This window comes from Haplochromis burtoni, unplaced genomic scaffold (genome assembly GCF_018398535.1).
Source record: "Haplochromis burtoni strain Fernald_Lab_line unplaced genomic scaffold, NCSU_Asbu1 Contig_23, whole genome shotgun sequence".
NCBI lineage: Eukaryota > Metazoa > Chordata > Actinopteri > Cichliformes > Cichlidae > Haplochromis > Haplochromis burtoni.
This window is the reverse complement of record NW_024582384.1, coordinates 3,572,035-3,642,571: the sequence shown is the minus strand read 5'-3', so window position 1 is coordinate 3,642,571 and position 70,537 is coordinate 3,572,035. Positions and strand designations below refer to the sequence as shown.

Here is a 70,537-nt window from a genome sequence, read left to right as displayed (position 1 = left end):
TGTCTTGCCCAAGGACACACTACCTTCTGTCTTAAATCTGCATTCTTGTTAAAGCCAACTCCTCTGGTTGCAATAGACTTATGATTGCATAGAAGTCCATGGAAAAACAACCCTTGGCTCTCTTGCTCTGTGACCTCTGATGACTCTGATGACCTGGCTCTGCGTGGGATCTTTTTTTTATTTTTAGAATTCACCCAGTTAAATTAATTATGCATTGTTATGGGTGGGCCGAGCTTGATTGATAGGTAGTTGCTCACCAGGTAACTAATCAGTAAATTCCTCAAACACAAGTCATCAGTCAGTCCCTTCACAGTCAGATCCACCCTTTGTCCCTTCAGGCTCTGTTTCTTTAAGCCATGACGCATCATGGTAGGCCTCTTGTGTCTCTTGTATGGCGGCTTATCTGAAGAGGTTACGTATGTTTTGGTGCCTTTTGGAAGACAGCCCTAAAGCCTTTCAGACATATGTAACTGATTTTTGTCAGACGGGGCAACGCATGGGGATTGGAGAAAAATGATGTAGTGCAGTGAAGTCAGGTTGTAGAGAAGCTGGTTCAAATATGATTCATAATGTTTTGTAGCTGATGTGTTGGTGTGACTAATTCAGTTCTGGGAGTCTATTTTGTTGATAACAGATCAGCTCTTACAGTGTATTTCTCTCTTAGTCGCCCCCATGCTATCTTTGTTATGCTTTAAAGTCCTACGTTTCTGCGAGACACAGATGTTTGTTTGTTTGTTTTTTAACATCAGTGATCTATGAATCTTTACAAGTAAACACATTCCTGCTGAAACACTGTTCAGAACCATTGTTATCTGTAATTCTCAGGGTTTTTTTTTTTTTTTTTTGTGATTATCTGATTAAAATATCACAACAGAATCTTCCTCACTGTGACAGTGACAGTATTACTACTTTAAATGAGAAGCACGGTAATGTATGAAAATACATTTATTAGCTGAGAGTGTAAATGAGATATCTGGTTCTGTAATATGAATTGGCTGCAGCCAAGAGATTTGTTTTTTTTTTACTCTTAGCCAACAGGAAAAAGAACAGCTGGCAGTCTTCTGATGGTTAGCTTAGCATAAGATCACATCTCCACGTCTGCATTTCGGTATTTTCTCACTGTTTATGTATGGATGGATTTCTTGTGATTTTATTCACACACACACCACACCGCTCCACCACCACCACAAAAATGTTCCTGTGTTTGATTTAATGTCTGCATTTGTTCCTCTTGATTTACACCTAATGGGTTTGTTTGTTTTTTTAACCTCCTGCAGACAAAAAAAATGTCATCAATTTGAATTTTTCACAGAAACGATGATGAGTTCGGGCTCGTCTTACATCAAAACTTTTGACAACTTGGCCAACATTTTGCAGGGGGGAAAATGCAAATCGCACATTTGTCTCTGAGTAGACTCGTGGCATGACAAGTTTTTCTTTCTAAACTGAATAAACATTGTATTCTATTATAACTCATAAACTGTTGACGCGTATGAATTTGTATACAATGCCAATTTGTGGCTCTCTTTGTTCCAGTATTGATTGTCTGCCCAGCAGCGGCACTTTTCCTTTTGCAGTCAGTTTGATAAATAACCAGATGCTGTACGACGCTGTTGATGTGATATTATCTTCATATATATTTGCAAACTTTTCATAGTAATACCATTTAATTTGTGTTATAAATGATCTTCTCGTACTCGTGCACTGCAGTACACTTTTATTTAATTTCACTTGGTATCCTGTATTTTTTGTAATTGCGAGCAGAAATTAGTAATAATTTCAACACCAAACAACGAATTAAAAACAAATGACGATAAGCTGCTCAGCCCACAGTGCTGCAGGATGAGTCATTTTAGACCATTATTTCTTCTCAGCAGAAGACTTCCAGTAATGAGTAAACAAGGCATTATGTTACTGGGTCTTTTCTCAGAGGCTTGAGTCCCAGGCACAGCAGAGTGATGCAAAAACCAACCATGCTTATTGTTATTCACCGTTGAGTTTTTATTTCTGGGGAGAATTGCAGTAGTTTCTCTGTATTCAAATGTGGTGAGAATGGTTTCAAAGCTCAGGGAAATGCAGTGGAAATCTCATTACAGTGTACACATGCTGGAAAAAATGTTGGCTCCGGGGCAAATTAAACGCCTTCTCCTGAATCGCAATAGGCTTGTTAGGATTTTAGTGTGGAAATCGAGCGCGGGGGTGGGGTGGGAGGAGAAATAGGTTGGCAAACAGTAGTGCCGCTACCTGACTGCTTTAACAAGCAGGGTTAAACTGTAACCTGTGGTTTTACGTGGCCCTTTCAGATGCAACTACACAAGCTGATTTGCATTAGACGTGACTGGTGGTATTTCCAAGACTGGACAAGCCAGCAGCCTGAGGCACATTGGCAGGTGACTGTGTGTAACAGATAAACACTGATTTATATTTGGGTCAGTTGTGTACCATCATTCCTGTGATTTGTCCAACATGTTCAGGAAACTATCCTGAACGTGATGCATATTTAAATCCGTCAGGCCAGTTAGCTGGTAGCTCAAACAACAAAATGACTGTAATCGAAGTGTGGTAGAGAAAGTGTGCCATGCTAGATCCAGCTTAAGAGCCTGGAAAGTAGAAACAACTGCTTATACTATCAGCCAGTACAAGAGCCATCCGCAGCAAGGATAGTTACTATGTAATTATAAATAATTCAGAATCATTTTAATTGTATAAATTTTACTCTAATAACATAGTGAGGTAGAGGTAAAGGTCAGAATACACAGAGCATTGCAGTATGATACAGTTGACCACAACATATTACTCAAACGACTGGAGAACTGGGCAGGTCTTTCAGGAACTGTACTAAACTGGTTCAAAACATACTTAGAAAACAGGAAATACTTTGTATCAATAGGTAACTTCACATCTGAGCAGACAAGTATCACATGTGGAGTTCCCCAAGGTTCCATCTTGGGACCCCTTCTGTTTAACATCTACATGCTCCCACTGGCACAGATTATAAACAACAACAAAATAAACTATCACAGCTATGCAGATGACACACAAATATATATCACAATGTCACCAGGAGACCGAGGCCCTGTACAGGCTCTTGGTAAATGCATTGAGGAAATCAATGACTGGTTGTGCCACAATTTTCTCCAGCTAAACAAAAACAAAACTGAGGTAATAGTCTTTGGCGCCAAAGAAAAACGATTACAGGTCACCAGAGAACTTCAATCTATACATCTAAAAACCACAAACCAGGCGAGAAATTTGGGTGTAGTGATGGATGCAGACCTAAACTTAGAAAAACACATTAAGACAATAACAAAGTCAGCTTACTATCACCTCAAGAATATTTCAAGGATAAAAGATCTGATGTCTCAACAGGACCTGGAAAAACTAGTCCATGCATTCATCTTTAGCAGGCTTGATTACTGTAACAGCATCTTTACAGGTCTACCTAAAAAATCAGTCAGACAACTACAGCTCATTCAGAACTCTGCTGCTCGAGTCCTCACTAAGACCAAAAAAGTGGACCACATCAGTCCAGCTCTGAGGTCTTTACACTGGCTGCCTGTCCGTCAGAGGATAGACTTTAAAGTTCTGATGCTGGTCTATAAAGCTCTGAATGGTTTAGGACCAAAATACATCAGTGACCTCCTGACCCAGTATGAACCTTCCAGATCCCTCAGGTCATCTGGATCCGGTCTTTTATCAGTTCCCAGAGTCAGAACCAGACACGGAGAAGCTGCATTCAGCTTTTATGCTCCTTATATCTGGAACAAACTCCCAGAAAGCCTCAGATCAGCTGAAACACTCAGTTTATTTAAATCCAGGTTGAAGACTCACCTGTTCTCAGCTGCATTTGAATAAAGCACCAAATCCACACTTTTAAGCTTAAATTTCAAAACTTACATTTAACTACTGATTTTATCTACTGTTCTGATTTTATCTGTTTTGATTTTATATACTGTTTTGTTTGTTTGTTTGTTTATTAGTTAGTTTGTTTGCTTGTTTTAATCAATTTTAAATCATGCTTTTTATTTGTTTTTGTTTCTAATGTCTCTGTAAAGCACTTTGAATCACCTTGTTGTTGAATTGTGCTATACAAATAAACTTGCCTTGCCTTGCCTTGCCTATGTTGCGTATTGGGCTGAATAGCTGCACACAAGTCGGGGTGTCAAGCTGGCCTCTGTCAACCACCAAAGGTGCCAACAATGGGCCCATGAGCATCAGAACTAGACCACAGTAATGGAAGAAGGTGGCCTGGTCTGATTAATCGTATGCCAAAAAAGTAGCGTTAAATCTTGATATGTGACCTGCTTTGTGACACTCTAGGAAGAGGGCTTTAACAAAGATATTTGTGATTTTTAATGCAACCATCGATATGTTAATACTTAAAATACTGCTAAATATTTTTTCAGGTTTCAGCATTTATGACAGGACCTAAATGTATTTATTGTTATGTGCCTAAATGCATTACATTCAACATATTTGTGATGAAAAGTGTTGATTCTAAGTGAAGCAATATTTTAGTTTATATTAGCTTCCATGAGCTTCAGTTTTAGTTCATGCCTGAATAAAGGCAAGCTGGTCAGATGAAATGTACTGTGTACAGCGTAATGTGTTCATTTCTGCAGCAGAAGCAAAATAGGAAAGGCTCTGATTTCAAGGTCAATTAAAATTCCAGTGTGACTTCGCAGGAAGTGGCTTTCATTTTGGTGTAACATACCAGCCATGGTGTTTTAAAATGGTTTCACAACCTGATGATAAAAACCTATGAGGATTACAGCCTTCAGGTTTTGGCTCCAGGACATCCGATGACACAAAAAAATAATTTCTCTCTGTGCTCAGATACAGGAAAGGAAAAACCTCACAGTAAATGAGCTGCCTGAGGGAACAGCCATATAAGTATTGAACAGTGACCTTGAGTGATCTGGAAGACAGTGAAGCAGCTCTATCACTAATGGTCCACTGCATAGCCAGTGCCAAAGAGGACCAAAGTGGTGACTTATTAGCAGGTCAGCATTACTTAGAGTTTGCTAATGGAGAGGAGAGAAGAGCTTAGATTATGACTGGCTATTATGATTACAGTAATAAGGTATTTTGTCATCCTTTCTGTCATGTTTTTCCCATGTGTTATAGGCTACCCATCTACAGCAGATGAGCAGTATCTGAAAGACATGTCCTTAAGAAACAGGAAAATATCCATCAAAGGCGTGACACAGGACCTGAGAGATGCATCGGCCCCTTCAGCTGATACATCTACTCCTCACTGAAGCTCATCAGAAATGGTCTTAGTGGAAGGGTAGCTGTCAAGAAGGTATTCTTATGGAAGGGTAACAGGAAGAACAGGCTGAGGTGTGCCAAATTACAGAAGACTGCAATGAAAATACTTGGAAACAGATTTTATGTGCAAACATACAACCAAGTATGTTTGCACATGTTACAATAAATCTTTGCACTTATTTCCCATTATCCTAGCAAAATATAATGGAATTAAAAACAGGTGTTTTGTCTACTTTTTTTATATTAATTTTTCATTTTAATTGACCTTATATCTGAAAAAACAACCTTGCAATACTTTTTATTATTCATGTCAGTTTCTATCAGTTTGAAAATACATTCAGTTAACACTTCATTTCTTTTTCTGAAAGATTGAGGTATTTAATTAGCCCAGTAATTATTTCAGCATGATAGTTTTTTGTTTGCTTGGGTTTTTTTTTTTCATTTATTTTTTCAGGGTAAAACTGGTGATTTGCAAACGGTGTGAGGTGAGGTCAAGAGTTTACAGTCTGTGTGGGAGAGGATGGTATGCAGTGCTTTGGGAAGAATTGTTCCAGCTGATTAGTCATAAGGGAGTAGGGGGGTTGTGCTCCCTGCATGTAATGTAATAGATGGAGATTTACTGCTGCTGCTTTCACAGAAAAGTCGAGATGAGTTTAAAGTTGAAAAGTGGGCCAGTGTCTCTTGAGATTTAAATGCAGAAAGAAATAGGGATCACATCTGAATCTGAGGAGGATAGGGTAAAATACAGATATTTGCTCATCATTTACCCATATTTAGTCTCACTGTGAACTGCTAAACAGTGACTGCAGGGAGACACGAAAAAGTCAAAGCATGAAACAGCTAAGGAGATTTTCACATGAGTTTACAAAATCTTTTTGTAAAGAACATTTTTCAGCAGCTTTGCATCCTGGGAGAAATTTGAAGTTTTTAACTCTCTGTTTTATCTCCAATAGCTTATCCAGCAAGCTAGCTGAACCTCCCCACTTTATTCCCTTGATGCTAACTAAGCTAATTAGCTAAGCTAGCTGTAGCTACATTTTTATAGCACACATACAAGAGTGTTATTAATTAAACAAATGTACAATAGTCTTTAATTTGGCCGTCTAAAGTGGGGTGTGAAGGTGGCGTGGAGGGTTTTCTCATTCTGTGATCTTCAACCAGCTTAAATATATCGCACATGAGGAAAATTACAGCTGAGGAAGAAATGGTTGGGCGGACAGTGAGAAATGAGAGGCAGAGTGGCGGATACAGCGCCGGAGAAGATAAATTTGTGGGAAACAAGCAAAATAAGCAAGATAACAAGACATTCTTTCAAGCACATTAACTGCGTTAAGCTGCAGTATATCATGTTAGATCCCCCTCAGCTCTTCTGCCTATTAGCGCTGAGGGCCATATGTGTTATCACACTCCAACACACTCTGGCCAAGGTTATACCCCTGCATATTTTATGGCAGCACATTTTCCTGCAGTTTAAACATCCAAGATTAAACACAGTCCACTTTTCTCTGGAGACATATGACAGTAGTCAGAAGGTAACACCTGAAGGTGCTGTGCTGTGTGAGATAACCGTAATCGTAAAACTCTTATCAATGAGCACCTGCACTATGGCTGCTGATTCAGCCTGTTTGTGCTCAGTCTCAGCACTATTGACCGTTTCGAGCTACTTAAATCTTGATCCTTTGTTTGTTGGAGGTGTGGTTTTTTAAATATTGAAGAGTTTATGGTTTACGAATGTGTGATTCAGTCTTCTGAATGACAGTTTAATCTGATGCTGACTAAAAGTAACTTGACTACAACCTACAGCTTGTTTGTTGTATAGATATAGAACTTGGTGATAAATCTGAAGGTGTGAATCCAAGAGGTAGTAAAATTTAATTGTGCCTTAAATGAAATGTAAGTAGAAATACACTGCAGTTTCTCTCAGCATTGTAATCTTAATAGCGATGGCAATCTTGTTTCCAAAACTCACCTTGATAGTGACAGTTCTCTTCTCCCTCAAAGATTTCTTGTGCAAAGGCTTTTCACGCTCATGTTTTATCACCAAATATATTAATCATTTGCTGTGCAAATGGATTTGTTTTGAGTCACAAAACAAATCCGCTCCTTGCACTTTGTCACATTTGACTCGTCTCTGGAGTTCTCTGTTGGCATGAAAAAAAATCGAGGGCAATTATGCCATGCTTTTGAAACATGACAAGACACAAATAATAAAGTACAGGAAGCCATTATTCTAGCTCTGGCTGCCAGCAGAATTTAGAATTAAATCTAAAATTGTGGTTATTACTCATCAGGCTCAGCACAGGGAAACCCTTGAGGACATTTCCGATCTGTCGTGTCCTTTCACCAATCTGAATATGCTGACTTGACTTTAAAAGAGGCTGTGGGTTGGCTTTTGCACCCTTTGCTTTTAAACTCTTGAACAGTTGGGGTTTTATTTCGGCATTATTGTTTGAAATGTTTATATTTTTAAAAAGGAAAATTTGCTTATTTGCCCCTCACCTATTTTGACCTAATGTACCTGATTTCAGTGTGAAGTGTGTTGTACTTACTATTTCAGCAACGCCACATTCACAGGCACACATTTCAGGTTTCAGCGATCTTCCATCCTGTTTACCTTGAAAAAAAGGTGACGTCATGTGTTGTTGTATTGGACCAATCTGCTCCTTCAGTTTGTTTGTGCTGAAGAGCTGAGAAACACTTATATTTGGAAGTCAATAAAACCACATTTATTTAAGTGATCCACTGCTGCCACTAGTCAGTCTAATCATATTATTATTTCAGCCCGTCATCTGACATCAAATAAAGGAGAAGTTGATCACTATGTTGAGTAATTATCCTGTGTTACCTGAACATGCAAACTGATGTGTGTACATTTGCATGCAGATTTCCATACAGACAGCAGACGTTCGCCGTAGGTGCACGTTACTAGATGTGGATGAGGTAATGTTTTAACAGGAATGTCTCAAAAACTATTAAAAGATGAAAGCCTAAATTTTTCACTGGTGGTTCTCGTCATCAAATTAAACCAGAATCTGTAATTTTGGACAGATCAAAAAAGAATTCATGCTGTCCTACAGAATCCAGTATTTTACACTAATGAGAAACTTCACATTGCAAAAGACAGCTAGTGGCAATACAATTATGTAGTAATAGAATGCAGTTTCTTATTAGTTTACACTCAAATATAGGACTTTGCAGGAGTACTGGACTTTTTTTTCATACTTTAAAGTATGAAGCAAAAGGCTTGAGCAAAAGGCCCATGTTGATTTGAGATCGAATGAACCAACATCAAAAATCAAAGGATATAGCATGAAAACAAGTGACTGATTGCAGTGTTCATTGTTTATAACACTTGTATGTTATAACGGTTCACAGCTGGTGTAAGCAAGAGTAGATCATACACCGATTGTACTGCATACTTTGTACCATCGATAACAGACGCTCTCAAGTAGATGGGCTGCCCATGGACTCCCATCACACTATCACTGCTGAATGATGATTTCAGCATTACAGTGACTGTTATCGCTGTGATAATACCTTCAAATGTCAAGCACACCTGTCACTGAAGCAACACCTAAATGTGAACCCTTCCCGAGGCCTTGCCTTTTCGTATCTCCAAGTTTACTTAGGTCCAAGTAACACAGATTTCATTTCAGAGTGTGAGCATCCGTCCAGTTTTTTTCATCTGCTAGTTTTTCGCTACCGTGCAGACTTGTCCATGGAAATTTCATGTAATTAAACACCAACTATGCATGCACCTCAGGCGGCTGACTTCAAACCAACTTAAAAGAAGTATAACAGGAATGATTACTCGACCATGGTGTCTCCAGCTGTCCGTGTCCGCAACAGAGTATGATCAAGGTTTAAAAGAGTATAATTAAGGCTTAGCTCCTCTCACTGGGCCGGTCGACAGGTCAGTAAATAACTTCAGTAGGGGTTTGCAGGGCTGCTTCTAACACGGAGTTAAATGTAAGGTACTATTATGTAGTCACACAGAGTCAATCAGTGAATGCTCCAACAGGAGATGGTGTAGTATTACTTTCTTGAGACTTTCAATATGTTTGGATTTCATATAATAGTATCTATGCAGAATGAAAATAACATTCTTTATAAAGCCTGTTTTACAATTATGGACCTGTTGCTCTTACAAAGACCCTATGCATACATTCTTTGCACTGTTGTCTACAAGCAAGTTGCAGTGTCAGAAATATGTGGAACAAATGGTCTGTGGACTCTTTTTCCATGTGCTGTTGTTGGTTCATCAGTCAGAAGAGAAGGTAAGTTATAACATACAAAGAGCTAAAGTGGCACAGGTTGTTTGAAACAATGCAAACTACCCTTTGCATTATCTGCGCTTTTCATGCTGTGGTGAACTCCGCTGATGCTCCCTTTCCTTTTGAGGCCCGTTTTTAACCAGTCAGCATTCAGGTTGTGTCATCCCTGTCAGGCTACACACTGTGGCTTTTTGGGGGGACTACACGCAACCACATCTGCTTAGGTTGCATTCCATAATTCTTCACTCCGCATAGCCAAATACAAAAAACCCAACACAACCATGGTACCATGTGTCCACCTTTGCACACCAAATCTAGCTTTATATTAATCTTAAGATCATTCTTGTTGCTTTAATCATAGCATAGTTTTGAAACCTGAAACCATAAAATAGTGTTGGCCAAAAGAGGTCTCCACAGAACAACCGTCATACATAACACATCGCACAAACACAACTCTTTTTTTTAATGTTTGATACACAGTCTTCTTCCAACATTTATGCAGATTTTAAATGTGGCTCAATCAAGAATCTATTAATGAGTATGGATCCATATGTCAACATCCATTGACTAGAATCCAATATGGAATGATGGATAAGCACACTGATTGATGCCTAGCCATCTATTGATGATACACATTCAATTCAATTTTATAGTAAAGGGTAAATGGACTGGTTCTTATATAGAGCTTTTCTACTCTTCTGAGCACTCAAAGCGCTTTACACAGCTTGTGCTTTCACCCATTCGCACAAGCACATTTTCTTAGTGCTTTCTAAGTGTCTAATTTACCATTTACTTTCTAACTAACATTCACACTCCAATGGATGCATTGGAGAGCAATTTGGGGTTAAGTATCTTGCCCAAGGATATTTGGCACGCAAACTAGGAATCGAACCACCAACCTTTCGATAGGTGATGACCTGCTCTACCGCCTGAGCTACAGCCACTCCAAACCGCAACAAAAGTTGCTTCAAGGTGCTTTATACTGTAAGGTAATCAGACTCAGAATCAGAATACTTTATTGATCCCTGGGGGAAATTATTTTTTGTTACAGTGCTCCATTATAAACCAACATTAAGACAAGACAGACAATACACTAACTAAGAATAGTACAATATATACATACATACATACATAAGTCACTCATAAATAAATAGCTGAAAAAGAAATGTGTAGTTATAGCAGCAAACAGTGTGTTAAGTGGATGCGTTGTACAGGGAGATGGCCACAGGCAGGAATGATTTCCTGTGTCGTTCAGTGGTGCTTTTCGGTAATCTCAGTCTCTCACTGAACGAGCTCCTGTGACTGACCAGCATGTCATGGAGTGGGTGGGAGGTGTTATCCAACATTGTCTTTATCTTGGACAGCATCCGCCTCTCCGACACCACCTTGAGGGAGTCCAGCTCCATCCCCACAACATTACTGGCCTTACGGATTAGTTTATTGAGTCTGTTGGCATCTGCGACCCTACAATGATATAGAGAAAACTCCAACAATCAGATGACCCCCTGTGAGCAAACACTTGGAGACAGTGGGAAAGAAAAACTCGATTTTAACAGGAAGAAACCTCTGTCGCGACAGGTTGGAGTGAGGTGTTGGAGACAATCATTTATATCTTAAATTATTAATCAAAAGACAGAATATATTAGGTTGTACTCCTATCATGTGTTGCCACTTACAAACTATTCTAACCTCATTGTGTCGTCCATTTTACATTCAGTGTTATTCTTCTGCTCATGATACAGCATGACCCATTTCCATCACTGTCTCGGGAATCCACTGAAAGAATATTGCTTCTCTCGTTGTCGAAGGGCAAACTCATTTGGCACTATAATTGAAATTGTCACTTCACTCCATCACATTTAAGTTATTTTTCTTCTCAGAGGAAAGAACGAGGGAAGACAAAAAAGCAAGGAAGAGTCTTCTCACTATTCCCCAAAGAGACATTTCCCTCCACATTGAGCATAAACAGATTTGCAGGCTTATGTAGAGAGCGCAAAGTCATGCCCACAGAGAGTGCTGCCAGCACCCGTTGCTGTCTGCCTCCCTACAGACTACGGCTAAATCCTCACACTAATCTCCAATTAAAATGGCGATAATAGGTGTTTGCCCAACTCAGTGCTCACCACTGCACCCCAGCTCCATCCTCCCTTCTTCCAACCTCACATCAAATCTGTCACAGGGACACACACACACACACACACACACATCTACAAAACCCCCGTCAGACTCTTTCCAAAGTGCCCAAAGGATTGACCTAGATTGAGGCCACTTCAAGAACTAATTTCTGCAAACACAAAGGAGGATTAGTGGAGATTAAGATGACAAGGTCTGAGGATTGAGTGGTAGCTGGCATAGGCCAATTATAATTACTGTTCGAACAAAAAGTGGACTGTGGCTAATCCATAGAGGGCTCGTGTTTGGATCTGCTCTGCTCCAAAATTGTTATTTAGCTCATAATTTTGCCAGCGACTGTACCTTAAAAGCTCCACATGGACCACAGCACCGCTGTCCATGTCTCTCCCAACTGCCGAAATCTTCTAAAAACAGCACAGGCTCATTATTCATAAAGGCACAGCGATTAAATCCTGTGAAAGGATTCGAGATGGGTTGTATTCAGAGTGTGACATTTTCTGCAAGGTTATGCTAACTAAATGTTTCATCTTGCTCCTTTCAGCCTTATGGTTCTGTTTGCCGTCGTGCATTGTTGTGGCCACGCTTCCAGACTATAAACAGGTTGCTGGCAAAGAGCAGCTTACCCTGCTTAAGCCAGTAATTTTTCCTAACATATTCCATATGTTGATCTACTTTGCTGAAATACACATTCTGCTCGGCCAATGTGATTAAGCCCGATCACACATATATTGTCAAATACATCCAGTGTGCACGTTTAAAAGTGGGATTTAAAAAAAATTGTGATGAAAATGGGACACTTAGTCCTCTAAAGATCAATCCAGTGCTTTAAGTTTATGTTGTTGCCATTGATCTGCTCTGAAAAGATGGCTTTTTCATGTTGGTCCTTTTCTGCCCGTCTTTATCTCCTTTGCTTAGACTAAATGAAGCAAAATGCTGGAGAGGGAAACATGTTTAAGGAGCCGACCCGAAGTAAAGTTTGATGTGGCCACTAAAGCTGTCAGTAAAGCCGCGTGATAAAGCTCCTCCGAAATGCCAGACGCTTTTCATCGTTTCTGACGCAGAGCTTTTGGTGTTTCGAAAAGTTTTCACTGCACATTGGGGCATTGGGGACTGGGTGTGTGAGCGACTGTGGCCAGCAGAGTGTGTCTGTGGGTGTTTGGAAGTGTGCTCGGGCGCATGTGCGGCTTGCAGTGTTTATGTTCATGTGTGTGTGTGTGGTCCGGTGCAGAACAAAAGCGGACACTCATCGGCGGGGTTGGCGTGCGCAGAGCACATTCGGAACGGGAAAGAGAGGCAGGCTTTCATCTTCACGCGTGCTTGTTGATACCCCAATGGGGACCACATGCCCGAGTCAAGCGAGGAATCCTTTTGTGCGATTAAGACTAAAAGTTTAAGTGTCCCCCACTGTTGGGGCCCTGAGATAAAGCTTCATAGCCTCATCAGGGAAGCCAGTGGAAGCCAATGAAATCCCTCTAAGGCTCAGATAACAACCTGCCATGATGGAAGCCAAGCAACGGATAAAACAGTCAAAATCCTAACCAGCTGTCAGACGTCCTGCATTACTCTGCTAATTACAAACTCTGTGGGTTTCCAGATCCCCCCCCCTGCGACCACCTCCAACACCCTCGGCTGTCCCAGCCTCACCTCTGCTCCATCTGTAAGCGTGGCATTTAATTAAGGAGACTTTCCTAATTAATGAGAAATGCTTCAAACCTGCAGTCTGACTTCAAGTGCTTATAAAAATGCCTGAGAAATTGCAGCTCTGCACACCGCTCACACTCATTCATTAGCTGCGGCTAAGCTACCTTACATCAGCAAACATTCATTTATCAAGCTCATTGTGAGCAAACCTCAGTAAACACTGTTTTCTTTTCCTTCAGCTATGTTTTCTTTTCATTGTTGTCTTGATATATATGTATTTTCCCCTCTTAGTCAGGTTGTTTTGGTTTGCAGATTAAGGTCTTAGCCCGGAGTTGTTTGTACCGACATGTCTGTCAGAGTAAAAGCAGCGCTGACCTTTATCTGACAGGTAGTTTCAAAGGATCAGGGAAAGTCTGTCCCCAGAGAACGGTGGGTAATAATGAGTTCACATCATGTCCGTCCTTGAAGATTGCAGAATTCCAGCCGTTTGGTTAATCAGGAAAACTAGAGGTGCACTGTTTTAAGTCCCTGAGAGTAAACAGTTTTGAGCTACTTTTCAATTTTATGCCAAACTTACTTCACTTTAATTGCAGAGGTAAACAGAAAATTCAAAATATTCTTAAAAGTGAAACGAGGGATTTGCACCATTTTGGATTGAGGGGCCTAAATTAAAGAGTTAATTAATTTTACCTCTAAACATGCCATTGTACCCTAACCTCTTAACCCAAACCTAACCATATATTACCTTATACTCAATCTTCATACTAAAATGTAATCAATTATGTCATGGGGTGTTGCTTTTGTCCCTAAAAGAGGATGCAAGTGATTTATTTAAAGTATGACGTTCACTGACCAGCCACTTTGCAACATACATCTTGCTGGTACCAGGTGGACAGATTCAGCAAGGTCTTGAAATAATTCCTTGTGATAGCATCATGCAATAGTTTTAAGGTATACCACAGTAGTCACTTTGCATGCCAGTAATGTCAACACAGTAACATTCATTCATGCTCGGCGTTAACTAGCCACTGCAATATTCTCCTGAACAGTAGGTGTTGCAAGTTAAAACATTCCTCCACATCATCTCCCTCTGTATAATCTGTGAATCTCTGATTGATGTGCCATTGAAACTGTGTTAAAAACTGACATGGTTGAAAGATGCACGACCGGCACAAATGGCATCTTGCGACAGTGGATGTGACGTTCATTTGGTGTAACTTTGTCTAATGGTGCCATTCGCCTGGCACCACACAGCCTTGTTGTAAGCTGACAGGAGTGGCACCTGTGGGTCTTCTGCTACTGAAGAGCATTCAGAGATGGTATTCTGCATACTTTTGTAGTAAAGAGTGGTTAATTGAGTTACTGTAGCTTTCCTGTCACTACACTAAACAGTTCCTGAAACACTCAGATGAACCCTTCCTGCACCAACAACCATGCCACATTCAAAGTCTGCTTTCAAAGTAGCTTTTTTTAACTTGTCCCTGTATTGACAGTGATACTGGAGGTACAGACAGGAACTGTAGGAAAGGATAGAGACATACAGCAAAGGTCAAGCTAGTGGTTTTGTGACATGTGCTCTTTACCATTAAGCCATGAAGCGCCCCCATAACTGATTATTCTGAATGATTTCTGCAGATATACATCTTGTCAGATTGATATAGGTCAACAGTGACATGCCACCATACTTGTTCCTAATGTTGTCTGTTTGAAAAGGGCAGCTGACGAGGAGTGGAAGACGCAAACAGGGCACATTTAGACCCCACCGCCCCTGTTCCCTCCCTTAATTAGAAGGCAAGAGTTAATTGATTGTTTTGGCTTCTCATTCACGTCACAGGGGAATAATGTTTACAGACTTCAGCCTGAGCTATGCTACTTTAAAGTTAAGCGCTTTTACCCCATCAACCCACCTAAACCACCAGGCCCTTCTTCAACTACTCCCCCCCACCCCTTCCTTTCCCAACCTCAAACCACACCCGAGTGAAAATCCATATAACAGCAGAAATTGCAGGGCAAATGCCTTTGAGCCACACTGATTAAAAGACCCACCAACCCCATTTCAAAGACGACATAAACAATGTTAGGAGCACGCTGCCTGCAGTAACTCACCCCACTGTTATTACATCTTATGAAGTAGTTCGGCATTTCATCTTTCTGTGGTTTTCAGCACTGAGATAAGCCTGAGAAAGCTGAGGTAAGCTAAGTGGCCTTAAAAGCATCCCTGAGCGGTTAATAAGTATGTACTAATGACTCCCAAACACATCTTATCAACATAAAAAGGCCTGATAAAGCGCCAGCATAACCAGAGGGTGAAGTGGTGTTTTGATTCGTAGGCTCGTAAATCTGCAGCTGTCAGAAAAAAAGGAGTGTAGGTATTCATGACACTTGCAACATGCAGTTATTGAGCTGTGGTAGAAACACAGTCTTATCTACAGCCTCACCTAAGTACAACTTCATCTCCTGATTGTGTCCTTTTCAAAACCATTAAACCATAACTAAAGAGCCTTGTGTTTTCACCATCTACGCCATCTAAATTGCTTCTGTCTCACAGCTTTGAAGCAGCGGGATGTGTTTAAGATCCAGCAGAGGAGAATTTAAGAAGGGTCACGGGTGCTTCTGTCAAGAGGTATGGTGTCTCAGTGACAATTCAGATAAGATTCTGGTAGATTGGTTGCTCAGTTGTTCTCAAGCTCCTATGGGAGATGCAAGTGAGTGTGTCATTACACATGATACATGTGCTCTGTCCCAGAAGGCATTTTCTCCCATACACAGTCATTGGAACAGCAGCAGCTGTGCAATGATGAATCTTGTGTAGCATCACAAACCACTCGATCCAATAACATTTGGAAAGTCCAGAAAAGGTGATTTTATTTCATCACGTGCAGGAATGTCAGCTGGTGGAAGTCTTGGACTGGAAAATGATATTGTACGGAGGATAGGTCCTGTTAAGACCGTGCCAAATATTGATTAGGTGGTGTGTCCACACTAAAAAACCCTAGCAACTCCTGAATCAAAATGTACATGTGCCATTTAGGGGATCCAAAAGGACTGCTTAGCATTGTCGTGTCACAGAACAGAAGGTTTGGCCTTTCCCTCCACAGTTCAAAGATGTGCATGTTAAGTTAATAAGTGATTCTAATAGGCTGTAGGTGTGGATGGGTGAGCGTGCGGTCGTTGTTCTCTCTGTGCTGGCCCTTTCATGTCCAGCCTTTTGCACTCAAATAAGCTCCGGCAACTGACACCTCATGACCCCGAAATTGGATAAGCGGTTAAAAAAATGGATGAATGGATCCCCTGACCTTTCCCTTTGCAGCACCACGAGGTTGACATTTATGTTACTGAGTGTATGGCCCCTCCAGGTGAATTCTTATTTTTTGTCCAGTGATTTATGTTCAAATGACTGGAAATATTAAACCTGCTATATGTTAACATTGTCATTCAACGTACCAGCTGTAACAATTTGTTTAAAGACTCGGTGTAAGTTATGTGCATTTTCACTAAGCAGCCAACAGTAGGGATTTAAAACCACTGAAAGTCATATGAATGTGTAGGCAAAACTATAAACCAGGCATAACCATAAACCTGATTGATAATTGTGTGTATTGTGTATAAATCAGTGTATAAATGGGGGATCCTTCAAGTCAGGTATCGGAACTAATTGTTGACTCTGAAATGGCTACAGGCGCAAATGTGGTGGGCGAGTGGCTGTCTGTGTCAGTTTTTACACAGAGAGAGGCTATAGGAAGGTGGGGCTCACTGTCTCTACCAATGGTTCCATCCTCAACCAGTTTGGGACGAGTTTCCCCAGATGCAGCCATCAGAGTGTAAGTGTGACTACTAGTCAAGGTGCACACTTATATGAAGAACATGCTTTGAGTCCTCATATATATAAGTGACAATCCATTAACCACTTCTGGGGCTAAAACAATGGATGGATGAATGGATGTGCTGTGCTGTGTTGTGCTGTGCTAAGATAAGATAAGCTAGCTGGTAGTCAGTAACTGAACTTAGCAAAAAGATAGAAAACAAGATGAAAATGCTAGCCTGCCTCTGTCCATAAAATAAAATAAAATAAAATAAAATAAAAACACAGACAGCACCTCTGAAGCTCACTAATTAACACATTTAATAGTAACCTAGTTCTAAAGTCTTCCAAAATCAAACAAAACCAGGAGCAGGAAAGCTCTTGCTGAACACTACTTTATTGAACAAGTCATTAACAACAACTTCTTCTTCCTGTGAGTCATGGTGCTCACCTCATGTGTTTATTGACAGGCACAACAACAACAGGCACCTTCCCTTCTTTTTTTATGAAGCAAAACTTTAACAAACTAAGTTTGCTGTCTAAATTTGCACTTGGACTGAGAGGTGAACAAAACCAAGGTCAGTCATGCATTAGTAGCTCCCTTGTGTTCTTTTAATTAAAGCACTTTTCTTAATGTCCTCATCTCACTTCAGGTGATGTAAAGCAGTAAATTAGCTTGTGGCTGCAAAGCACCATAATCAGCAGGATGTCTTTCCAGGGATACCTACAAAATTTGAAGGACAGGGTCAGTGGGATTATCCTTGGGGGAGGCTACATTAATGACACAAGCAAGAAACAAAAGCACAGGGCAAAGATAAATAAAAGAATAAGAAACAGAGTCATTGTGGATTAGGAGAGACTTCCTCAGACTTATTTTCTGCCCATCCATTTTCATTCAGCTTTCTCACAACAATGCAAGAGCCGTGCTGTGGAGGATAAATAAAACGAACAAAGGTGTTTTAAATGAACTGGAATAAACTCGTTTAAAAAAAAGAAAGAAGCAAAAACAAACATGTAATGGAAATTTAAATTAGTAGAGACAAACAGCAATAAGCCAAAACCATAGAACATCTCTGCAGACATTCCTGTCTGCAGTTAAAAGGAAGCCTTGATAAAGGTTAGAGGAAGGTTTTGAAAGTCTTCTGTGACCTGAGCCTTGCATGGCCTTTTCTTTAGCAGTTTATCATTTTTCTTTTTTTTCCTGCCCGTTATGTTATCTCCTGAGTCTGCTTTGTGGTCTAGATAAGCAGCATCTGCTGAAGGGCTTTTGAAAGTAAATTAAACTTCACTGAAGGACACAGAAAACAACAAGGTTCAAAAGAAATACCAAAACATTTCAATGTCACCATTGCATTTTCAAGCAATCTAGAAAATGTAATATAATATTTCAAAGGGAAACCTGGTGTACTTGTGCTATGAAGTTATTGTAGAGAGTACTTTGAAAACTTTTTAAATTTTTAAGTGAAAGATTAACTTTATCATGTGGATTTTTTTTTCTGCTATAAGCTTCATTTTGGGACATGTGACAGTGGCACACTGGCCCCTGACACAGTACCCTTGCCTGAGGCAGATTGGTTTTCAGCTGCCTGCCTGAATGCTGATGTAACTCATAGGTCAGAGCGAGCACAGCCCAGTGGAAGGCTCTCTCATTTCGAAAACATTCCTGGCATGATCACAGTGTCTGTCTGGGGTGGTTTGAACCAGCTCCACCCTGAATGGCATGAAAATTTCGTGGTTGGGCAAAACCAAAGAAGCTTCCAGCTTTGTGTCCATGTACCTGAACCTCTGCACAGCTGTCTCCAAAAGTTGATTCTGTTCATCTGGACGTAGCGTTTTGTGGGAGAAACGTTTCGTCACTCATCCAAGTGACTTCTTCAGTCTCAGCTGACTGCAGGTTTCCCCGATCTTATAAACAGTACATTTGCATAATGGCTGAAACCAGCCCACTGAAGGAACAATGGGCTGGGAGGTCAGTTCCTTAATCTTAATTATGCAAATTCTCATGACCATTGATCAGCAACCACTGACTAAAACCCACTGATCAATGGCCATGAGCACCATTCACAGAGAGTTGGGCAATGGCTGCAATCACAGCATTGTAAGATGGCGAAAGATGTACCCTTAGGCCCCCTCCTCGATTCAGAGATGGTCTTTCCCTTTTCACATAAATCACCTCCTTGACTCCGCGCTCAAACCAGCATTCCTCCATGTCCAAGATGTGCACATCCTCATCCTTGAAAGAGTATCCACTGGCCTGTAGGTGTAAATAGACTGCAGAGTCCTGGCCTGATGAGGTAGCTCTTTTGTGTTGTTCCATCCGCTTCGCCAGAGGTTGTTTGGTTTCCCCGATGTATAAATCCTGGCAATCCTCCTGGCACTTGACAGCAAACACTATGTTACTCTGTTTGTGTCAGGGGACCCGATCCTTGGGGGGGCTTTGATCAGTGGATTTTGGTCAGTGGTGTTGATCAATGGTCATGAGAATTTGCATAATTAAGATTAAGGAACTGACCTCCCAGCCCATTGTTCCTTCAGTGGGCTGGTTTCAGCCATTATGCAAATGTACTGTGGGCTTGACCAGTGAAATGACATGATGATGTGTGTAAAATTGCACACAAAGTTCTGGTAGCACAGAGTGTCCTGTAGTTATAAAATCAAACAAATATTAGGGTTTCGTTCATTTACAGAAAACGTCCTCTTTTTTAGTATGCTTCCTCTGTGCTAATAATAAATTTTAGATCAATTTATTGCTTTCATGTAGTATAGAAATCCTTCCTATTTTCCAAAGCCATCCACTGGGCTAATTGAGTCTTTGCCGAGTCGATACTGGCCCCCTAGGCCTCATGTCTGACACTGCCGCTCTGTGGCATGTCATCCTGATATTGTATTTATGGCTTTAGGTTGAAGAGAATATGCACATTTAACTCTCAGAAGCCTTCCCCCTACTGTGAGCATAGTACTAATCTGATATTGTATGTTGTAATTTCTTTGTACCATGGAGCTTTATTGTTTCCAAAGGCAATTAAAAACATCATTTGCCAAATGTTCGCCCTCATTCTGGGGCCATCTCACATACACAGTGCCACTGCTGGAAATACTCATCACTGCATCACATGTGTACTCGTAAACAACTGTAAAAAGTCACCGACATAAAATGCACTCTGACTCATGCTTGAGTAGCAGTAAAGTTAAAAACTACAGTGCCCATCAGTTTTGAGAAATGGAAGAATCCAAAAATAAAATGAAACTAAATATCTGTATAGGTATTTGTATTTTCTATAGGAACCAAAGATCTTGGAGTTCAGTACCCCAGACAAACCAGCACTGAGACTTATGCACTGTTTGTTTTGGCCTTCTAATGCAAAATGAATAAAATACAATGACACCATATAGCCACGTAATTATATTTAATTGTTCAGGAACATTTTTGTGCCCCATCTCAAAATTTGTATAAATAAATCAATAAGACCTTTGATACTTTTTCATTCATCTTTCATTCATGTTCCAGATCATCTGCTGACATTTACAAAACACAGAGTGGTGGTAAAGACACAACAAATGTGCACTTTTTATATTTTACTGGAAAAACATCTGAAATGTTTTTGTCTGTGTGCGCATGTGCGTGCGTGCACATTACTGAGTCAAGCCTAATGCCTGCGTTGCCAGGCGACGGTGACATGTAGGTACATTGTTTTTATCACACTCGGCCACACATACAGACTGCCCACACAAAATCCTAGACTTTTAGTCTGTTCAAGCCAAGTTCTGCATAAGCTTACAGCACCCAAAGGATTCACAGTGTTAAAGGGTCGAGCCACCCTCGGTATGGTCTGGGAGGCGCAGGGAGGTGGGGGGTAAGGCCGACATCCTGGCGGACAGGAAGCCCAACTTCCTGTCTTGATTAATGAAGGGACTGTTGAGGCACAGAGGGGCCTCCCACACACAAAGCCCCCGCATTTAACCTTCAGTGTCAGCTTGATGTTGTTTTTTTCCCCCGGATCTCAGAGTGCTTGAGAAAAACATTCTTGTAAGAAAAGTGAAAATGGTGCCGGTACGATTTTTCACAGCTTTTTTTGTTTTTTCACAACATCTCAGCACATGCTGACACAGTCAGAAAAAACACTTGCTTATTTCTCAAGCCACCATCCCCTCCCCTCCAGCGTGTTTTTGCTTGCATGAGGGTCGGGGATCCAGTAGAACTGGTGTTTCTCAACCACATGTCACCGGTCAGGAGTTGTGTCAGGGCGAAGAATGTAAACAGAGTCAGCAGAGCTGGAGCTGGAGGAACTCAGCCGGTGGCGGTGCGCTCTGCGGTCGCGGGCTGATGGGATGTTAAAACTTGTTACTTGTTAAAACCTGGGGACGTCCTAAAGCAGCAAGGACTTCACTACTAGCGTGCTGCTTTGCAATGCATTTCATTGGAAGATAGAGGAGGGGGAGGGGGTGTAAAAAGTGAGAGGGGGAGTCAGGGCTGGGGAGGTGCTTTTTAAGATTTCATGATGTCTTCCAGCCCCCACAGTTGGCAGGGAAAAAAAAGGTTGCTGTTGCCAAGGTGACTTGACAGAGAAAGGGAAAGTATCTGGCTGTTCTTGTGCAGGAAGCTCAGAAGCCAGGGGCACAGATAAGATGATTTCAGTCCCTCCTCCACAGAACAAAAGCCGTACGCATGATATACTGCCTTAAATACCTCAGGACGCTCTGGCTGCTGCGTTCACCCCAAAGCTGCCGAAATATGTGAAACATGCAGCAGTGCAGAAAGTCTCCTATGCTGTGCTGAAGCTGCCTTGCGCCCTTTAAAATACACACCACCACCACCGCGTTAAAACAAGCCAATGGACAAATGGTTTTTGGCACTGAGAAGAAAGACACAACACTTTACAGTCAAGAGGAAAAAACTCTCATGTTTATTTAGCCATGAATTTCACATTGTGAAAAAAATCACATGTACAAAATAATGCCATAAAAATAGAAATTAAAACTCTTACATGACGAAAGGTACCGATGCACACCGACGGTGGCTTAATTTACATCAACACATGAAAGCAAGATACTGCGCCCGATTCTGAGCCGGCTGGATTTCCAGATAAAACAAGAGGATAAAGGAGGGCAAAGAGCTGAAATGGGAAATGCCACTCAGCAATTAGGTGCAAATTGAAGGGGCATTCATTACTCTCTTGTTGCCAGGGAAACTTGTGTTCTACAGGGAAAGAAGTACTCCCGTCTGATTGGCGGGGCCGGAGGCTCCGTGTTCCGTGGTTGGATGAGGTCAAACTTATGGAGCCACAATGGTTTGTCCTGAAATTGCCAATAAAAGGGAACTTTTGGGTGGCTTGAGGCGCTGAAGCAGAATTTACTGGGCTGTTAATCCCCTGTTGATTTAATTTGACTGCACATAGAAGTTTAAAAAAAATTACATACATATTCCACCAAAACATTACCTCTTACATTGAAATTCAATGATACCATTAATATTCAAATGTAAAACGCCAATGTTCAGGTCACACAGACAGACACACAGATGAAAAACGCTGATTAATGTTGCCAAGTGTTTCATATGAAAGTGTTTAATGACACATGTTTTGGTCTTCGGATACCTCTTTTTTTTTCTTCTTTTTTTTAATGTGTATGAATGACACTATGGTGAAAAGCACTGTGGTGTCTGCCCTTAACAATGCACAGCTTACTGGAGTTCTTAACCTAATGATTACAAAGACTCATGAGAAGCCAAGTTAGCACATGTGACAGTCGTCCAGCTGTCACAATCTTAGCCATGTGAGGGTTACTCTCCCTTGTTGGTACTGGGTCATATACTGCACCGATCTCCCAGCCTTTTCTGTTTTATGGTTCATCTAACCCACTTCATTTGGTCTCCTATTTAGGCTGATTTAAGGCAAGTTTGGACCCAGATTAGAGCTTAAAGAGAATTAAAACAACATTTCTTTCAAAGCCGTTCAGTCTTCTATAGTGTAAGGGACTCTATAGTCTTGCTAATGACTGCTTTACATTATCTGTAGTGTGAGTCATTCTGCCTCTTGCATCCATGAAACCCTGGGAGAGGTTTCTCTTAAAAGAACCAAGTACCTCACGCAAAAAACTGGACTGTCCAAAATACAGCCGCCCGCCCCAACTGCGATGAAATTAAAACACAACAACCGGCCATGCACAACATAACCCAAACATACATTCACGTAATGAACACAGGCAGAGAAGAAAATAAATACCATTAAAACATCTTAACATAACAAGAGTATTCATTGCCATATAAATTAAGACTACATTGCAGCAAGTTTAAGAAGAAACTGATAACTTCTCAGTTTGCGTTTAAGGTGACGAGAGTCCATGCCAGTTTTTTTGTTATCTTTTGTTTGTTTTCTTAGTGAATCACCACGAACATGCTCAAAAAAGGGTTCAGCTACGACTCAGGCGAGCGAGCCGCTGCTTTTGTCAGAAGCAAAGCCAGTCTTTTACAGCATGAAGTGTTACGGCGTTCCTTCCGAGCCTGCCAAAATCCGCCCAGCCCTGTGTACAGTGGGTTGGTTCAGCGAGCGTCACATGCAAACATGTAAGGTCATGACCTCAAGGCACCTTCACCCCATCCCACTCCTTGGCCATGCACAGATCTACCCCTCCAACCTCTTCCAACTCAGCTTGTGTTGGCCATCAAAACCTCACAAACCAGGCAGTGCCCTGTCACTGCCTGGTTTGTTTCTGTGTCACAGCTGTTAGACGCACAAGCTTGAAACGACGCAAAAGAAGATACAAACAGAAGAGCTTATTAGAGGACTGAGGGGGTGTTTGCTCCTTCATTCTACCTTCTATAAATCATCTATGTTCAGTCAAACTTTAACCTATCCTCGTGTTCCACCTCCAGCAATCTAAACAGGGCATCTGTCATGCTATACATTTTTTTCTTCTTTTTCTCTTAATATTTAAAAACAACAATAAAGTCTTAACAAGCATTTCATGACTGAACGGGGGGAAAGAAATGCAGGTAGTGTGATATGTTTTCAGCACGCCAGTGGCAGCATGAAAGCACAAGTGTAAAATGCCCCACGCAGAGTGGGAGTTTGTGCCAAGCAGCAGTTTGTTTGGTTTGTTTGCGTGAACTTCTTTTTACTGTACGCCTCAGCTTCCATCTCACAAAACGAGAGATGGCATCGTTCTAGTGAAAGTGTCCATCTGTCCATGCCTCTGATTTTTTTTCTTCTTTCTTTTTTTGCCTCTTTGCAACATCAAAATGAATGCGGGCGTCTGTACATCACTGCTCAGTGTCTCTTTTGGAGAAAAAGAATGTGTGCTTCTTCACAGTTGGGAGACCAGTAGATGATGCAAAACAGGGAAATCTAAGGGAGAGAGAAAAGAAAGACTCATTAGGCAGGCTAATAAGGTGAAAATGCCTGAAAGCAAACAGTGCTAAACAGTTTAAAGGGGACCTTTTAATTAATCAAAACAGTACAGAAGATTAGGATTAGGAATAAAAGATTTTTTTTCTGTCTAAAGAGTCAGGGTGCACAAAATAAAACCAAACTCCTGCCTAGTGGACTGTATCCCTGCTGTTGAGTCAGCTTTTTGGAGACGTGTATTTGTCTTTACATGAGCAGTATTGGATTGTGTTTAATTCACTTAATAATCATGACAGACATGAGTGATGCACATGATCTAAACAACAATTTAGGAATATGAACAGTCCACAGGTTGTGTTTTACTGCAGAATCAGTGAATCTAATTCAAACTCAGTGAATGTATTGCTGGGAACCACAGTGAGAGAAGTGTAGTGTTTGGTGTCATTTGGGTGAGCGTGCCTCACATGTTGGTTACAAGTTTCCTTCTGTTAGCAGTATATTCAGTTTAATTAAATTCCATTTTGTTTATACATTGCGCCAAACCACAACAATAGTCACCTCGAGGTGCTATATACTGTAAGGTAAAGACACTACAATAATACAGAGAAAACCACAACAGTCAGACAACCCTCTATGAGCAAGCACTTGGCAACAGTGGGAAGGAAAAACTCCCTTTTTAACAGGAAGAAACTAATAATAATAACTCGTGATTAAATGCAAAGTAGTGCATAAACACACAGAGAGTGAAAAGAGATGAGTGAAGTGCATATGAGTATATGTCTGTGTTACACTCTCCCCGTATGGGTAGTGCTGTTGTGTACCTTCAGATCCAGAAACCTATTTAAGTACTGGATTTCTGTTCAAAATTATTAGTAGTCAGAAAACTGGAGTCCTGAGTTTTGTTTTAGTCCAGAGATTAACACAGATTTGCTAGAGTATTTAAAGCAGTGGATACTGTGTGATCTCCATTTGTTTACTTTTATGTCAATAGTTTGTTGTTTGAAGCCTGATTACTCTGACATGTTCTAAAAGATGGGATTATTAGCTTAGCTTATCTTATCTTAGTTTAGCTTAGCAGCTAACTGTGGAAAATTGAGAAAAAGCTAGCGTGGCTTCATCTGATGCTAACAAAAGCCATCAACCATTATATTCGCTTCACCCATACAAAGACTGAGGCCTAAAATGATTCTGTTATGCCTCACATTAGGCATTTTGGTGGTAATTCTTCAACCATTTTTCCCTGCTAACAGCTTTCTGAGAAAATAAAAAAGGAGAACTCAAAGAGGAGTTAGGAATTTTCCCCTGGGAGAAAAAGACTGCAAACTTCGTTTTTCCCCTCACAGCTACAATCTCCTCCTGTGAGGTCTAACATCCTTCATTCTCCTTTTATTCCTAAACAGTCAGCCTTCTTTTCCATTCCTCCACATTTCATCTTTTCACCGCGTTCATTGAGTAGACTGTCAGTTGCCATGACAGGCAGACACAGAAAAAAAACAAATTCTCTATTAAATTAGTGGCAGGATTATTCACTTCACTGAGCATTTTATTGCGCTGGCTTACAGATAGTTCAGGCCTTCAGTCTCTCTTTCAGAGACAAGTCACAAAAAAAAAAGAAACAATGCAAAATATTTCATCCAGTAAAGAAGAGGAACATCACAGCCTTATAGCAGTGATGCCACTCCGAGCAGTTTCCTGGGATTATCAAGTGGGACACCGTTTGTGTATGTCAGTACTTTGCATTCATACCTGCTAGCCATTTCAGAAAAAAATAGAGAAAAATGAAAGACTGTCTGCAAGGCTATGTGTGCGTGGGCATCGGAGTAGGTTGCAGTGATTGTCTGATGTGATGTGATCATGACCCTCCAGCCTGCAGTGCACAGAAAGATCAGGTTTGCCAGCTCACTACCCATGCTCCACATACGTCCAGCCTATTTACCATCAGAGCCGGAGACCGTAGTTAAAAATAAGACCAGGAAGGCACAGACGGAACCGGAAGAGACCGTAAATTTTCAGAGCGAGGCCACTACTATGAAGGATGGTGTGTGTTTGAGTGGGCTGAGGGGTAGGTCTCACGCCGTCTAGCTTTACAACGCCTCCTCATGTCCCTCGCTGCCACTTCTCGCAGTCGCCTCATCTTGTAGCTGATGATGAATGGTTTCCGACACTGCGTGAGTCGCCGGCCACCTCCCTCTCACCCAGTGTAAAGACCATAACCTCATCAAAGGAAGGCAACTGAGAGTGGATTATCCGCGCTGGGGTGTTGCAGCCTGCTGGTGTGGAGCTTGTCTAATTGGCAGACCCCCTTTTCCCTCTTAGAGAGATTTCCCCCACAGGAGCAATAAAAGTATCCTATTCTCTTTCAATTACCCTCTCTGTCCTTCGGCCCATCCCCGCAGCCGCATAACTCACTTAACTAAAGCACACAAGCCCTATCAATCCCCCACTGGTCTGCCCTCCACTCCACTTATCGTGCCAGTATAACTCTTATTGTGAAAATCTAAAAGCCTAACAGAGTGAAAAATTGCATCATGTTACAGGCCTGAATTCTTTTTAACTTTAAAATCATGATACTTCAAACTCTAAATGCAATTCACATAGACATACATCTATACAGGGGTAAAACATTAATAATGCAATTCAATACTGAGTGTTTATACTACCAAAAACTGTCAAACCCTTCAAAGGTTGCTTCAAAGAATCGCTTTAGTGTAGCACTGTCAGATTTGTGATGGAGGGTTCTTAAAAAAGGATCAAACTGTATGATTTCCCTTGGGAAAACCCGACCCTTGGACTGCCCTAGATCAAACACGAATGCTGACAGAGCTGTCAAAGAGTCAGGTGTCTTATAGCAGTGGCTAACATAGCCTCGAGGTGCTAGTCTCAAACAGAAGGGAAGTGTACTGCTGAGGTGGTTTTTTTTTTCGTATTTCTAGTTAAATTTCCAGTTACTTCAGGCAATTTATTGGATTTTTTTACAGCTCCAACTGAAACAAAAAAAACCTGCTTCATACAACTGTTCTCATATATCGCATAATACCAGTACTCCACAAGGCACGTAAAATCAAAGGTATCAGGAGCACGATCTTACCTAATGGAAAGGGTGCATGTAGAGGGTTCTGAACTCAAGCAGGTAGATGTTTCCAGGTGCTGACAAAAGCAGTAGGAATGAGTGAGTATGGCACTGTAGTTATGCTGTTCCACGCATCCAGTGTGGGGTCATAGCAGTCCAGAGTTTTACACCTCTGTGTGCCAAAGTACCCACCCACCACATAGAGTTTGTTCCCTGATGCCACAGCCTGGCAGCTCATCCTCTTGGCAGTCACATCACCCACTTTTGTCCACTGGTAGCTCTCGCTGCTGAACTTGTATGCCGAGCATGCTGAGAACTCTGTGTCTCCGCCCATGACGAAGATCTGGTTTCCCAGGACAGCGGCGGCTGTGTAGCGCCATGGCTGAGGGCAGGATGCAGGCACGGTCCATCGGTTCTCCTGCGGATCGTAGCACTGCACCTTGGGCAGCTTGTCGTGGGTGACGCTGGTTCCTCCGAAAGCAAAGAGTTTGAGTTTGACGCTAACTACTGCTGCGTTGCTCACACCCTCTCTCAGAGGAGCTACCATTGTCCACTTGTTTGCCACGGGGTCAAACTGCTCCACCTGTTTGAGAGACACTGATGGAGAAGCTGGAAGGCAGCCTGTCGCTGCGGTGTGACCACCTACGACGTAGAGACAGTGTTTCAGCTCTGCAGACCCGTGGCCGAACCTGGCAATCAGCATGGGTGCCGCCTTTGACCATTCCTCGTGGACAGTGTCATAGACCCAAACATCTTTGGACACGCCATTTTCTGAGCCTCTGCCACCAGTGATGTACACCTTACATCCAATTGCACAGGCACTAAACTCCTTCCGTGGACTGGGGATGTCAGCCTTTGGGATGATCTCTTTGGCTTTCTGGTCCACAAGGTACAACTTGTCACACATGAAAGTCTGGCCACCCAGAAGAAACAGGGCATGGCTGGTTTTTCTGGGTCGAGCACATGGGCTGTTAACAACGCCATCGTTCTGCAGGATTTTCAGCTTACAGCGAATAGCTTCATCCACCAGCTCCTTGCTCTTGGCCTGGGAGTTAATTAGCTCTTCGGTAGAGACGTTCTCCATTAAAAAGATGGCAGGCAATAGCGCAAGGCGAACCGTTCTCAGGAGCTCCGGGAGATGGCAGTGCCTCCTTTCCAAGTCGTAGTTGATCCAGTTAAGAGCAGCTTCGTAAACCAGTCTCTCGTCTTCTGTCTCTAGCTCCTCATGTGATAAAAGCTGCACCACCATATCTTTGGGCAGTTGGAGGAAGTCCTCCGTCTTGCAAATAGCAGGAAAGTTGCTGAGGCACATGCCCCAGGAGAGCTCTGACAGCTTGGTACACTGATGGGCGTCTGACAACAGAAGCATGCCAAGGCAGTTGGATGGGTGAAGGTTTCTCTCTAAGAATTCTGCGCAGGCATCCCGGATGTCCTGAAATTCCAACATGTCCCCAGCCTCCAACAACGACTCTGCATTCTCCTCATTGATGACCACCCGTGATGAATAAGCGTAATCCAGCAGGAGCTCCAAAACCTCCGGGTGGATCGAATCACGGAAGTCAACCTCACTGGCCTGACTCTCCCTCAGGCCACCGCTGAACATGGCCTCAAAGTAGCGACTGCAGGCAGCCAGCACTGCGCGGTGGCAGGGAAAGGAGCGGCTGCCAGCATGGAGCAAGACGTCGGTGAAAAGCCTTTGCTGCCGCAGCGAGTTGAGGTGCATAAGGACGCTGTCGGCATAGGAGGACTTGTGAAAAAGGTAGATGTTCATGGAGCCGGTGCTGGCTCGCGATTTTCGGTTCTCATGGACGCACACGGACATTTTCATTGAATCCTAAAATGAAAGAGATAAAGAAAAATCTCTCATCAATGCACTGCACATTTGAAGCCCACTACACATAATTATTATTCACCAATGCAACATTTCCCACAATGTGTATCTTCCGTCTTCAAATAGTCTGTAATATGGTGTATCTTAACCTTTTAAACACATCCACTAAAATTTAAAGCTAGATGCAATTTATGTTGAAAAATGGGGCATGTAGTAGCTATTAATCAGGAGCTTTACAGTGCAAACAAACTGTTTGTCCTGTACAATTAGTCATAAAAATGTAGGTTTAGTGAAGTGAATACAGTGGATGCACTATGTGGTGATGTTGATGCTGATATATTACATTGTTGGGCACTGATATCCACAATGAGATAAAAAAAAAAAAAAAACGTAAAATGTATTTTTGGAGGAGGAATCTCAATCCTTCCCAAGAGATCAAGATATTCAGAAAGAGATCAAGTGATTACAAATTACAAAACAGCATAAATCTGAGGGTTCTGAAGGTCGAGTAGATAACAATTGTGTTCTTGCAGAGACTGCAAGGCCTTGCAGCTCTGAGCAATGCTAATCCTCCTCTTTCAGAGATGCCACGATTAACAATGACGTTTCCCTTTGCAGAGGATTCTTCATGAAAAGGGAAAAAGAAAGAGACAGTGGGGCTCTTTTAAGCCTCTGAGAAATGCACTCTCCTCCCAGAAAATCACAGCTCCCATCTTCACTGTCTTCGCCCTGTGCTCGCTCACAGCTCGCTTTTATTCCAACCAATTTCTAGACATGTCAAGTGCCTTCTGCACTCTATTTACAGAGGGACCAAGTCTCTGTCTGACCCAGTAAATCCACAGCTGACAGACATTTTAAGTTGTCAGCCTGCCCCTAAGTCTATCGGTCTTGATAGAATTTGATAGAAGGCTGGTTAATCCTAGTAGTAAGGGTAGGTTTTAGTACAAAAACAGGACTGGGCTTGTTTCTAATGGTTTTGTAATTTCATTCTTGACTGCAAATAGCTCCACAACCTGACAGCTGCTGTGAATTATAATGATTAAAAAGTTCTGATGGCTCAATAAGAAAAAAAAAACATCAATAAAATGCTTCAGAAGAAGGAACAGACTTCCATTTATATGCTAGGTATAAAACAGATGTAGACGTTTAATAAAAACTGAATTTCTATGGAGGTTCAACGCTTAAAGGAAGTCATATATATATATATATATATATATATATATATATATATATATATATATATATACACACTTTTCTGCATTTCAAAGGCTCTCCTGAAGTGAAATCTATTGTAGCTGAAAGGGGTCAAGCTCTGTCAGCAAGCAAATGTTTTACAAACCTACAGGTGGCGAGCATTTGATGTTCGAATGATAGGATTTTCACTTCAAGAGTGAAAGAGTTCAAAAGTTCCTTGCTGTCATAAATGACTCCTCTTCAAAAAACAGAAAGCTACAGAGAGCTAAGGACAGTTTCCATTTTCGCTAAGTTGCATCATCTGTTCCAAAATCCTCAGAATGCAGTCTCATGAATAGGAAATCAAGCCCAATCCCTGCAGGTATGAATGCAAGTCCAGTGGGGATTTCTGGTGAGCAGTGGCTCTCATACCTTGGGCTTAATATCTCAATGCATACTGAATGAACAGCTATGAATTTTGATTTTATTTTTTTGGCATTCAGGGTGCTCAGAGGATGAATCCTAATGATTCTGGGCTTTGTCCCTTTGAACATGTTCGCACAGGGATGTCAGCGCACAGCTCAAAGGACAGCGATGCCTGTGCACAGCCGTTCCACGTCTTTGTATAAAGAGGAAGAATCTTATTTATCACAAGTTAATGAAACCCAAAACCAACCGCCACCGGTTGAACAGGATTTACTGCATTCCTGCAGTGACAAAACTGGCAACCTGTCAACTCCTGGCCTCTGGCTCATCTGTAAGGAGAACATCCTCACCTAATCTCCTTGCACACGTCACATGCTACACACACACACGGACACATTGCAGCTCAGGGTTTCTAACTGGAGGCTGTAAGTGACTTGATTTAAATATGTGATCCTTATAAGTCAGGCGCTAAAATGAAGAGGTTTCACACTTGTTAATCATTGGCATATTAATAAATAGAACCATTGGTACTCTCAGGCACTGGAGCTGGCAGATGAACACTTCAGTTAGTCCAATAATTTAGCTTCATACTAGGTAGCAAAATGATTACAAGCTAATTATAGTCTACCAGTAAATGATAGACACTTAGCTGAGCTGCTAACCGTCTCTGTTCTTTTGCCAAACAAATCATTTAGTGGCAATAAAATAGCAAAGCATAACACAGCTTTTCCATTTTAATCTCACTGCAATGCACTCATTCCTCCAAACAACACTGGTGGCCAGCACAATTACCAAAGGTGATCTGTTTGCACAATCTTCATTTTCCCTGTTGTCAAACGAAAGTGCTCACTCACGCCCGCATACTGGGGAGTGCGGGAAAGGTGAACAATGAAAAGATCAGTAAACCACATGCCTCAACTATTTGCATATTAAAGGGTAAAGCCTGGATTACCAGCTCAAGCAGCTGGTCCCGAAACCCGTCTGTGACATATACAAGCACGGCTAGATTCAAAATAGAAATAAATAAAAAAAAACAAAAAAGTTTTATACAAATCTTAGACAATGCAACGAGAAAGAATAATTGAAGACTGCACTTACGCTTAAAAGTGTTGGATTTGCTTCCTGATTATAAGCTTAAACTTAGACTAACCTCTGAAACATAAGCACGTTTCTCTTGTTTTGATCTTAAGCACTGATTACAGAGGAAATTAGATAACTTGTATCACTGTTTAAATTTGCTTAATCTCATCATCCACAGGGCACAGGCACAGGGCGCATTCAAACATCACGAGTGTGACAAGTCTGTAAAAATTCCTGACAGCTGTCTGGAAACTGTAAATTACATGGAAGTTACAAGCGGAATGCAAAAGGAAAACTATTTCAAAGCTAGGATTAAACTGACAAACCCTTTTCGGCTATGAACTAATGCAGGCTGTCTTACTCCTGCTCTAAATGAGAACAAACTCCTGGACACATCTTCACATCTGCAGACGCAATCTGCACAAGGTGGATTTTGTGCATTTTCCATGAGAATATAGGAAAATATAATCAATTTCAAAGTAAAAATAATAATAATAATAAGCAAATGACAACATTTACATAACATGTTGGGAAACATGCACTTCCCTCTTTGGTGACTCAAGTTTTTCATACCATAATTTATCTGATTATCTGATGTTTCTGACTCTTTTTTCTTTGCGCAACATTCTTCCTCCTACTTATTCATAGCTTCATGACAAAGCAAAGTAGCAAAGATTTTTAGGTTAATGAAACTTTATTAACATAACCTACAAAGAGGTTCAACCTCAAGTAGTTTAAGTCCCCGCCCTGCCTCCATTCAAACCAAATTGGTGAGAAAATTCCTGAAGGTTTTGTACTGTTGGTCAGAAAGAACAAAAGACATTGCTGTGAGTACTGAGAAGTTCTGCTGTGCCATTAATATTTCTATTTCTTTTACAAAGTGGTCATTTTTATAGTTTATTTTTAAGGACAGTGGAGAGAAAGACTCACAGTTGCAAAGGTGGTGCCCAATTTACCGCAAATGTGCAGATAATGCAGCCTAATTTCAAACACAAACCCTTTGATGACCATTACAATATGTGACAGCTTGTGGTATAATAAAGCAAATATCTCTGTTGCACAAGTTAATACAAACAACTAGACTAAAATAATAATTTGTGACAGCTTATCAGCATTGAGGTTTCCACGCTGCTCTGGAGGACTTCCCTCTATTATAATACCACAGTCAGTACACCAAAGGGTCCAGACAGGAAGAAATGCCAGCAGTGCCAAGATGTGTGGTTGGCTCGGTGGCTGAGAGAGGGAGAGAGAGATGTCTTCCTCATCCCACCCCTCACAGAAATCAGATCCACACACCGAGCACACAGCCCAGAAAGCCCACACTACACGCCTCACTCAGAAAGCACACAGTTAAAGGACATGCACATGCAGCCACTGGACTCGAGCCAGGGCCTGGCTGACTACAGCCTGTTTAAAAATCATTGCCAGGTGTTCACAGTCAACCATGGACTCAGGAAGAGGGATGGGAGGGGAGTCACTTCAAAAGTAAACACCGGAGCTTATGTGGACCTCGTTCTGTACATCTGCCACTCGGTGAGTGGGGGCGGTAATTGAAGCAAGATGCAAAACAAGAGGAAAGAGCAATGAGCTATAGATGTGTTCGCCTGCTTCTTCAGTGTTGAAGATCGAAATGTACGATCTCAAGTCTAAATGCACAAACAAACGCCGTACAATTGAAAAAACAAACAAAAAAACCTAATTAAATAAATTAAAATCATGGCTTTGTAACGTCGAGAAGAGCGTGTCACATCTGATGTCGCATTTTAAACAAGCAAAACATCCCCAGCATGCACGAATGTGCAAGGAAACAGCTGAGGACATGAACGCAGACGACCGAGGGGAGATCAGCTATCGATAAATCAATAAATCAGTAAAATGAACCTGAACGTGATCAGCGAATGTAAACATTGTTGCGCTTCCTAATGCTCCATCCTGGAGCAGAAGGGGGATGCATTCGTAGTTACTATGTAACAATCGAGCCACACGCTTTAACATGATGCAGTGAGGTGGTTTAGCATTACTAGTATCATCATTATTATAATCAGTATTATTATTATGCTTTATTTTGTTTTACCTCTTTGGGTGAAAGCAGGAGTTCAATTGTGCCCGGAGTTTCCCTCGAACATGCCACTTCTACAAGAGCCACGATGCAAGCCTTACGCTCGGGGAGTGCAACTCCGTGGGATTTATATCCGAAAGGTCACGGAATACTAAGTCGAGATCCACGCCGATTGTGAGTTACAGGTAGTTTACCGAGGCTTCAATGGACCTCTGGGCAGCCGGGTATCAATAGATGGTAGCTGTGATGTGAAGGATGAGCGGAGATGTTTGGATGAGCTCCTCTAAAGCTGCTGCTGCTGTGTGACTGAATCCTATGTGTCCTCCTCCTTCTCCTGCGCTCCCACTTCTCTCTCACTGAAACAAGTGGGTGTGTCCACAGTGGGAACTGGGAGGACCGTAACCTCGCGCACGAAACCGAGCGAAGGAAAGAGAACATGTACCATACCATCCCACTGTGTAAGATAATTACCAAGTAATCGCTAAAGATGAGTTCAGTTAAAGTTTTCTTTTTTCTTTTTTAAAGGACTTTCTGACCGTTCAGACTCTTAATAAAGTATGCATTAGAGGAGTCTAATGCATGATTAACGTAATCATATGATTAACGTATCTGTATATATATATATATATATATATGTCTCTAAATCTTTCTACAAAGTAACTACTAAGCAGGCTGCGTGGATAGGAGCGGTGCTTAACTTGGTTTGAAAGGCAAATGCTTTAGTAAAATGCTGATACAGTGTGCAGGATCTGCGTCGCAGCAGTCCACGTAATGGTTTAGTGGTTCCTCAGAAGACCAAACAGGATCCACCCAGCATTGTGACAGAAGAGCCAAGAGAAAATTAAAGGTATTGTTCCGGTGTTGTGCTTTGTGGACTCAAGACTTTAGCCACTCCAAGACATTGTGAAACAATAACATATAGGAAATGCCACAAAGTCTGACTGAGTCACATTGAGCCAGTGTCAGGTCCTATAGGATTACAAAGGTCTCTGTGGTTTTTAGTAAAAGGGGGGAGAGCTGGGAACGGGAAGTCCAATTTTATCTGTGAGCATCTTGTGTGAGTCACATCTGCGGTGCTCGTTGACGGTGCATTTGGCTGTGACTAAACTCTTCAGAGGATCCTCGAGGCTGTGATGTTGCTGTTTGGTTTGTTTGTTTTTGATGTGCAGTGTGGTGGCCACAGAGCTGTTGAGAACTCACGCCCAGTTCCCTTTCCCATCGACTGTTGATGAAAACCGAACAATCGGTTTATGCTGAGGATAACGCAGCATACTGTTCACCAGGGAAGTACACTCTGAAAAGTGTTGAAAAGAAACGTCTTTGCGCTCTAACATGGACTTTGTGTATGGCAAGAGAGACACCTAGTGGGCAAAGTCATGCAAGTAGGCCTGTTATGTGCAGGATGCTACTTTATTTGGCAGCATAATTGTCGCCAAATAATGACAATTTAATATATTTGCCAATAATTATTATTGTCAAATAATTAATTATTGTCAACAGCAGACTAGCAGACAAACAGGTTTTTGTATTGTTTCTTTGCTCACTTGTAAGAAGTTTGTAGTGCAGTAAAAATCAGGTAAATGTAGCATGACATATGTTTTCTTTATTATACAAACATTATATAGGAGTAGACAATGGATAACTGAATAACTTTATATTACAGTATATTCCTAACTAAGCAGCTCATTCTCAACACTTGTGAAAATTTGACCTTATATGACCTTGAAGAAGAGGTCAGAGGTCCAAGCTAACGTGATATCCCTTTACTGTACTTTCTATAAGTTGATAATACATACACTAACAAATCACCATTAGGTAATACTACTTTACATGAAGCTTCAAGGTGGAGCCTGTCCCAGATGCCATAGAGTGAAAGGTGGGTACACCCTGCACACATATGCTAGCATGGATGGAAACTGGAGGACCTGGAGAGAACTCCTGGTACTCCAACACAGAATCCTCTTGCTGTGAGAGATTAATAATAACTAATGATTCAATGCAGAGAGGTGTATAAAGACATGGTGAGTGGAAAAGGTGCATCATGGGAATCCCCCAGCAGCTATTGCAGCGTAACTATGGGAGGATTCAGGCTCACCTGATCCTGCCCTAACATTTTCAAAGTAGAGAGGATGTCTGTCTCCCTAATACAAAATTGGAAGCTGGTTCCACAGAAGAGAGCCCTGAAAGCTGAAGGCTCTGACTCCCGTTCTACTTTTAAATACTCTAGGAACCACAAGTAAGCCTGCAGTCTGAGAGCAAAGTGCCCCAATGAGGTGATACAGCCCTATGAGGTCATCCAGATAAGATGGGGCCTGATTATTCAAGACTTTATATGTGGAGCAGGATTTTGAATTTGATTCTGGATTTAACAGGGAGCCAATGAAGGGAAGCCAATATAGGCAAAATATGCTTTCTCTTTCTAGTCCCTGCCAGTACTCTTGATTTTGGATCAACTGAAGGCTTTTCATGGAGTTTTTCGGACATCCTGCTAATAATGAATTACAATAGTCCAGCTTAGAAGTAATAAATGCATGAACTAGTTTTTCAGCGTCATCCTGAGACAGGATATTCATAATTTCAAAGATATAACGGTAATACAAAAAAGCAGTACCACATATTTGTTTAATATGTCCATTAAAGAACATGTCCTGGTCAAAAATGACGCCAAGGTTCCTCACAGTGTTACTGGAGGCCACCATAATGCCATCCAGAATAAGTATCCGGTTAAATACCATATTTCTACAATTTTTAGGGCTGAGTACAATAACCTCAGTTTTATGTGAATTTAGAAGCAGAAAATTAGAGGCCATCCATGGTGTTTATGTCTTTAAGACATTCCTGCAGTTTAACTAATTGTTGTGTCCTATCTGGCTTCATGGATAGATAAAGTGGTATGCTATGTTGTATGATGGCATACCTCTAATTATTGATATGCCATTATACAAGTGGTTACAAGTGGTAGATATTCAACTACATAGTGTATTGATCAAGTCCATGTGGTGTTTGGTAGATTTATTTGTCTATTCTAATTGTAGTAAAATGGTATTCTGAATACTATACACCAATTTCTTTAAAGCAGGGATCATACTGTTATTTGTCGATTCATATATAGATAACAAAATGATGTGCCATATTTAGGAGCAAAGCCATCAATCCAATGGCATAAAATACTTTATATGACATGAGAAACAAAAAAACATTTGTATTGGCCTCACACAGCTGAATAACACTGTGGTTAGTAGATGTTGAAAGGAAGCATCAGTGATGAGTTAAAATGACCAAATGACAATGCAAATACTGTTTTACCCAAAGTGTCTGCCTATATTTTTATCATTTGTGAGTTAAATAAATGCTCCAATCTGCATATTATTCTTTCAGTTTGGGGTTCTTGTGTTTAAAAGTAATTAATGGACGAATAAGCATGGAAAGAGCTAGTTATGTTACGGTTTTTTAGATTACCCTGTCATGTGGGCTGTCAAAGATACACAGTAAAACCTGTTGTTCTTGTTTAGCACTAACTTTAGCAGCCAAGCACGTCAGTTAGAAATGAGTAAGCAAATATACCCGATGGCAAGTTGTATGTAAATTCACACACTTCACTTTAGGCTGTAAACACATTCACATAATCTAGATAATAGAATAATAAGGTATAATTTACATACTGGTCAAAGTTTGGTGTCTTTCTTTTTAAACAGAAAGGTAGGTTCGTGATGCAAAGCATACTGTACATTTAGGTGCTATCCCAAAACATAGTGTGAAAAAACCTTCTTTTTAAGTCAAAGAAAGAAAAAAACGGAATATTGTTAAAAGGCCAAGTCAGAAACCTGATGTCACAATAATGTAGTGTGCTTTTGACTTACACAATACAAAAGTAAAAGCAGAGAAACTATTAAAAACGCAGCTGCCATGACGGCCTGCCTATTGTGGCAGAATAAACTAGAATCTCCTGGAAACTAAACTAATAACATCAATGTGCTTCTTCTTTAGCCGATCCTTTGTTGATTTTATGACATGTTTTGGGTCACCGTCGTGCTGGAAGACATATCCGTGATCCAGCTTCAGTGTTCTGGCTGAATGGTGAAGTCATCCTGTATCCTTATTAGAAAAACAACCCAAAAGCATGATGCTTCTACCTCCATGCTTGACTGTGGGGAGGGTGTTCTTTAGATTATACTCAGCATTTCTCTTCCTCTAAACATGGCGGGTCGAGTGACCCCCACCTTTCTCATGATGATCTTCACCGCATGAAGCAAGATCTTGCATGGAGCTCCACATCAAAGGTGATTCATTGTCATTTTGTATGTCTTCCATTTCTGAATAATCACACAAACAGCTATCATTTTCTCACCAAGCTTCATGCTGATTGTTCTGAGTACTTTGTAATAGTTTAGCATTAGTAAATCAGCTTACTTCAATAACATTTCATTCATACTGGACCCGACTCGATGATTTGGCTGAGTAAATATACGATACATTGTACTTTTCAAGAGAGTAGGCAGGTTTGTGGTTTCTCTTTAAATTTCTGTTAAATTTGACTTCCGCATGGAAGTCCCGCCCCCTCTCGCAAAATAAAAGTGCTGCTGTCGCAAGGTCTTGTGACTTGACTGTAACTTGTCAACAAAACAGTAATGCTGAAGTTCGTGTCGCTATTGCTGGCCCTTAGTTTCTGCCAGGGCCTGCAGCACAACAACATCGACGACTATGTTGAGGCCGAGCCCGTTTTCGAGGCGTCAAAGTACGGCTCCCTGTGGCCTCTGCCGCAGAAAGTGCAGATTTCAGAGGTTTCATTCAAGTTAACCAGTAGCAGCTTCAGGATTGTTGATGCCAAAGCATCGTCCGCTGGACCGAGCTGCAGTCTCCTACAGAGCGCATACAGGAGGTGAGCAGCTGTGTTTATAAGCTGTTTTTATATTTATTTGTTTAAATCGCTGCACATTATTTATATATGTGGCGAAATCTCAACACCGCAGCCCGTGTTGCGTTCAGGGGCCAGTTTCCACCCTCGTGCGGTCTCTCTCTGCAGGTATTATGAGTACATGTTCGGCAGCGCTAAAAAGCAGTGGTGGAGCAAAAACAACAGGCGATCAGATCCCTCTGATCTGTCCGAGCTGCAGGTGTGGATCACATCACCTGACTCTGAATGTGACGGATACCCCAGTGTGACTTCTGACGAGTCATGTGAGTACCTTCCCTTCCTCGTTCATGTCATGTTTAACGGCGGTATCCAACCAGGTGCCTCTTCCTCAGCTATTCCATGTAACAAGCTGTAACTACTGTTACTAAACTGCCTTGCGTCACAGAGGGGAAATTGTGTACTTTTTACTCTATTACATGTATGTTCCAGCTTTTCAGGGTACTTCCCACTTTCTGATTTTACAAAGCAAACCAAACGAAAAAGATGTGCAATGAAAGTGAAACCGAATGAATGAAAATATGGAGCAAATTTGTACAGCTGTTTTATATTGATTATGTATGAAGTGTTCCTAACTTGATTGTAACTATTGCCACCTGAAAACAAATTTTCATACTATGCAACCATGTGGAAAAACTAAGTACACGCTCCCATAGGAATTAAAAGGTTAAGTGGCAGCCAGGTGCCAGCTTGATTAATTGATCATTGGCCACTGTGGGCACCTCTCTAAAGGCACAAGTTTGGGCATTTAACATCCCAGGAAATTCACCCCAAGGTCAGAGCAAAAGCATTTCAGACACTACATACCTCAGTTAGCATGTTAAAGGTTAAAATCCATTATAGTACAATTACAAACAGCCTCTCCAAATGGGTTGTTTAGAGAGGTTTTTTATGGGGTTTTTTTTAATGTGCATAAGAATGAATCACAACACTTCTGGAACAATGCCCAAGGGGTGATGTTTGGTCATAATTTACAACTCCAAATTTCGAACGCAGTTAATCAGCACAAATACCTCATACCAACTGTCAGCCATGGCTTTTGGGCCAAAATGCCTCTACACCAACGAGAGACTATTCCAGTCATACAGAGAACACTACAACAGTACAATACTACAATAAGCAAACAATAGTTTGAGGCATTCTGCTGCTGAATCAAGGGGTGTACGTAGTTTTTAACAGGACTGTGTAGTCCTGTAGACAAGGTCGTTTTCACAAGCGTATATAAATGATCTTAATACTTCGTCCATCTGTGATTATGCAGAAATGAATATTGCAAACTGTTATCTGCCTCTGCATGATGAGCATGATATTTATCTACTCTTGCTTGTGGTTTCTGTCCTGTTTTCTTAGACTTTAACACCTAACTTAGAAGTACATTTAGAAATCAGACTGAAATGAAGAAAAAAAACAGGTTTATATTGTGACGTTTTAAAGAGATTAAAATTTCATTAAATTACAGAGTTTAATTACATTTTTGACATGTGACTTCTTACAAAACGTCAGTATTGACTTTAGTACCACCAACTTGCATTTTATTTGATTTACAAATGAAATTGTTTTCATTCAAAGAAAGTTATAACATTCATTTTTCTGTGAATGCTCTGACTAATATTTCATTGATGATACATTTATTTACATTGGAAATGCAGGGTAATTTCAGTGCACTAGAGCATTTTTGGCTGGTTTCCGTGGTCACACTGAAGACTTTGCAGTGGAATTAGTGATCACCTGGAGATCAAATACTAGAATTAACCCTAACCTTAATCTACACCAAATGTTCAAATCCTTCCTTAAGGCCGTGACTTGACCATTTCCGTACCCTGACCTGAACACCTCTACAACAATTGGCCAAGTTTTGACACGCTGAATATGCAGTAAACAGGTGGTGGTTTCTTACAGATGAACTGACAGTGAATCAGCCAGTTGCTGTCCTGAAGGCACCTAAGGTCTGGGGAGCTCTGCACGGTAGGATTTACAGCATTTATTTTCTTTGTCAAATAATTTCTTATTTCCCCTTTTCTGTTTAGTAGTAAGAAAACAAGAAATTCTATAAAGATTTCTTTGTCTTTTTTTTTTTTTAATTAAATAGCTCATATGAATAGTTTTTGTTTATCTTGTTTGTTTTTTTGAGAAATTTCCTTATTCGATTACTGGCTGAGAGACGAGATGATAGCTATCAAATCAAGGCCCTGATTAGCTAGAAACGGGGTGAACAAAGTCATCCAGCAGCTCTCAGGCTTATAAATGATCATGTTGCACCTCATTTATTTGTGTACAGTAATAGTCTGCTCAGGTCTTCCGTGTTTGCAAATGCTAAATGGACTCATACTTGTATGGTGCTTTTCTGCTCTAATTGAGCCCTCAAAGTGCTTTTTACTGCACTCACCCAAAGTCCTACACATCCTACACACACTCAAAATCCTATGAACACACTGGGAACATGTAGGCTGAAGGAGCCGGGATCAAACCACAACCTTCCAATTGGTAGACGTGCCACAGCTTCCTGTTTATAACTTTAATGCTAAGCTAACTATAGTTGTAGCTTCATAGACTCTTTGTCCAAAAGTACTGGGCCACCTACAGGTGCTGCTCAGCCTTGGAAACCCAGACCACGAAGTTCCTAGTGCAGTTTTTGTGCTGATGTTAATGCCAAAGAGCTTTTACACAGGACACACCTCAACACGACTTGTTGTTGTTGAACTTTGGTCATATTATCCTTTGCTGTTTTCAGATTACATTTAGTTTTATGGGTGTGTAATGTTTTCCAAGAACTGTATCATGTGTTTATTTTGGATTGCTATATTTTTTTCTAGGCCTGGAAACCTTTAGCCAGTTGGTGTTTGAAGATGAATATGGAGCTGTAAGTTGAAGACATTTGGCTGGTTCTGTTTTTTGTTTCTACCATGTTAATCCTTAAAGAACTTTTTGTGAGCTAGATTTGAATTGAAGTTCTTTTTTTTCCCCAACTTTGCATCTTTTTCAGAAAAGTATCAATGCAGCAATAATCAATGACTTCCCCAGGTTTCAACACAGAGGCATCTTACTGGACAGCTCTCGGCACTTCCTTCCCATTAAAGTCATTTTGGCCAATTTGGTGCGAGTAAAACCATTAAAAAAAATTTTTTTTACCTTTCAATCATTTAACAGACTTTCTAAATTACTTTATCTCCTGGTTCATTCATACAGGAAACAATGGCAATGAACAAATTCAATGTTTTCCACTGGCACATTGTTGACGATCAGTCCTTCCCTTACTTAAGCCGAACCTTCCCACAGCTCAGCGAGCAAGTCAGTACAAAGTTTGTTGGTTTTAAACTTCACCAGAGAGGAGCAGGGTGCTTTTTATTAAGAGTGCTGTGATCCACTGTTCGCAGGGAGCTTACCACCCATACACCCACGTGTATACACCAGCCGATGTGAAGATGGTAATTGAGTTTGCTCGTCTAAGAGGCATTCGCGTCATACCGGAGTTTGACACTCCAGGACACACACAGTCTTGGGGCAAAGGTGAGGTTTTTAGACAACTTTTTAGTTTTAACAATTTTTTGTTTTGTTTTTGAAGATTTCTTGATCTTTACTCTATCACTTCCCATCAGGCCAAAAAGATCTTCTCACACCCTGTTACTCTGGGTCCAAACCCTCTGGCTCTTTCGGGCCAGTGAATCCCATCCTGAACACCACGTACGACTTCATGGCTCAGTTCTTCACGGAGATCAGCACCGTGTTCCCCGATGGCTACGTTCACCTGGGAGGTGATGAGGTGGACTTCACATGCTGGTGAGACTGTGCACGCATAGTCAGAAAAATTACTTTTCGCCTCAGAGGTCAGGCAACAGATATTAGCTGCTGGCTTTGTCCTGCAGGAAGTCCAACCCAGACATTCAGAAGTTCATGGAGCAGCAACATTTTGGAGATGACTACAGAAAACTGGAATCATTCTACATCCAAAAGTGTGTTTCCCACCAAACCTCTGTTTGCTATTTAATAGTTGAAATGAAAAAAAAAAAGTTTCCTTTGATGCTTTCTTGATCCAACAGACTCTTGGATATTGTGACCTCTACCAAGAAGGGCTACCTGATCTGGCAGGAGGTCTTTGACAATGGTGTTAAGGTAAGGTCTTGAAACATTAGCTAAATCAATTTGAATGTTGAATGCTTAATCATCAATTTAACTTTGATTTAATTTGAAGTTTTTCATTTAGTTAGTGAAGGACTAATTGGAAAAATTATGCTTTTTTACTTTCTTGCTGAAAGTTGGATAAATACTCAATTGTCTAAATGCTAAATTATAGGCTCGCACTAGTAGTCGGTTACTGGGGCTATAGTTACCATGATACATATATATATTTCTCATGAGCCTGAAAGGAAAGGTGACTCCAGACTTCTGCACAGTACTGTATAATTGTGTTAAACTGTCATGAAATTAGTCACTTTTCTCAGGAAGCTTGTTAATATTAGCTAGCTGGCAATCATAGAGAAATATTCAAATAATCAATACTGTGAAATGATGCTAAGTCCAAACTAGCTCAATTTGCATCATTAAGAAGCTTGTCTTGCCTGTATGGGGTCCTGGCTACTAAAGTTTGAGAGTCAATGGCTTAAAAGATTTAAAGTCTGCTTATTAGACTTTGGGATTTTATGATGTAGGCCGTAACCGCAATTTACCCATTTCAAGACTTTGTAGTAAGCTTAGCTTACTAGCTTTTAATGCTAACTTAGAGACAGACATGAAATTAGTCTTGAGATTCTCATCTAACTCTTGGCAACAAAGCAAAACGATGTTACACCAGTCAGTCCTCTAATCATTTCTTTAGTCACAGTCAACCTTCATGTAACGATTTAACTCAAGTGCACGAGTTTGATTTGTAACCATTCCAGCTAAAGCCTGACACGGTAGTGCATGTGTGGATTGGTGGCGGAAGTGATAAGGAGATGAGCACTGTCACGGCAGCAGGCTACACCACCATCCTCTCTGCTCCATGGTACCTAGATTATATTAGCTACGGGCAGGATTGGCAGAAGTACTACAAAGTTGAACCACTCAACTTTGAAGGTCAGTTTTAAACAAGAATTGGTCATATTTTGAATATATATTGATATGAACTCAATTTTTTTGTTACTTCCAACAGGCTTACACTTGTACACTTGAAAATTGCACAGTTGTGACAAAAGGCCAACAGACTGAACATGGGGCATTGTGGTTGGTGGTTTCAGATGTTGTTCCTTTTAATGTGTTGCTGTTTTCATCACTATGGGGGACCAATCGCATATTTGAAATGATACTGAAAAAAATGAGAAGGAAGTCATGAGTAAACAATGTTGGGTACATTTGTGCATGACTGGTTCTCTATAAAGCTAGAAAAAGCTTTTGTCCTAGTTCCTCTCCGTACTTTTCTCTTATGTTCTCATTACTGAGATGTCTGTGTATGTGTGTGCTGTGTAGCTGAAAGCAGACACACTAATCCACGTTTGGAAGGGAAACCAGGAACAATACCAGAATGAGATGGCAAGCGTTACTGCATCAGGGTACCAGACCCTGCTGTCCACTCCCTGGTACCTGAACCGTATCTCCTACGGGCAGGACTGGCAGGGCTTTTACAAGGCCGACCCACAGGACTTTAAGGGTTTGTGTCTGCATTAATGATTTATTTATATATATATATATATATATATATATTATTTATTTATTTTAAGGTCATTTCCGATTCATATTTACAACCTGTCAGAACTTGACCCCGTTCATGTGATAATATTTTATTGCTTTGTTGTTGTCAGGGTCACACTGTAGTCAACTTTTGGCCTAGATCTCAAGTTTCAGGAAGGTCACTCCTGTGCAAATTGGTGTAAGCCTGTTCAGTAACGAGCAGAAAAATAAATTAATATTTTACTGTCATTCGGGAGAATATATAATTTAAATAATTAAATTATTTTATTCATCACTTGTCCCTTTTCAGTTTTTCGAATGTGTCATTGTTGAATTTCCCTGACCTGATCAAATGCTAAATTTTAAAACAGGAACTGATGAGCAGAAAAAGCTGGTGATTGGTGGAGAGGCCTGCTTGTGGGGAGAGTATGTGGACGCCACAAACCTCACACCCAGACTTTGGTAAGCCTGATATAGGTGCATTTTAATAGGCGATTAACAGACAATATGCATATTATTCAGTTCTAAATGAGGTAAATGCTACCTGAGCTCAACAACACATGACATATTACACTCTTTTATTCAATAACTAAGCAAAAATGCAGAAGCAGTGTATAGAAAACGAGGTGCACTTTATCATTCAGTAATTGTTTTCTCTCACAACATCATGGAGGAATTTTGGCCCTCTATTGTTTACAACCGCGGTCCCTAACCCCCGGGCCTCGGACCGGTACCGGTCCGTGAGTGGTTTGGTACCGGGCCGCGAGAGTTGAGGCTCAGGTGTGAAATGTATGGTTTTCAGGGTTTTTATCGGTTTTCAGCGTTATTTTGTTATCGTTTTTATCGTTAACTCTGTTTTCCTGGGTCTTTTCACGTGTGTTATGAATAAATCTTCTTTTTTTTGGTACCGGTACTAGTTTTATTTTGTTGTATTTATCCGCGACACCTTAAAGGCCGGTCCGTGAAAATATTGTCGAGCATAAACCGGTCCATGGCACAAAAAAGGTTGGGGACCGCTGGTTTACAATGTTCAATTTATTGAGGTTTTCAGGAACCTTTGAGAGCTATTTGCATGAACACCGCTCTCTTGAAGTATTTATCTAATGCTGTGGAGTATATTTCAATCAGGTTTGAGGTCGAGAGCGTGGTCTGGACTTTGACTGTGCCAATACAGCATTACTTTTTTCTCTTTCAGCCATTCTGTTATAGGTTTTCTGAATTTTCTGAACTCTCACATTTGCTTCTACAATACTTTAGTATTCAGAGGAGTTCAGGGTTGACTCGGTACAACCTGAATCATCACCCCTCCACCACTGTGCTTGGCAGTTGTTAAGAGGTGTTTGTGCCAATGCTGTGTTCGATTTCCACCAATTTGGCCAAAGACTTCTGTTTTAGTCTCATCTGTTCAAAGGATATTATCCCCGAAACCTAATCTGTGCTGCCATGTTTTAGAGGAGAGGCTTTCTCCTGGCAAGTCTTCCAAACAAACCCATACTTGTTCGGTCTTTTTCTGATTTGAGACTTTCAAAATGTCCATATAAGCCCTCCCAAATTGATGGGCAGCAACAATTGCTTCTCTAAGATCACTGCTGATTGCTTTCCTCCCTCATTGAGTTAACCTGAATACTCCAGACAACCAAAACTTCTGCTTCTTGTTATTACTTCCAGGCCTCGTGCCAGTGCTGTGGCAGAGCGGCTGTGGAGCGCCAAAGACGTGACCGACATCGGCGATGCCTTCAACAGACTGTCGCTGCACCGCTGCCGTATGGTAGAGTAAGTATCAGAGGAGCCTTTGTACCACTAATTTGTATCTACCTGCTAATTTTATCAGTTAGCAGGTGCCTTTCTGTTAAGAGGAGATTCATTTAGGTATTTTGCATTAAGGTGTTGTTCCACTACTAAATAATTTTGTCCTACATTAGGCGCGGCATCCCAGCTGAGCCGCTGTTTTCCAGCTACTGTCCACATGAGTACAAGGGTGTCTGAAAACGAAGACCGGACCCAGCAAATGAAATGGAAAGGGAAGAAATTCATATTCTTTTGACTATTCTTCAACTATATGAAACTAAAATGCTGAACTTCCTAGATCACTGTACCGATGAGCTCTGAAACACATCGTCCTTTTTTAGATTTGCTCCACAGAACTTTTAAATCACATTTAATGTCGAGGGTGTTACTGTTATGATTGCACTTTTTTTATGAATGTTTCTAGAATTCATTGTCAATAAAAAGTTAAAAGTTCAGAAGATTTTTCTGGTTGTTTACAAAATAAAAACCAAGGATTTAAAGTGACTGGTTTCACATTTATTTTAGAACATCATACACAACTTCTTGTCTCTGTTAACCAGCTGTAGATATTCACAGAATAAATATTTGATCCAGACTAATTATTATTGTCTGAGGGGGAGGAAAAAAATCATCTCTCTGTTTGAGAAGGCTTCTGGTCACATTACTGAACTGGGATCACAGCAGGCCAGAGAGTCTTTTGAGGAGTGTGTTCTGCTCCTGAGGGTTCATGGCCTCGTAGGTATCCAGCTCCAGGGAGAAGGTGGCGTTGCCAGATGTCAGTGTTCGTAGAACGGTGGAATAACCCTTTACGTGGACACAAATTTTTAAATCATAAATAATTCTCACTAGCAAACCCTCCAAAAAAGCAATCTGTTAACGTTTGAGTGTCCTCTCACCATCATCTCAGCCAGGGGCACGGTTGCTAAGAGCACCTTGTTGTCATGACGGCTCTGGATGTCTCTGACCGTTCCTCGTCTTTGAGCCAAGTCTCCCAGCACCGAGCTGAGGTGGTCATCGCCGACAGTCACTTCTAATGACATGACTGGCTCGAGGACCTGTCCGCCCGCGAGCCGCAGGGCCTGCATCCAAAGAAATGGAACCACGGCTCAGCCTTATAGTTCCAGCACTAATCAATTAGAGCTTATCAATAATGCTTTTACCTTCAGCATGCAGCGAGACACGCAGGCAGACACCATGGCAGGGGATGTCCCAGGTTCTATGGTAACACGCTGCATCAGTGTAGACACACTCTGCAATGGGTAACCTAGCAGTGGCCCTGAATGAAGGAGTTATTGCAATTAAGGGGGGGAAATTGTAATAAATATACAGCATATAATTAAAAAAATATTTAACTAAAATAAGGGACGTTCCAGTGCTTTGTGTGTTTCCCTGAAAGAGGGAAAAAAATGAGTTTGGTCCATTTACCTTGAAGAAATGAGCTGTGCACTCCATTCTCCACTGCCTCTTTCGTTTCTGCTGAAAGCTGTCCCTCTAATTCTTCCGTGAAAGCCAGTTCGCATGAACCACCCACTGAGGCGATATCCACAGGCCTGACAGCCAGCTCCACTGTTATGACATGTCTTCTCTCCCCTACTGTCCGGTCCAGCGTGTCTGCACCAAATTCATAAAAAGAATTTGACGGCTGCTGCGCGAAGCTGACGAAAACTGTTCCTCCAAATGTAACAAGTGAAAAGTGTTTGTACCTGAAGCCGAAGCCTCGTGGAGAATTGTCTCTCTGTAAGCAACCTGCAGCGGCCCGAGGTGAGTCTCAATGCCGTGCTCTCTTCTGATTCGATCGTGGATGATCTCGATGTGCAGCTCTCCCATTCCGCATAAAATGGTCTGAGAACGGAGAGCGAAGGTGGTTTCGGTGACTCATTCTAGCACTGGACAAAGAAAGTCCCGGCTAATCCGATGCATTACCTGACCAGAGTCTGGATCAACTCGGACTTTGAGACTGGGGTCTTCTCTTTGGAGGCAGTTGAGCACATTTTCAAGATCTTTCATGGTAAAAACAAATAAATTAATAAGTGAGTGAGCACAGTTGGTGAAGCACAGCTACACACTTTGCACATAATCGCCTCAAATAACTGACCGGCCTGTTTGGACATAGATGGCGGTTCTATGGTGCAGAAGAAGACGGGATCAGGGACTTCCACTCCTGACAGGATCACGCTGGCACACTCTCTGCTCCTCTTTCCCGCCTCGCTGTCATTTTGGGCTCGACGGGCCGCGGCTGCTGCTGACGCCTTCGATGACACAATAGTGTCTCCTGTAACTGTCTTAAATGAAAGGAGAAACCATAAGGAACATTTTATGGTGGGGGGGGGGGATCTTAATTTAAGCAAATATTGGAAATTTAGAGAAGCTCTACCTGCTTGAGTCCCACAGTAAGAGCAATATTTCCCGCTGTCATCGAAGGGATTTCTACATGCTGGTCAGCAAATGGCACCAGCAGCCTGCTCATCCTCTCACTGCAAATATACAAGATTGGACATGCTGTGTTGTAATAATGACTCTGTGATGGAGTACGTCTGTGAAAGTGTGTTACACTGCAGCTGCTGTGGAGATCAGAGGTTCGAAACTGCATACGTGCTGTTCCTGTTGATGTTGTGGAGCGCTGTCTGTGGTTTCAGAGTACCAGAGTAGATCCTGAGAAACACCAGAGGGCCGCGCTGCTTGTCGTGGAGAACCTTGAAGGCCAGTGCACACAGGTCGTCTTTGTACCACCGCCTGTGAGATGATAATGAACAGGGCTTAAGGGCCTCCGTGTATCAGTCTTGTTTGTCCAGCACATCCCACAGCCGCTCGATTGAATTTTCAGAATTTGGAGGCCAAGTCAACCATTCCTGATGCTAACATGACCATTGTTGGCCCTTTCAGAGGTTGACAGAGGTGAGCATGGAAAACCTGACGGGTCTGCGATTACGGACCCCCATATGCAACAAACTGGGACACACGTTGTATTCTGACACCTCTCTTTCACCTTTCTACTGACCGCTGCAACTCGGGAACACCCCACAAGAGCTGCAGTTTAGGAGATGCTCTGACACAGTCACAATTTTGCCTTTGTCAGTCTCGCTCAAATCCGTCCGCTCTCCCATTTTTCCTGCTTCTAACGCATCAACTCTGAGAGCAAAATGTTCACTTGCTGCCTAATATGTCCCACCAGCTAACAGAAGCCATGACGAAGAGATAATCAGTGCTATTCACAGCATCAACACCAAGCATTCTCTGTAGTGAGGTTCAGTTGTAATCTAGTCAACAGATAAAGAAACAATCATTTCAGTTACAATTAATAATATCAAATTGAAAAAAAAAAAACAAAAAAAACCCAATCCTACCAGCCTAATCTGATCTAAACCAGAGCAATGTGATCTAAAATGATAAGAACGGTAAAAAACATACTTAACTTGGTGTTATAACAGGTCTAGTCTAAGTTAGCAGTAAGCTGAAAGGTTCACTTACACTACATCATGGTGTCGTTCATTAGGAGCAGGCAGGTAGGCAGTGATGGCATCTAAAAGAGGCTGAACACCTTTGTTTCTCAAAGAGCTCCCACAGAGGACCGGTACACCTTTACGGGCCAGAGTAACTCGCCGCACGGCTTCTTGAAGCTGGAGACGTGTTCGACACTGATCAGTCTATATTCACAAGAACTAACAGCAGCACTGATGTACCTTAAAAGGTCATATTGGGGCACTACAGTTTGCAAGACTTACTTTATTAGAGGGAATGGCATCGAAATTCTCGCTAAAATCGGTTAGCAACAGTTCTGCAAACTCATCGTCCAGATCAGCGACCTGTGATTTGAGAAAAGACGTGTAAACTGGAAGAAAAAAATCGGAGGCACCTTAAGTAATGCTGGAAAACGTTACTCCAATCTGATCGTGTACCTGCTCAATTAAAGCTGTCCTTGCATCGCTGACCACCTGCAGGAGGTCTGGATCATCAGACCGGTCAAGAGCTTTGACTTCAAACACTCTGCCATCATCTCTCATAGATTTCATCTTCCACATCAGCTTCTGGCTGGTTAACAAGTCAACAACACCTGTGAAGTTCTTTCCACTGCCAACAGGAATCTATGACACAGGGGTTTATAGACTGTGAAATATCGCTGCTGTGTTGTATTGTTGTACTAAAAGACACTCTGTTCAGTTCATCCAGTAAGTACATTTTGTTTTAAACCTGTTTTTGTGCTAGCCAAGTTTAGGATCACATTTAATATCCTAGGCGTTCATGCACACTGGTGCAGTGTTAAAACTGTGAAATGTAATATATATATATATATATATACATACACACACATGTAGTGTAGATGCCAGTTGAGGCTGGAGACTCAAAACTATGTGTAAATAAAATTGGCAAAATAAAACAGAAAAACTTTTCAGGAACGTAAAGAGCTGTTGACAATTTCTGATGACCTACCTGCAAGAGGACTGGATTGGCTTTCAATTTCTGCCTTATGCTCTCAATGCAGAAACTCAAGCTGACAGAAAACAAAATGAAAGAGTCTCTATTTTAACACTGCAACAGAAAAGTAAAACAAAACTTGCATTAAATGGGAAAACTTAAACTGAGTCCCTCACTTCGCTGCAGGCTTGTCCATCTTATTGAGGAAACAAACACAGGGGATGTGGTGCTTCTCTGCTTGTCTCCACACGGTCAGAGTCTGAGCCTGTTGGCGTTTTCAAAGAAAAAAACCCCCCACAATGATCAGAGCCTGAAACCAATTTTTTAATGAAAAAAAGGTGTTTGGAAAAGGGGAAATAACCTCAACGCCAGCCGACGCGTCAAACACCGCCACAGCCCCATCAAGCACACGAAGTGCCCGTTCCACCTCAAGCGTGAAGTCAACGTGTCCTGTAGTGACGCAGTCATTCAGTCATTTTTTAAATTTCTACAAGAAATTGCCTTATTTCTTTATTCTTACCTGGTGTGTCTATGAGATTTATTCTATGACTTTTCCAGTCAAAGGTTACTGCTGCTGACTGTATGGTGATGCCACGCTCTCGCTCTTGGGCCATAAAATCTGTCACTGTATCCCCATCGTCAACATCTAAAAACAACAGTGACATGAAATCAAATTGTTTAAAAAAAACATTTTAAAAAAAGAATCAGAGTCAGGTTTGGATAATTAAGAATTTGCATCACTGCTGCATGCTGTTTTCCTGCACACCTCCCAATGCCCTTGTGTAACCGGCGTAGTAAAGCATTCTCTCTGTGGTTGTCGTCTTGCCTGCATCGATGTGGGCCATGATGCCGATGTTTCGGATTCTGTAGACACACGAATTGATGGGACTCTAAGAACACAGCAGAATCTGCCGGGTACTTTTTAATGCAGATGCAGAATGCAATTAAATTACTCACCTGGATATTTCAGGGTTGACGAGAGCCCGTAATGATTTGACATCATCTATGACAGGAACAGGAAGCACAATTATGAGGATTTCACTGCTGCCACATTAAAGTCTATCACTGACTAGTTTATCTGCAACTGACTGTTGTTGACTGTTGTATTACAGGAAAGAACAGCAAAGGCCTAGTTCGCTTTCTATTGATATCTTTACAAACGCACACCCAAGATTTCTGAACCAGTTGTTTTTTTCACATTCTGCAAAATAATTTAATTTATTTAAGAAGGTCTCAAACTGGTTTTAAATGCAGAGCAGTAATTAAGTTTAACAATCGCAAACTAAAACACACACAATGACAGGTGTTTGTACTTCATATGAAAATATATCTTAAATATAACACGAATCTTCACCTAACCAATGAATCCAATAAGAGAACTTACCTGGAAGAAGGCTGTAATGTCTCTTTACGTGACAGCTTAGTCTACATCTGCAGCACTGCAGCCCCGCAGCGAATAAACGCCTCCCCTGTGGACCAAAACCAGGTTATCAAATCATAAGAGTTCATATATCTAATCACTGGCAGTACTGATTTTTTGGGGGGGGTGGGAAAAAATTATGTCTCACCCGAATCATCCTGCTAAAGGTCTGCAATCCCCTGAGAGACATTTTTAATATCTGCTTATTATCCGAGCTGCCTTTTCTTCAGAGTCAGAGAAGACTTGAGCCATACTGGAGGAACATTAGACAGAAGAGGACTGAACGAAGCAATGTCAGCCGACTCTTTACGGATGCAGCACAACATTTAAAACAGGAGAGCCGGGAAGACTGTAGTTCTAATCAGCCGATTATTGAAAATTACCCAAAACCGAAAGAAGCCCTACATAAATGGAAAAACCTCTCAAAACATTCACGCTTGGTACACGTCAAAATGCATCCCCGGAACACCTTAGAGGTCATAACATAGTTCCGGCTATGAAATCAATTCCGTTTCCGTCCATATTTGCGGCTGTAGCTCATTTTATATACTTTTATAAATTACAATAGCGGTTTTGTAAGTTTTTCTATTCGCAGCGTGTACAGTAAACTTTATCCGTCCGTGTGTTACATTAAACTGAGGCCGGTCAGTTGAAACGAACGGACAAGTGGTTACAGAACGATGACGTCCTTCCTCTAAGTATCGGCTCCGGGGAAAACAACATCAGAAGGACCCCAGCCTGAAGCAAAAAAACACCGAAACTTTGCGTCTTTACCAACTGTTAGTTTCTACGACACGCTTATCGTAACACGTAACTCCGCGCACACAAAATGGTAAGAAATCAAATCGTTTAAAATACACTAATTGGCTTTTATCAGGGAGTTTAACGCGTTAGCATGTCGTGCTAGCGTTAGCTTTGGATTACATGTGGCTGAGTGACGCGCTCCGCTGCTCTGAACAGCACTGTGATTCTTACCGTGTCAAAACATTTTGATACTACTTAACCGAGTGCATTATATTCCCTCTAATGTTAAAATTAAGAATATTTTCGGGTATTTATCTGTGGAAGAGCTATGTTAGGTGAAGCTAAAGGACATTTCGCTCTGCTTTTGTAGAGCTTTTATATTTTAGACAGTGAAGCTGACTGAAGTTCATTTGAACTGTCATACCTCTTATGCGTTTCTGTGTTGAAATAATCTCCCCTTGTCTTTTTACATCTGGACAAACCTGCCTGTTTTGTGTAAAACAAATTCATAATTTAGCCTTTAATGAGTAAACGTTACATGTAAACAATCAGTTACAAGTGTTTTGTCTTTCTGTTTTTTTACCCTTCTGGCCCTTTTCTTTGATATAATATTTGATGAACATATTTCATTAAATTTCAAGTAGATCTAAGCTTCTTAATGTAAATTAAATAACTTCACAGCCCAACGTAGTGTTTTGGAGGTTTAAGTTAAATGAAACTTTTGTGTTGTGATGAAACCATTAAGGTTTGAATTTTTGTTGGCATTTCTGTTTCTGCCATCTGAACAAGTGCTGTCAAAGAGTCAGCTGTTTACAACTTATTTAAATCATGAATTTTGAATCAGAAAAATATTGTTGCCCTCCATGATCAGAGGTGTGTGGGACAACATCTCCAGCCTGCTACCCTTTAATAAGAATCTGTGAAAACACACACTCATTTTGACAATATGTGCTGACCTATTTATTTTTGTTGTTGCTTTGTTGCTAACCTTGTGCTTTCTACATCTCATTTTTGGTGGGGTGGTTCAGAGAGCTGTAGAAATACCACCAGACTGATCTGAATTCATTGAGAAACTCGTATAGCTCAGCAGTAAATTCAGATGTGCCTGCTTCACAGCCTCTGGTACTCTTTATAGATTTTTATTATTTTTTTTAGAATTAGACGGTTGTGGAGTTAAATCACTGAACAGGCTGTTATCAGTAGTGCTGGAGCTACGGTGTGCTTAATCCTGTGCAGTAGATTTTACTTGAAATTGCAAAGAGAAGCCATGCTCTTATTATATGTTTTAATTGGGTTCAATTGATTTTCATGATTGTTTTGTTTCTCTTGTAGCCCCAGAACGAGCACATTGAGTTACACCGCAAGCGGCACGGCTACCGTTTGGATCACCATGAAAGGAAAAGGAAGAAGGAGAGCCGTGAGGCCCACGAGCGGTCTCACAAAGCCAAGAAGATGATAGGTTTGAAGGCCAAACTGTACCACAAACAGAGACATGCAGAGAAGATCCAGATGAAGAAGACGTGAGTTTAAAAAAAAAAGAAAGTCAAATACAAAACACAAAAATACAACTTCCATAAACATCCAAATATCTAATGTGTCTTTGCAGCATCAAAATGCACGAACAGAGAAAGACGAAGCAGAAGAACGATGATAAGACCCCCGAGGGAGCAGTGCCAGCCTACCTGCTGGACAGAGAGGGACAGTCTCGTGCCAAAGTTCTCTCCAACATGATCAAACAGAAGAGGAAAGAGAAGGCCGTAAGTGTCGGCAAATATCTGCTCATCAGCTGCAGCTTTTCTAGTTTGTTTTTTCAGGGCCATCTTTCATTTTGCGATGTGTGATGTGTGGAAATATTGTCACTTTTTGTAAACTCCACCTTGATTTATTTCTGTAGGGCAAATGGGAAGTGCCTCTGCCCAAGGTGCGCGCACAAGGAGAGACAGAGGTGCTTAAAGTTATCAGAACCGGAAAGAGACAAAAGAAAGCCTGGAAGAGGATGGTCACAAAAGTTTGCTTTGTGGGCGACGGCTTTACCCGTAAACCTCCAAAGTATGAACGTTTCATCAGACCGACGGTAAGATGGAAGCAGATGACAGACTGAAATGTTTGCACGCGTTACACGTTATATTCTGCACTTGAAATTATCGGAAACACCTTTCTTTCACATGCTCATTGTTTATTGCCATTTTTCTGTTCTGTTTTCAGGGTTTGAGATTTAAGAAGGCTCACGTCACACACCCAGAGCTGAAAGCAACATTCTGTCTTCCGATCCTGGGAGTGAAGAAGAACCCTTCCTCACCCCTCTACACCTCTCTAGGAGTCATCACAAAAGGAACAGTTATAGAAGTCAATGTCAGTGAGCTGGGCCTGGTAACACAAGGAGGAAAAGTTATCTGGGGTGAGTCTTTAAACTCAGCTCATTTACATGTGCTGCAACAGTCCGATCACTCACCAGTCTTTGTAAATGATGACAAAATATCAGTGTTGACAAATGGTTACATATTCTTGGATGAGTGCAGCGGTGTGTATATTTACTGTATTTCAGGCTACAAATGCTAAATATTTAAATGTCATCTATTTCACTCCTTAGGTAAATATGCTCAGGTGACAAATAACCCAGAGAACGACGGCTGCATTAATGCAGTTCTGCTGGTATAAGACTTTGGACCTGCCTTCTGACCGTGCCTGGTAGCTGTTGTGTATCCACCTAAATTTGCAACAAGCAATGAAATCTGCAGACTCATGAAGATTTTGGTGCTGAGCTTGGTAACATTGTTTGTAACAAAAAGGACACTCTGAGGGGAAAAAGTGTGGCAATTACTGTGTTAAATTTAATAAATAAACTTGAAATGACACCAGATCCTTCTTGACTCTTGCATACTTGTGTGCACACATATGAAAAATAGTAAAGTAGTAATGATGTTTTCCACTGCGTAAACAGGGATACTGGTTGTTGCTGATAATATTGAGGGTTCAGATACTGTGTTCAACAAAGGAGGACTGTGTGGGATCCTGACGGGCTGTTACATAAAGCCAGATCACAGCTATAATCAGACATATGAGTGCTATGTGTTCATGACGCTTTAACGTCGTACAAACTGCTTAGTTTACAGCAGTGTATGGTAGATAATAATTAAGCACTAGCAACAGGATCCCTTTGCTGCTGAAAAGCATCATAGAAACATGAGGACGTCCTTCTTTTGCATTAACATGTCTTTTGTCCTCATATTGAGAGCTCCAGCTAGAAGATACCAAATGCAAATTCAGTGTATAGAATCAATTCCATAAATATCAAACAAAGGGACAGGCTTTACCGGAATATGAAACTGCCTGTCAGTCAGTTGTCCAGTTGCTTTTGGGCCTCTGGAAATGAGAGACCTTGTAGAAAAATGGCTGAAATTCTAGAACAGCAATACTTCTGTAAAATCCCTTGAATTTAAGTTAAAGGCGACTGATTTACAAACCTGTTGTGGTGGTGTAGAGACTGAGATAAGAACCCAAAATTGTATTTTGAGAATAAAGTTGTTTGACTTTAACACTGTTCATCTCCACATTTCAACTTTATTCTCAGATAAATCAAACTATACTGTTTTATCCTGAAATAAAATGCCCATAAATAAAGATTAATTTCAAAACTCACTATTAGTCTGTCTCTAGTACACGAAATGGGACACATATACTTTGAACTCTGAAATTTTGTAAGTCTGTTGCAATATAAAGTTGCACATATGCATCATAAAGCTTAGTTAATATTCCTCAAACTGTTGACATCACACTTTACTTTTGCAGTGCTTAATTCTTTCAATAAAACAATGATTTTTGCTCTGTAATGTGTTTTTAGCTTCACATTTTACTAGACTTTATATTGGCACAAGAGCAAGGTCGTACTTGAATGTATATCAAGTTACACTCCTCTTCACTCAGACAGGTTCACTCATTTAGACTTTGCACAGTCAGGTTTTGCAAGTTGTTTGATTATTATGCAACTCATGGCTTAGACCCCCTGCTTTAAAAAGTCAAACCACTTTCATTAAGGAATGACGACTTCATAAAGACCTTGCAAGTAGACGGCTTAACCACTAACGTTTTTTCTTTTTTAATAACTGTAACAATTAACATTTAGCTATTTTAATTGGTTTCCGCATTGCTTTCAGATACTCCTTATACAATCTGTATACCACTGTGTCCTGCTATGTGCCTATGTTCTAACCAAATGTGGAAAGACAAAACAGTCCCACAAAGAAAACTGGATATTTTATTTGTGCATTGCTACTCTGGTGGTGTTTACAGCCAAGAAGCTTGGTAAGGTAAGTTTCCATAAGCACCAATTTTCTCAGAGTCAGAGGAAGCCATAAACAGCTGTGCAGAATATGAAAAAGATCCTTGAAATGTTTTCAAAACCCAACAAAGTGTCAGATTTGGGGGAACCAGCAGATCATTTCCTCCTGTGGAAAGTGTCACGATAACACAAGTGTATGCTCTCATGCTCCCTGCCCTTCCTTTCCCAGACAGTATTGTGCTATGAGGGGAATCATTTTTTACTTTTTTTAAATCAAAATAAGATAACCAGTCACATACAACCAGATTTTTGAATTATCAAAAAAAAACAAAAAAACAATAATAATAAAAATCCCAATTGCAGCTCCAGTGATGGAAAAAAAAAGAAAAAAAAAAAAAAAGAGAAGTCTGTGGTGTCCTTTGAAGTGAGATTATATTCATGCATTACAAACATATTCATAATATATTATCATATATAATATATTTGCAATGAATCACATGAAGCTAATTTAAGACATTAACAGTAGCACACATGTTTTGCAAATGTTAATTTTAATATGACACATGTAAAACTATTCTGCATCATTACTTTTTGGACTGCACAGTAATCCTTTTCTATAACAGCTTCACTGTGATGATCTCACCTACAAAGTCCTCCCTTGACTTAATTACATGTACAGTGGACCAGTGGGTAAAAAAAACAAAAACAAACCTAACTTTAAAAGTACTAAAAGGAATTTAAAATTAAGTAGTAAGGCAGGTGTTTTCCAGTAATCTATATGGATGCATTACACATTCATAAAAACAAATGCACCACAGTGATAGTTTCACTGACTGAAGGACACCCTTAATAACCAAGAAGCTCTCAGGAAAATCTCTCTTTGAGATTCTTGCGACATAAAAGCAGACATCAAGCTCCTTGATCAGTTGCAATGGAAAGTATTTCATTCTTATTAATGTTTCATTCAGCTGGCACTGCGCTCTTCATCAGCCCTTCATTCAGTGCGAGTGACATGTAACACTACAGAAGGCCTCCTGATATAATCTCCATGACCACAAGGCCAGACACAGAAACTGTCACAAAGACCTCTTGAGTCAGCTCTTTAGTCTTTTGGCTGAGTGTTTTCCTCGGGGGGAAAAAAGTGCACATAGTGACCAAGCCCGGCATCCATCAGATGCTGACATTATGTGTAGTAGTCCAACTTGCTCTCTATCGTCTTGCAGCCTTTCACAGAGAAAACCCTCTCCGATTTGGGGAAATACACTAAATCTCTGGCCACCATGTCTGCCACGTCCTGGTTTGGCTTGATGTCTCTGGCTTTCATCTCGGCCATGGCGCACTGGACGACATGTCGGTACTCCAGAGGCAAGAAAGGGACGAAGAAGTCCACCAGGTTCTTGTCTATCAAATTCGTACGATAAAAGCCACCTGGAACAAAGATTTCCATGTGGAGCAGTTACTCATTTATAAAGGATAAAGGCAGAAATATTAGTGTCGTTTACACTCACTTTGGTTGTTGTTGAACACTGACAGAGAGAGCGATGTTTCCAGGTCTTTGAGCTCAATCTCTTCTCGATCTCGCCCTTGTTTCCAAAAATCTAACGCCGTCTGTATAATGCTCTCCCCTCCAGCATTGCTATGACAAAGATTAGAAACATAAGATTTAGCGTTCAACTGTCTGTTATCACTCACAGCCTTTATACCTTTATTTACTTCATTGTTGAGAATAAGTATAGCACACTCCTTATACTGCTAGGGATTTTTTTTTTTTTGTGGACAGCACTGCTCATATTCAGTTGATTTAATAACAACAATAAGACAATAAGAGCCCATTAGCCATTACCATCTCAGAAATTTCTTTCCAAATGTGTTTTTGAGGAGTAGGAGCATTGCTGTTCACATGCACTGTGCAACACCCACACAGATACAGAACCTGCTTAAAGTGACTTAGTCCTGTGGAAATGCATTCAACTTTTCACCTGAGAAAGATGAAGATTGATTTGCGGTAAGAAACTCCGTCCAGCTTGACATAGTAGTCCAGGTAGGGCTTGATGCTGTCGATCAAGCCGGGATGCATCTTGTCCATCTCGTCAAAAATGAACATGGAGCGTTCGCAGTTTGTGACGTTGCCTTTGATCCACTGCTGTAACTGAGACTGAGGAGAGAGAGGCAGCAGAATAAATCGGACCAAACAGAGCAAGACCACTGGGTTTCAATCAAAAGCTAAATGCGTGGCTCTCCGTACCTTATAGCATGCACTTTGACTTTGATGTGGAAAGTGAAGTGTGGATGTGAACACATGAACGAAGCTGCTGTCCATTCCCTCCTTGTAAATGTTTTCAGCAATCAGCTTACTGACAAAGTTCTTCCCTGTGCCCGTCCATCCGTGCAGGGAGAGCACCAGGGGCTTCTTCGGGTTCTCATTGCTCATGAATCCACTCACAGCTTTTAAGAGGATGCGTGAAGCGATGTGCTGCCCAAAGAGTTTGGTATCCAGGTCATTTCGGAGACCTACACAGCAGAATGTCAAAGGAATTAACGGCTAAATGTATGAGTCTAAAACTATTTTCTTGTATTCCTTAGCCACAGCAGTAGGGCTGCTAAAAGTCTCACCTTCTTCATTATCATAAACCATTTATAAGTTCATATGTTCATGTAGTTAGTGGAAAGATATATCAACAAGTACCTGACAGGACAGTACAAACTTTGTGCGCAAGAAAGAGTAACTGATCAAATGGTTAAAAAATAGAATGGATAAAAATTTGAATAAATACTTTAAAAAATTTTAATTAAGTGCACTGACAGCTTGGGTAACCTCCAATTCTCCATTGGATAAGCTGTGAAGGCAGATGGATAATTAAATTTGTATTATGGCCATAAAAGATCTGAATCAAACTCCAGCTGCAACTAGGTTTATGGTTCATGTGACCAAAGTACTTTAAGCTGCTCCCAGATCCTCATGCTGAGCAGCTTGGAGGATAAAAAAAAATGGCTAACATCGTGCCTTTTAGAAGAACTTCATTTAGAACACCCTCTTAATCATACACTGCACGGAGACGAGATGAGCAGTTAAGACTACCTAGAACAGTGGTGTCAAACATAAGCAAGCATTTCCATCATTTTACAGGCTGATAAAAAGTTAATGTAAACATTCACAGCACATTTATGCACATCTACAGTGAGCTCCTTCAGTCCTTTCACATTTAAAGAGGCAGCAGTGGCGGTCTTTGGCTTAGATCAGGTTACCCGATGGGTCTACATAATGTTCACTGCTGAAAGGTGATCTAAAAGTCTTTTACTCTGATAGTTAGCTTTCAGTTTCGAGGGTTAAAATAAGCCACACCGATAGCACTGTAACGTCGGCGCCGTACGATAACGTAACTAATTAACGTTACAGCTGCCTGCACTTTTAATCGAGGTCAAACAAACCATGTGCACAGAGCTATTATGTTTACACTGCACGGGGCACCTGCTCACCTGTCGCATTGAAGGCGATCCATTTGGAATCGCAGCTTTCGCGAAAGTAATTGTAGATAGTCCGCCCTAGAGTCGCGCCTATACCGATAACCACTGTTGTTGTGATCGGATCAAATGCGTTAACTAGCACGCCGACAGTCAAAAAAATATGCAAAAGAACATATACGTGTCTCGCTCTCATCGTTAAAACTAACTAATTTCGGATATGAGTCGTTTTCTGCGGCAAAATAGTCATAGCACCACGGTGATACCGCGCTAAACATGTAAACCAACTAGCTTCTTGCTCTACAACGCAGAACTTCCTTATTCGTCACGAACACGTGACAAATGCGTCGCTCTACGCTCAGCAGGCAAAAAAATGTTTATCAAGTTTAAAGATGCAAAAAGAAAAGAAAAGAAAAGCACTATACATGTTTATACCAATAAACTAGTCGTATCGCTAGCTTATCATGTAGCACATCCCCCGCTCAGCTAACGTTAAAGCGGCAGTTAGCGACAGTTGGTGTGTTGTTTGTGTGCAGTTCAGAATAGGTTCAGGTGTGTTTGGTGGGTATGCTACCTGTCTTGTTGAAAGAAATCCACTCTGGTCGGCAGCACTCGTGGAAATAGTAAAAAATGTTCTGATACCTAGCTAAAATCCCGGTGAGAGCCGCAGCCATGCCGACAGCTATGGTGGTGCTAATGGGCTCTATCGCCTGCGTCGTGCCGGAGCACACCAGCATCCACAGCAGCAGGATGTGCCGCGTACTCGGCTTCATTTCTCACAAATGTCACCGCTTCATAAAACAGAGTAGGAAAAAAACAAAAGCAGGGAGCCTGTGAGCGGAGTGAGTGAACTCGATACAGTCAGCTGGCGAAGGTGGCGCTGCGGTTGTCATGGGTCCAAAGGTGAGGTTGCGTCTTCTTCTCCTTATCTATTTTCGGCAGGATTGACAATTCGCGCGTGACGTCTGCCTCTCCCAGGTCCGGATGTTGCAGTCAGTGACTCCTGCAGGGACGTGCACTCCTTTTTCTTTCTTTTTTTTTTTTTTAATTTTTAAATATTTGTGTTTTACAATATTCTTCCACACTATGTGGTCTTTGGAATTGTGCTCATAAAGCTCCTCCATGGTTTCACATTAGGTCTTTATTTACAATATGTTACAGTAAGCCAAATATCCCCAGGTCACATTGGACTTGTCAAAAATCAGGATAGTTTTGGTACCAAGGAGAGGCCGCCATATTTTATATATACTATATATTGTTTTGCTGTCTTGTGTATTGTGAAGCTGGTCTTTAGGTGGAGAGCATTGCCAAACACAAACATTTCCCACAGCATAACAGTTATGGAGGAAAATCACTGACCTCAGCTGCAGACTAAATCAGAATATGACAGTTTTGAAAGACCATTCAAAATTATTGCAAAATTCACTGAACTTCTGACGGAGCCATTTGTCCAGTAAAACATCTGTTTAACATCCAAACTCTTTTTTTTTTTTTTTTTAACTAATTCTGGCACTTACAAAATGAATTGTAAGCTATTCATGTATACGTAATATAACATTTTACATACATGTAAATAAAAAAGAAACAATACAACAATCTTTGCACTGATATTTATTTTTAATTGTATAAGTATGACAGCTCTGGTTCTGCTATAATGAAACAAAGGCCTCAGGTGGACCTAAGGAAGAAGGTGGTCTGATGTCTTTTTGATCCTGATCCTCAAAGAGCTGAGCACTCAGCATCTATCTGCACTCCAGTGCCAGTCTGATCACCATGGTAGTATCTGCACACTACCATGGTGATCAGACTGGCAGGAGAAAAAGAAGAGCATAGAAATAGAGAGGACAAAAAAACAAACTATAGGAGAGAGAAGACAGTTTAACAGCATCTGACATAACTAAAGGAGGGGTCACCTAATCTACCCTGACTAAAAACTTTATGGAAAAAGAAAGTTTTAAATACAATCTTATAAAAAAAAAGAGTGTCTGGATAGTCATGGGTAGCGCTCTGGCTGTGGTGTTTTGGATGAACTAGAAGCATCTCACACAGTTTTCAGAAAAGTCTGATAATAGGTTATTAAGAAATTCTTAGACAAAAGAAGGATTTCCATTTCTCTACCATGTGTCATGACAAGACTGAGAGTGTGATTAAGATGATGGGTGGGCTCATTTAGAATTTGAGATAGGCCAGTTGAGTCTATTAATCAATTTAATGTAGTGTTAAGGCAGTCGTGTAATTAGAATGTTAAACCGTGGCTGGAAGTCTTCAAATAAACCATTGATGTGATCAGAAAGCTGTTTCAAAACAACTCGTGAATTTTTGCAATTAAAAAAAGGTGAGAAATTGGTCTATGACCATCTAAGGCATCTGAATCAAACAAAGGTTGACTATGTAATGGTCTAATTACAACAAATTTAAACCTATCTGGCCTTTTAATTAAAATAAACTGATCATATTTCAAATAAAAGCCCAAATAATGGTAAGACAATCAATTACATCTCTGTCTAGGGTTAGTTCATCAGTAAGGATTGTTGCCAGTTCTACTCCTTTTAAGTAGGAAATGGATCTTTTAAACCAACATATTCTTCCTTCAAGAAATTAACACTCAAAATAGAAAAAATATTAAATAATTTATTAACAAGGACCTGGGAGAGAAAGACAATGTTCAATAAAGTTAAGTATTTTTTTCTGCTGTAAATAATGATTCTATCTATATAAATTATGTTGCTTAAATAGATGTTTAGATCGGCTTGTTAGCTATTCTGGGAGCAGGAAGAGCAGTGAACTACAGAAAGATAAGGAATGTGATGCCACGTCTTCACATTAAATGTTAAAAGATGGGTTTCCAGATCCATTTTAATAAAAGTTTATATAAGCAGCTTTCACTCTGTGTAAATATCCATTTCAAAGTTTATCCTAAACCAGTGTGAGGCATCACTGCTTTGACTTGGTCAAATCAATAACGTATCATGAAACTTTAAAGCCAGTTGTTTTCCAGATTTAGTTTTCCAGTTTCTTATTTGCACTACAGCTCTGTGGATTTTCTCCACCATCACTTACACTGACAGGGACCTCGTAATAGCCGGTATGAACAGTAGAAGCTGGAACAAAAACACTCAACATGTTGTTTTAGCTTTTCTTTTTTTTTAATTGGCTAAGTCTCTGGAAATTTAAGGAAAAAGTGGTTTTCTTTTTTCTTTTTTTTACACCTCTTGTTGTTCTCTCTCTCTCTCTCTCTCTCTCTCTTCCAAGCAGTCAGTTTAGTTTCCTTCTCCTGATGTTGTGTTTCCTGAAATCACAAAGCAAAGAAGGACATGTTTATGGGCTTAAATTATGAATTCAAATCTTGCTAAAGATAGACCACAGTTAAGGTGCTTCCTAGCCCTAACCATTTTATCATCTTTAAATGTCTGAAAAATGTGTCTAGATGTCATAACATAAAGTGAAATTCATGAGTGAACTAGCTATTTTCCACCATTACTGGGTTTTTTTCCTATCATATAAACATATATTCTAACATATATTTGCCACTATTTTTACAAACAATTAGACCCAAACAGATCATTTACATACACGACAGCTTGATTGATAGAATTCTTTATGTGTTTTTGCAATGACATGCAAAGATTTGCAGGCTTAAAAAAAGCCCAATTATTTTGATACAGATCAAAATAATTTCCCTGAATATTTGCAAAAAGGGACATTGAGTCTTATGAAGTATTTGTTCTCTAAAAGCCCTTTTAAATCAGAGAAAGAAAGCAATATGCCCTGACTTTTCACCATACTACATTACTTACAGCCCGAAGAGTTCTGTCACACATGGCTGGCTTTATTTTTAAAAAGAAATATAATTTAAAAAAAAATTGCTGACAGTATTCAACCAGAATTTTGATTTATCCAATGTTCACAACTCCATTCTTGGTATTTCTGCATGGTGATGACTATGTGATGTGATTTTACCTGCTTAAATAATGTGCAGATAATGTAAATTTCATGTCCTATAAGGTCGCCTCCTGCCTCAGCTTGACATAAACTTTTTTTTAGCACGTTAAGACAACTAGTGCAAGGCCTGATTGGGAAGAGTGTAACCTGGATCATTTTTTGCAGCTTAATTTTAAAATGGTCACGATATGTTTTTACTCTGCTGGTATATTAACAATCGTTATTGTTATTGCAGCTTTCAGATGTGCAAACATAACTGATTAAGGGTATTTATAATAATGAACAGATTAGGCTTGACTAAGTCCCAAATGACAGGAAGTGAAATGGTTTAAACCTACAATGCAATGCTTGAGAAATGGTAGGACACTACTAGCCACTATATATATATATATTTTTTAAAACAAATAAATGAAAAAATAAATAAATGAGCAGAACGATAGCCTCCAGTTTGACAATTGGATTCACCTCCACATCTTTCTCCAGATCTGTTATCTGCTTGTGATGAAATATTGAGAAAACAGACCCTGCGTGGCCTTGAAGCTGCCTGTCAAGCAGCTCTGCAGTTACGTCATTTCGAGTGAAACTCCCAAACAGTAAATGCAATACCTCTGTAAAACCCTTTGAATCTAAAACTATTTACTGGTTTAAGACAAATTTTAAAATATGACTTAAAATCCACTGTGGGATGTGCATGCATAGGCAAAAATAGAAAGAAATGATATAATTATCCCAAAAAGTTAAACTAACCAGCAAAACCAGGACTAGCTCCACTGTGGCGTCTAGTTGGACCACACGTGGGATTTATGGTGGATAGATCATTTGTGTTTACCAGCACAACAGCTGGAAAATTAACACGGAACAATGATATATTTGTGCTGCTTTACTTGTTTTTATCAATTAACTTGACAGGAAACACTAAGAGTTCCCTGATTCTGCAGATCAGCTGCAAACGTCCTTCAAGGTAGTCAACTGTGAGAGGGTTGCCTTTCATAAATTGATATAAATGTGCTCCTAATACTGCAACAATTGCTAAACAAGCTAAATTAACCAGAGGTTAACCTGTTCTACTTCCATTGAACAAATCTATTTAGATTAAGATGCTTTTAAAAGTTATAGCACACTGGCCTTGGTGGAGGTGGGTTGAGAGCACTTTACCGAGTTTAGATAGGGCTTCTTTAACTATGACTGTATTCATTATGTTTGCTGTGCTACAGGATTTCCCCTCACTGACTCCAGCGCTTGACAAATCGGGCACCTTCTCAACAGCCATCAAGTGGGAAAGAATAACTTTGCAGAGTAAAAATATATGACTAGTTTTAAAATAACTTTGCTGTTACCAGTTAGTAACAGATTAGAAGTCCTTTCTCCTCTTTTATTCCCACCAGTTTCTCATGGGTGCTGTTGTTCTGTCCCCCAAAGCATCAGAGCTTCAGAGGGAAGAACAGAGGAGACGGGTCAACCTCTAATCCCACTGTAAATAGCACTACTGCAACCTCACACTGACCCCCCACTCCCCTCTCTTTTCACCTCATCTAAGCCTCGCCTTAACCCCCCTCACAGCGAAAGCTGTGGCTGAACTTAAAGAATCGAACCCGGCTGAAAGCAAATTCCTGTGAAGTGAACAGTGAGAAAATCAGGCTTACCGCCACCACGAGGGGTTCCCCGCTTTCATGTTGCAGTGTGTGATAATGGAAACTAGAGGAGAAACAGAAGGGGAAACAAAAATAGACATGGGATCTGCAATACCAAAAAAATGAGTCACGCGTAGTGGGCACTTAGAGCCGCATTTATTGCATCATGATAATCAGACACTGGAATAAATCCACTCAAAAGTAGAACAGTTTATTTTAAAAGTCTGTGTAACACATTTTGATTGCCAAAGTGTTCTACATGAGAGCTCAGAGCTAAGCAACATCATCTGTTTTTGCTGATTAATCAAGGAAAAATGCAATTTAATGAACGTGCTTTTTGGCTAAATTGTAAGTAAAATCCTCAGAAGGATTGTATTTTGTATTGCTGGTGATGCCAAAGCATTTATTAAAACATCTCTTTCAAATAATTTCCACAAAACTGATCGATGATATGCTGAAAAGAGTGCAGACTGCCTCTTTGCAGTTTCTTCCACCTGATGGTGGTGCTGCAGGAGAGGGAGCTCACCAATGATCAGCTACATGCTTATCTGGAGACTTGTATGTGAGAGTTTGTGTAGATTACAGCTCCCTCTACAGGCTAAACATTCCTCATTCCTCTTGTGCTGTTGCAGGGTTTGCTGCTTTTTCCTGGACCGGCACAAATACCTTGGTCCTGACCTCTACTCACTACTATTGGAAAGATTAATGGCACTGCTTGCTCTTAAAATAAATTGAGATTATCCACCCTGATCTCGAAAATAATAAATAATTTTATGAGAATACGATTAATCCTTACTTAGGGAGCTGAATTTAGTTTTAACACAGTGATGAATTTGGTAAGTAAAATGGGCAAACAGTGTAGAATAAGCCAAAAGTCAAAAATCGAATCCACACAAACTCTGTGCACAGATCATAGATACTTGCGTTTTATGTTATTTAGTGATCAGAATGCTAAGAATAAAAATTGCATCAGATTTGATGGGTGTATTGCTAGGGATAAAACTGGATGCTTAAAGTTGGCTGGATTTGTTTTGTTGAGGGGGGGGGGGTCTTCTGCAGACAGTATTCACAGTATATGCCAGGGATGTCAAACACCAAACTGTCAAACTGTTAGCTTAAACTGAGGCTACAACTCTCAAAGACTAACAGAAGTTGGGCACTAGAAGAATGGAAAAATGTTGCCTGGTCTGATGAGCTAGAACTGATCAACTACTCTCTGCTTTAACATTTGGACAGTACGGTGAGAATTTGGCATAAACAACATGAAAGCATGGCTCCATTCTGCTAAACTAATACCATAATGGTATGGGAGGATATTCTTATGGCACATTTCTGGCCCTCTACTACAAGCTGGAAACTGTTTAAACACCACAATTAATCAGTAGTGTTTTTGTATCCCTTTATGACCACGGTGTACCCATCTTCTGATGGGTCCTTCCAGCAGGCTAACACACTGTATCAAAAAGCTCAAATCATCTCAAACTGTTTTCTTGAACATGACAGGCCTCCACAGCCAGGCTAGCATTAGGTGATTAGTGAGTGCATTTTACAGCAGGAAGTGTAACGTTTAAATCTTTAAGAATAGATTGCATCATGAGATTGGTTGCCAAAAGAGTTTGAGTCATCGTCACTTTACAACCTACAGAGACAGACATTACAGAAAATGTCCTCCTTTGTCGATAGATAAAACATTAAATAACTGAGGATCTCCTGTTTGTTTTTTGTCTTTTACTTCACCGTGGTCCACACTGATGTGAAATACATGAAAAGAAGGTTTGAAAAGATAGTTTTGGTGATTTACGGCAGTAATGACATTAGATTTCCTTAATGTGAAAAACTTAAGCATTACTGAAAGTGCACTTTATTATCAGTTTTAAGAATGAATTATGAAATATGAACATTTTTAGCAAGTAGACTAAATGAAAGAGAGTAATTGGATTGAGGGTTTTTTAACAGTTAAAACCACTGGTTTCAGTGGTCGACCTACTTAAGATTTGACATTGTAATGTTTTCAGCAGTTCAGACAACATAGTTAAAAATTTAAAAAAAAAAGAAATAAAAATTTTAAAAAAGCCAACATCAAATGACCTAACATGACATCTTCCTTTGCTGATGCTAACATCACTGTTATTATAGATTACATCTCTTGCCTTGGTGCTGTGATGTATGGCAGTCACCTGCTGGGGTCTTGTTTTGCTTTCCTCGATACATTAAAATATGGGAAAAAATCACCCAAAACACTCAAACTCAAACCAACTGTGTCTGTGTGTGTCTTCTTCCGTCCACATTTCATGTTCAAATATAAACTGAGCAGGTCACAGAGAAACGTGAATGAGCCAGGAGAGCAGAGTCAATTCTCCACAGATAACATGGAACACCTGCTCTCAGGCTTGTACTACTGCACCATATGTGTGACATTATTCTCTGGATCCCTGCAGGAGTGAGCTGGGTTTTCTGTTGGCTTGCAAATATTTTCAAGCTGCAATGAATGAATAATTATTTCACGATAAACCGAAATTAGCTTCATCCTGGAGTAGATACGAACATCACTAAAGATAAGCAAAAACCTCTCACAGTCGACCCTCAAGGAAAAATTCTGACAAACATGGCGCACAACAAGTAGATAAACAGAGATAGTGAAAGGCAATGTTCATCCTCTGAGGCATCAGCCTCCAGAAAGCTACATTTTCCCCAGCAAAATAGGAACACACATATCCCAGCATGCAGCAGGACAATAAGGACTAAGTGGAACTTTACTCTGAGACTGAGAGAGAAAGAACATTTCTGCACAACAATGCTTGCCGTCATGCCACAAAGATGCTCTGAGCTGTTCCTATTGTGTCAGGCCAGCAGCCCAATATGTAAACATCCTCTCTTTACCGAATCATGACTATATTCAGACCCCGAGCAGGAAGTGATTTCATATCCAACATCCGCCTCAGCCTTCCTCTTTCAGGTGGTGAACGATCCTGGCACCCGGACTCTCAGATCAAGGAAAGGGAGTGATGGAAGAGCTAGTTAGTCTTTGCTAATGTAATTTAACAGTAAAACCACCAAATGTCTTTCTTAGTTTTATTTTTGATATGTGTAAAATAAACACCTTGATTTTTTACACTGTGTTACATTTACATACATAAAGCATAAATGCATTTTATAACACAACAGTCCAACAGTCCAACACAACAGTCCATTTTAGTGTTTTCTTTTCTTCATGCAAATACCAAACGTCAAATAAGGCCGTCAATTAAGCAATCAAAAACGTAACCAAAAGATTTATTTGAAGGAGTCTGTATTTATATAACATATTACATTTTTAATTTTTTTATTTTGCATAGCTAGTTGCTCAGACTTACAAATCAGCCAGTAAGACAACACAAAACGAAATGCATACAAAAATGGTTTGCATTTTGCCGTAATAGAGAACAAAAGAATTGAGGTACACAATCTGAACAAAAGGTTGTTTGCTTTAATGAATAACAGCAAAATCAAATGAACGCATTTATCTGATGCTGTGCATGGAAAGTCACTTAGCGATGAAAAAACGTGTGTAAAATCTAAATTACAAGCGACTCTGCAGAAGGAAAATAAACAATTTAAATAAATGGATCGTTCTAAAGGTGAAATATTTTAAACAATGCATTTTGTATGCTTTATAAGGCATCGATTTCCATGGCTGAGCAGCTCCTTGTAATGTGGATGTGGTTTCTTTTATTTATATTTCTACTTGTTTTACTTTATTTTGTACATCAATTTCACAGTAGTTGTTACCTTCTATCATACTGTCTTCTATTATATTGAGCTATAGTACTCCTCTGCTAGGCTCTTTTTAAAATTACAAAATATGGGTAAATAAAATATATCTTATCTACATCGACCCACATAGTTTTGTTTTTGTTTGTTTGTTTATCTTATTTTGTAAAGTGTAGTACTGTAGTATAGTGAAAAACATGTGGCCGTGTCATGTTGAAAGGTCCTCTGTGGATAGATGTAATCAGTGGAGCTGATTACAACAGACCAAATGTAGAAAACAAGCCCGATAACCTGCCAGGAACTAATAAGCTGATAAAAAATGTAAACATACTTGGTTGAATGGAGAGCTACATGCATCAATTTAGTACCGTTTTAAAACAAACCTGTAAACTGTGTATGGGAACGACCAAAGAGAAAACCAACGAGAAACAAAACTAAGAATGAAAGAAA

At 40.6% G+C, this 70,537-nt stretch overlaps 5 protein-coding genes across 7 annotated transcripts; 2 read left to right on the top strand and 3 right to left on the bottom strand.

Moving 5' to 3' along the window:
* Positions 1–22,718: 22,718 nt before the first annotated feature.
* enc1 (ectodermal-neural cortex 1) lies at positions 22,719–34,476 on the bottom strand. Its single transcript, XM_005917182.2, has 3 exons — positions 34,119–34,476; positions 27,553–29,368; positions 22,719–24,464 (listed from the first exon to the last, which is right to left on the bottom strand). The coding sequence occupies exon 2, from the start codon at positions 29,360–29,362 to the stop codon at positions 27,587–27,589; it is 1,776 nt and encodes a 591-aa protein (XP_005917244.1). The 5' UTR covers positions 29,363–29,368; positions 34,119–34,476; the 3' UTR covers positions 22,719–24,464; positions 27,553–27,586.
* A 4,171-nt stretch (positions 34,477–38,647) lies between these two features.
* hexb (hexosaminidase B (beta polypeptide)) lies at positions 38,648–46,950 on the top strand. 2 transcript variants are annotated; one of them, XM_005917184.3, is made up of 14 exons: positions 38,648–38,982; positions 39,127–39,281; positions 40,915–40,980; positions 41,829–41,875; positions 41,999–42,109; positions 42,202–42,303; positions 42,390–42,522; positions 42,612–42,792; positions 42,879–42,965; positions 43,053–43,125; positions 44,458–44,638; positions 45,030–45,120; positions 46,327–46,431; positions 46,581–46,950. In XM_005917184.3, exons 1-14 carry the CDS (start codon positions 38,732–38,734, stop codon positions 46,642–46,644), a joined length of 1,647 nt encoding a protein of 548 aa, XP_005917246.1. In that variant the 5' UTR covers positions 38,648–38,731; the 3' UTR covers positions 46,645–46,950. The 2 variants fall into 2 exon arrangements, with proteins under 2 accessions (XP_005917246.1, XP_005917247.1); XM_005917185.3 differs by lacking the exon at positions 44,458–44,638 and adding an exon at positions 43,893–44,067.
* A 109-nt stretch (positions 46,951–47,059) lies between these two features.
* gfm2 (GTP dependent ribosome recycling factor mitochondrial 2) lies at positions 47,060–52,853 on the bottom strand. Its single transcript, XM_005917183.3, has 20 exons — positions 52,428–52,853; positions 52,244–52,328; positions 51,817–51,862; positions 51,626–51,723; positions 51,380–51,505; positions 51,221–51,309; positions 51,036–51,124; positions 50,875–50,935; positions 50,343–50,528; positions 50,169–50,249; positions 49,915–50,063; positions 49,039–49,179; positions 48,821–48,920; positions 48,542–48,728; positions 48,370–48,446; positions 48,150–48,288; positions 47,872–48,057; positions 47,607–47,722; positions 47,343–47,525; positions 47,060–47,250 (listed from the first exon to the last, which is right to left on the bottom strand). Exons 1-20 carry the CDS (start codon positions 52,467–52,469, stop codon positions 47,122–47,124), a joined length of 2,310 nt encoding a protein of 769 aa, XP_005917245.1. The 5' UTR covers positions 52,470–52,853; the 3' UTR covers positions 47,060–47,121.
* Positions 52,854–52,955: 102 nt separating this feature from the next.
* Positions 52,956–55,883, top strand: nsa2 (NSA2 ribosome biogenesis homolog (S. cerevisiae)). The gene is made up of 6 exons (XM_005917186.2): positions 52,956–53,111; positions 54,356–54,543; positions 54,630–54,780; positions 54,918–55,097; positions 55,229–55,421; positions 55,614–55,883. Exons 1-6 carry the CDS (start codon positions 53,109–53,111, stop codon positions 55,679–55,681), a joined length of 783 nt encoding a protein of 260 aa, XP_005917248.1. The 5' UTR covers positions 52,956–53,108; the 3' UTR covers positions 55,682–55,883.
* Positions 55,884–57,265: 1,382 nt separating this feature from the next.
* tor1 (torsin family 1) lies at positions 57,266–61,705 on the bottom strand. Of its 2 annotated transcripts, none has more exons than XM_005917187.3 (5): positions 61,339–61,705; positions 59,548–59,813; positions 59,282–59,457; positions 58,811–58,938; positions 57,266–58,730 (listed from the first exon to the last, which is right to left on the bottom strand). In XM_005917187.3, the coding sequence occupies exons 1-5, from the start codon at positions 61,535–61,537 to the stop codon at positions 58,486–58,488; spliced, it is 1,014 nt and encodes a 337-aa protein (XP_005917249.1). In that variant the 5' UTR covers positions 61,538–61,705; the 3' UTR covers positions 57,266–58,485. The 2 variants fall into 2 exon arrangements, with proteins under 2 accessions (XP_005917249.1, XP_005917250.1); XM_005917188.3 differs by lacking the exon at positions 61,339–61,705 and adding an exon at positions 60,780–61,107.
* Between the last annotated feature and the right edge of the window lie 8,832 nt (positions 61,706–70,537).

Bases quoted from the DNA above. Each gene is read 5' to 3' on its own strand.
- nsa2 (XM_005917186.2), top strand. The intron at 54,781-54,917 runs GTAAGTGTCGGC...TTATTTCTGTAG, and splicing joins AGAAGAGGAAAGAGAAGGCC to GGCAAATGGGAAGTGCCTCT. The intron at 55,422-55,613 runs GTGAGTCTTTAA...TTCACTCCTTAG, and splicing joins AGGAGGAAAAGTTATCTGGG to GTAAATATGCTCAGGTGACA.
- tor1 (XM_005917187.3), bottom strand. From the start codon at position 61,537: ATGAAGCCGAGTACGCGGCACATCCTGCTGCTGTGGATGCTGGTGTGC. The intron at 59,814-61,338 runs GTAGCATACCCA...TCTGCTGTGTAG, and splicing joins GATTTCTTTCAACAAGACAG to GTCTCCGAAATGACCTGGAT. The intron at 58,731-58,810 runs GTGAGTGTAAAC...TCTTTGTTCCAG, and splicing joins AGTGTTCAACAACAACCAAA to GTGGCTTTTATCGTACGAAT.
- gfm2 (XM_005917183.3), bottom strand. From the start codon at position 52,469: ATGTCTCTCAGGGGATTGCAGACCTTTAGCAGGATGATTCGG. The intron at 50,529-50,874 runs GTAGGTCATCAG...CCTGTGTCATAG, and splicing joins CCAATCCAGTCCTCTTGCAG to ATTCCTGTTGGCAGTGGAAA. The intron at 47,526-47,606 runs GTAAAAGCATTA...CTTTGGATGCAG, and splicing joins TGTCTCGCTGCATGCTGAAG to GCCCTGCGGCTCGCGGGCGG.
- hexb (XM_005917184.3), top strand. From the start codon at position 38,732: ATGCTGAAGTTCGTGTCGCTATTGCTGGCCCTTAGTTTCTGCCAGGGC. The intron at 42,966-43,052 runs GTGTGTTTCCCA...TTGATCCAACAG, and splicing joins GAATCATTCTACATCCAAAA to ACTCTTGGATATTGTGACCT. The intron at 45,121-46,326 runs GTAAGCCTGATA...TATTACTTCCAG, and splicing joins AACCTCACACCCAGACTTTG to GCCTCGTGCCAGTGCTGTGG.
- enc1 (XM_005917182.2), bottom strand. From the start codon at position 29,362: ATGAAAATGTCCGTGTGCGTCCATGAGAACCGAAAATCGCGAGCCAGC.